General features: G+C 44.2%; 2 protein-coding genes across 3 annotated transcripts; one reads left to right on the forward strand and one right to left on the reverse strand.

Moving 5' to 3' along the window:
- The first annotated feature begins 1505 nt into the window (after positions 1-1505).
- Positions 1506-7882, forward strand: MTIF3 (mitochondrial translational initiation factor 3). Of its 2 annotated transcripts, none has more exons than XM_027727171.2 (4): positions 1506-1542; positions 4494-4957; positions 6187-6332; positions 7622-7882. In XM_027727171.2, exons 2-4 carry the CDS (start codon positions 4495-4497, stop codon positions 7814-7816), a joined length of 804 nt encoding a protein of 267 aa, XP_027582972.2. In that variant the 5' UTR covers positions 1506-1542; position 4494; the 3' UTR covers positions 7817-7882. The 2 variants fall into 2 exon arrangements, with proteins under 2 accessions (XP_027582972.2, XP_027582970.2); XM_027727169.2 differs by lacking the exon at positions 1506-1542 and adding an exon at positions 1554-1905.
- GTF3A (general transcription factor IIIA) lies at positions 7801-12805 on the reverse strand. The gene is made up of 9 exons (XM_027727167.2): positions 12590-12805; positions 12229-12329; positions 11612-11708; positions 11338-11426; positions 10371-10444; positions 9098-9181; positions 8513-8742; positions 8360-8419; positions 7801-8100 (listed from the first exon to the last, which is right to left on the reverse strand). The coding sequence occupies exons 1-9, from the start codon at positions 12803-12805 to the stop codon at positions 7939-7941; spliced, it is 1113 nt and encodes a 370-aa protein (XP_027582968.1). The 3' UTR covers positions 7801-7938.
- Positions 12806-71730: the final 58925 nt, after the last annotated feature.

Here is a 71730-nt window from a genome sequence, read left to right on the forward strand (position 1 = left end):
CATCCAAGTAAACATTCAAAGTCAGGATGGACGGGCTCTGAGCAACCTGATCTAGTTGAAGGTGTCCCTGCTCCTCCTGCTTATTGCAGGGGGGTTGGACCTTTAAAGATCCTTCCAACCCAAACCATTCTATGATTCTATGGCTCAAGTATGCACCTCAACGCACAACACACAGAGAAATCACTCAGCACCCACATAATCCCCGCTCACTGCCACAAAGTACCCTCCTGGGATGGCCCCTGAGCACAGTGAGAACCATCTCCCAGCCGTGGTCCTTACACCCATAGCAGCTCCCACAGCAGAGCAAAGACACTGAAAATCAACAGAACAATGCAGCCTCCTGGGTACACCCAGGAAAACACCACTTCCCAAACAACTGCACGCACAGAACCAGGCACACCACACATGCATCAGTTTGGAAATGTGGGAACACAGGATGAATGCACAGATCCGCGCACAAGCGCACGCATCCATCCAGAGACAGAAACTCTCTGTAAGAAACACCAACTGGCAAGTGCCAAAACATGCCTGTGCGTACCCAAGATGCACACAGCACACAGGTACCGGCAGGAAGGGGGCGGGGAGGACCAGTGCACAGGCCAGTGCACAGACACACAGGCACATACAGGCTGGAGCATGGGCACACACAGACTGGCGTCCAAGCACACACAGACACACACAGACCAGAGCACAGGCACTCACACACAGGCACACAGAAACCAGGGCACAGGCACACACATATCTGTGTACAGGCACAGAAAGACACACACACAGACTGGTGTACCGGCATACACAGACCTGGCGCACAGACACACACGGACCGGGGCACGGGCACACACAGACACACGCAACACACACACACACACACACACACAGACACACACACAGACAGACACACACACACACACAGACACACAGGGACACACACACACAAAGACACAGACAGACAGACAGACAGACACACACACACACAAGGACACACAGACAGACAGACAGACACACACACACACAAGGACACACACACAGACAGACACACACGGACACACACACAGACAGACACACACACACACAGACACACACACAAAGACACACACAGACACGCACACACAAAGACACACACACAGACACAGACACACACACACACAAAGACACACAGACAGACAGACAGACAGACACACACACACAAAGACACACACACAAACACAGACAGACACACACACACAGACAGACAGACACACACACAAAGACACACACAGACACAAACACACACACAGACACACACAGACACACGGACACGGACACACGGACACGCGCCCACCACAGCACGCTCACACACGCGGGCACGCGCGATCGCGAGGGGCGGGGGCAGGAGGCGGAGGCGCGGGAGGAGGAAGAGGAAGAGGAGGAGAAGGAAGAGGAAAAAGAAGAGGCGGGACATTCCGGAACTTCCCGGCGGCCCGGGCAGGTCTCTCGGCTGCTGCGGCGGGCCTTGGCCGGCGGCTCGGCCCGGCCCGGCCCGGCCCGGCCCGGCCCGGCCGGCAGGTAAGCGCGGGCCCCGCGGAGCCGCAGGGTCACACACACGGTCGCGCCACGGGCACACGCACAGTGACCTCCGCGACACGCACACCCGAGAACATGGACACAGCAGGGCGCCGTCACACCTCTGGCACCTGCAGCCAGACACGTCCTGCCAGCACGGGAACCCCGTGGGGTGCTACCGCAGGAACCACGGCTGCTCCTGCGGTGCCCAGGATGCCCGTAGCTGCCCGCTCATCAGAACTCCCTTCCAGCGGAGTCAGCCGTCCTTGCCAACACGTGGGCTGCGTAACAAAGCAAAACACACGTATCTGCCATGTTACACGAAGATAAATCCTTCTATACAAAGGGTAATTTCCTTTCAGACAGGTAAGACTGTATTTACTGGATTTCAATAGCAACAGGAAATGAAGGATAATAAAGGCAAAACCATGTATTTAGCAGAGCAAGATTACCATTTCTTTAAAATAAACTGCTATTCCATTGCTGTGATCGTGATACTTAGTTTTAGAAGTCAGTAGCTGATAAAGGCAAGCCAGGCTCTTCTGAGTGGAAGATAAATTTAATTATATCATTTTATAATGCAGCAGCAATGCCCAGAGTACAGACGAAGTATGCAGTGCATGATCCAGAGCTGGTTTATGAAACCATCTTAAAAATAAGGATGTCTTGGCTTTTATGTAGCTGCACTGATGATGCACAAAGATAGTTGTGTCTTGGCAGTGAGTGTTTAGTTGTAGGGCTGTTGTCACAGCCAAAAAAAAAAGCTGTTTTCACAGAGGTCATGTTTCTGGTCTGGAATTGGCAGAGGCAGAGCCCAGGGCAGGAAGGTACAGTAGCTCTATCAGTTGTTTTTAGACTCTGCTGTGGATATCCTGTTATTTCTCTTCTGTGCCCTGTGGCTAGCTTGAGTTTGGGATCCTGCTTTAGCGCACAGCTGTATCTTACTACCCTGTTCATGAACTGATCTGGCACCACCATCAAGCAGTTTATACAGACTTTGCCCTTTCTGCTAAGATATAAAGTCCATTCCAGGCTCCAAACTATCTCCCTTTTCAGACTAAGTTTATTCACAGGAAGGTCAGTTTACTTGTCCCACTGCTTGGAATTATAAATAGCTCCTTATCCTTGCTGATGGTTTGCACCTTTTCCATGTACATGTATGCACATGGATACATGTTTACACAATGTCATATATGTAGATATATATATATGTGTATGCATGTATACATTTACACAGTGGAGTCACATTCCTTCCTTGGCAAAAGAGGTCACGCTCTTGCCAACTCCTCTGGTATGACGTCTTTGGTTTCCTGTATCATCTTTGGCTTTTCCTGTGCTTGCTCCCTTTTAAACATAAAATACTAAAACTGCAGATAATACTCACAATTTGCTCTTTATATCTGATGGTTTTTTGCAGCTGTTAGAAAATGACCAATTTCTGAAGTTTTGAGTAAAATGGAAGTAATGCTCAGCTGCACCACAATTGCCAGGGGTATTCCACGAACCAGGGAAGAAGGGGGAAAAAAATACGATGGAACAAATGTTTCAAAGATCAGTTTCAACAGTCTTCGAGCACTGATATATTTTGAAGCTTGTTTTGAAAGTTTATAGCTTCATGATTACCGTGCCAGGATAGATGCCTGTAACAATTTATTTAAATTTTAATTTGCAATTGTGGATCTTGGACATATGAACCTTGTTCTTCATTGCCAGCCTCTGTATTGCAGGCAGGTCATAGTTCTGTTTTTCTCTTTTTTTCCCCACAAGCTTTTTTTATCATTCAAGAAGAAGAAAAATGTAAGTGTTTTTATTAGCTAGTTCTGGTGAAATAGGTACATGCTTTCTGTCTGTAAGATATATAAATAATTTTTATAACTGGAAAAAGTCAGCTCACTATCAATAGGAATGTGCCACCCTAAATTTAATGTTTGTGAAAAAAAGGGAAAGTCATCAATACTTTAAATGTCTGATAAAACAGGTTTAAAATGATCCTTGTGGGTCTCTCCCAACTCAGCAGATTCTGTAAAATTCAGGCACTGTTTTCACTTTTGAAACATGACTGAATCAGTAGAACTCGAGCTTAAAAGATGGTAAGGAAACTTTTTTTCTAATTTTTTTTAAGGTTACTGAAATAATATTAGCGCTTAATCCATGTAAAACCAAGTAACTACCTGGATTACTTTCACAAAATGACATTTGGAAAACTGGGAAAAATACACAATTTGGGGTCAGTGCTATGAGAAGCAAGGTGCATGCTAGCTATGGAAGAGTTTTTAACCCTGGGATAAACCATGTTTTCAAGTTTAGTAGTGGTTACTTTCTAATGTTTTAATGCCAAGGTGAAGGTTTTGCATGGCAGTCTTAATCTGTATGGTCAAAGCTTTGAAATTCCAAAACTTTACGAAACATAGAAGAGTCAGACTGTAGATGTTGGACGTTGCACAAATTGCAACTTTATTCAGTGTTTGATTAGAGCGGTCCGGAATTAGTGTGGCTTAAATGAAAAACTTCCCAAAGAAAAGTATCAACCAGGAAAAAAGTTCTGGTGTTCAGATACTTTATGAAAAAATGTGGACTGAAAATATGAAAAGTGTGACATGCCTTTTTATTTGACAGCAAAATCTCCCTGTTAACCATTGGCTAATCTCTCCGTACGCAAACAAGGTGTTTAAGAGTAGATACTCCTGTGAGGAGAAAGGAACTAGAAGTACTGGATGCTTTTAAAGGAGTTCAGGCTCAGATTTTAAGATACTGAAGATAACATCAACTCCTCATAAATTTTGCTCCTTAGTCAGACTTTCTCTCTGGGTTAAATCCCTCTGTATAGTAACACCATGCATCTTTTTAAAAGAGTAGTTTCAAGGACTAGGGTTTACTGAACTGGAGTCAAGTCTTCCTAATATAACTAGAAGAATGTGACTGATTGGGGTAACTTGTTTTTATTTCTTCCTCAGAATGACTGCCTTGTGCACGATGAAACACTTATGTCAAGCAACCAGAAATGAGAACAGATACGCAAAAAGGTTCTTTGGTACTCTTCTGACGCAGACACCACAAAAGTGGTTCTTTTTTCCATTCTGGACAGTGGTACCTGACCCTAGAAAGTCAACTGTGTTTGCACTTACTCAGCCATTTTGTACAGCTGAAAAATCTCAGACAGAACCAAAAAGGAATACAGCATTTGGAAGTGTTGGGCGAAGAATTCCCCATCGTATTTTGCATGTAATCAACCAGGATGGAGAGAGCTTAGGAAACATGCATCGAGCAGATGCACTCAAACTTATGGATCAACATAACCTGAAACTAGTTCTCCTTAAAGAGAATGTAGAACCTCCAGTGTACAGATTAATGACTGGGCAGCAGATCCATGAAGAACAGCTTAGACGTGCAGAGAAGAAAAAAGCAAGTCCAAAACCAGGTATGTACATTGTACACACTACAACACTGAGCACTTTGAAAAATGCTGCATTAAAAATGGTTCCAGCAGATTAAATCCTCTTACTTGTATTTGTGTAAATCCAAAGCAATGTCACTGCAGTCCACGCTATTAAGGATTTGCAGTGGTGAAAATAAAATTTTGGATTAGTCTTCCACAAAGAAGCCTTCTATTGCCTTCTCGGGATTTACTATTTTGGCATCTGCTGACTTTTTAGAAAAATATTTTTATTTAAGTGAATATAACTAAACTCTGGTTCTGTGAGAGCCAATGAATTTCTGTTCTTTTACTAAGGCATAGTGACAGGCTCTTTTTACAAACTGAGCACCCGATACACCAATATAATAACATAATTTGTCACCAGTAGTCATGAAACACTCTCTTCCTCATTTGCTGCTAGGAAGACAAAGTCTGGAGCCCTTTCTTGGACAGAATAAGAGAAAACTTTATCAATATTGAACACTTTTGAGGTTTCTTTTTCTTAAGACAGCCTGCTCCAGCAGGTTAACAAACTGAGTTTGGCAAAGAGATTTTACAAAAGGCACGTGACCTTGTATCCTCTCTTCTTATCCTCAGGCTAACAAAGACATCTATGCTTTGGGTAGAGTTCTGATTATAACAGAGAGCACTATTGTGGTAGCGAGTGGCTCTGTTCAAGAAACTACAAAAAGATGATTCAAATGGTAACTACTTTAGATGAACTTTAAGGAGGAAGAGACCACAAAATGTTCAAATATATTACAAGGCATCTTCATGCTTTCAGCTGAATATTGCACTTCAGCATTCAATGAAATGGGCTCAAGATGAAGAGCTATCTCAAGTCAAAGCTTTTACCTTCAGCTGTGCTGTGTGCAGAATGTAGGAGTTTGCACAGTAAGATTTTAATTCCAGATCCAATGCTCACCTATTTGTTAGACCTACAACGTGAACGGTATGAACAAGACTGTAATTAAAAATACCTTAAGTTTTCTGACCCTGAAGAGATTTCCCTGTGTGCCTCACACATACACTCAGTCTCCCAGTTATGGCAGAGTGTGAGAATATCAAGTAGCCACCTAGAGTGGTGCATGTTGAGACAATGAGATCGAGGTGTTTTGAGAAAGCAGGATGGGAGGAGGGAGTTAAGCAAAGCATCATGAGGTGTTAAAAGAACAACTGATACAGGTTCGTCAAATATTCAGCCAACACAGTTTCAGTTCTGTTTTAAACAGGAGTGGTTCAGAAGGAGCTATCCTTTTCTTCAGCTATTGCCAAAAATGACTTGGAGATCAAGACTAAACAGATAGCACAGTGGATTGACAAGAAATACCATGTTAAAGTTACCATCCGGCAAGCAAAAGGTAGCAATACGGACATGGTGAGTGAACTCCTGAAAATTGGACCAATCAGTTTCATTAAATAGCTGTAGTTGTATTAACCTGCCCTATTCGGTACTGCCACAATTTTTTGTATCTCGTGTACTGCTCAAGTACGTAGAGATCTAGGTCCTGTGCAAGTAATGGCTGCCCACCTTAAGCTGCTTCTGTACAAACACTGCAGTTCTAGAAAAGTAGTCCCACAGAGCCAGTTCAAAGACCATGCTTTATTAAGAATGCAGTTACAATACTGGCTTTGACAGCACAATCTAAGCAGTCTATGCAGCACCACCTTATTAACTGGGCTGGTCAAATTTTCCCATCTATGCCTTAAGCCAGCTCACTCACTTTTAACAGTGAGGTTTGAAAAAGTTCTGCTGTATTTTATCTGGATTATTTCAATAATGCAACTGTTCTTCTACAGATACAAGTGTGCAACTGTGGCTAAGGTTAGTTGTCCACTGTGGCATGAAAAACTATTGGAATGGTGTTCCAAGACTAGCAAAGTGAACATCTATAAAGATGTTAGGGAGCTGGTGGCAACTTACTGGTATAATTGCAGGGCCTTGAGACTTCATTGTCATTTGCACAAATGGCTTTTTTATAGATTCCATGTAAGATTTTTTTACTCCCCCTTGTAATGTCTGTAGTGAATTAGGTTTCCTTGATGGTTGTCTCAACTGAGTTGGGGGAAATTGTGTTATCACTTCATCCAAAAGGAATAAAACTTTTTATAAGAAGTTAAATCCACAGGGAGAGGGTAACAGGAGGAACTGATTATGGGAGGGAACAGAACACTTCATGACACAGTCTAGATTTACATTGTCCTTAAATTTAAAAGTTTAAGTAGGAGCTTAGGAGTTCATTGTGTTACATGAATGCACTCTTATCACTCAGTTCAATACAACCAGGTTCTGCTAACCTTAAGAACAATACTGCTTCTCAGAGGAAAGCCTCATAATAACATGTCTGAATCTAGTGGAATAGGAGGATGGGGGGGAGCCAGATGCAGACCACTCTCATGGACACCCTTAAGGAGCAAAACAAGATGAGTTAGGAGTTCAGCTTGAAGGCTAGGAGATGGCTTAATCCCTCCTGTGTGACCTTCCTAAACCTGCTTATGAGTAAAGAACAAACAGTTAGGAAAGGACAAGATGAACTGCTCAAACTAGGACTACCAAATAGGTTGTTTCAGCTAACAGCTAAACCATAACCATTACACAACAGCTGGAAATATTTTTCTGCCTGTATTTGTGCATTGACTTAGTCCTATTTTTCTCCTCCTTTTTAGTCCATGCTTTTTGATCAAATTTTGGAAACAGTGTCTGAGAAAGCCACTTATCTTTCCAAGCCAAAAGTTACTAGAGAAGGAGTGAGTGCCTGTATTTTGAGACACATGTCTGACAAAGAGTTGAAAGCACACCAGAAGATGGAAAACAAGAAAGACGAAAATGAAAATCTGAAGTCAAATGAGTTGCATCAGTGACTTTATGAAGCAGTGTAAACAATACTAATTTATTAAAAAATAAAATAAAAATATTAACTTGATAAAGTTATTGTTAAGCTTTGCATTGGTCATTCCATGAAGAATGTTGTCTCAGTTAACCTCTACTGCAGAGTCAGAATTTCAACAGTTGGTATTTCATTTTCCACAAGCTTATTCATTGTCTTGCTTTCTGTCACAACTGCATCCTTTCTCAGCTGTGCTTTAGGAGGAATGTAGCCACTCAGACGTGAGGCTAAGCTCCTCTTAGGACGAGAACGCTTGGCCTGGCAGAAATAAATCCAGAATTAGTAAACTTTACGTATCTATGGAACAAAGACTACTAATGTGGGGGGGAAAGAAGAAATCAATGAGTAGGCTACCACTGTAGTAGCTAAAAGAGCTTCAGAAATTAAGAATCTCACAAATTAACTGGATAGTTAACCTGTTTTTCTGCTTCAAGTCACATTCTAAAACACATAACATTTACCCTCCTCTGCAGTGACACGGTATGGTTGAGAAGACTTTTTCAAGAGTATAACTTACTTTCAAGTTCAGCTTTCTCTTTTCAGGATCATGTACAACAGCATGCCTTGCTAGGCTCTGCTATAGTTACAAAGAGCAGGGGAAAAAAAAAAGAGTTAGGCTTATAATTTCAGATTATGTGATTCAGATAAAAACAGTTTAAAAAGTACATACTTTCATTGCAAACACTCTTCCACAGCCTGGATAATCACAAGAGAATGGTTTTTTCTCCTCATGAAAAGAGAGGATATGGCTTTGAAGGTTAAATAAAGTTGTGTAAGTTCTTCCACATCCTTCTCTTGGGCATCGGCAGACTTCCCTCTCCACAGCATGTGTTTTTTGATGCTGCTTGAGGTAATCTTTCCGTTTGAAAGTTTTGTGACACTCACTGCAAACTATTGGCTCTGAGTGGGAGAGAGAAAAAGGCAGAGTATAAACAGTTTCTTACAGAAGCTCAGAATCAAATCCTAGGAGTTCTCCAGAACAATGCTAAAATCCACATGAAATGCAAGGAACTCAGAGACTGGAAGAGAATAATGTAGTATGAATTATCCAGATCCTAAATCCTGCATTAAACAATTTCTTCTTAACTGGATCATAAAGCAAAGTCAGTATACAAAGCAGCATTTTCATCAGACAGAGATCTAGCCAGAGTAACAACCAGTTTACCGACAAAGTTAAGACAAGTTTGTACACAATGACAAGTTGATGAAATGAGTTCAGCACAGACTCCTCTTCGAGTTAGCATTTGGAGTTTACCTGTATGACTGACTTTATTGTGTTTCAGAAGCTCTGTCCAAGTTTTTGCAGTATATGAGCAGTTTTCTTTCTTGCACACATAGCCTGTTGGACAGGACAGATGTTTAAAGTCACAGAGGGTCTGGCAAACACAGTCCAGTTTTACAAGGGGGAACTCCACTTCTAGCATTTAAAAATTAAAGGCCAGTAATTCCTTCTCTCATACTGCACAGGAATGGGACAAGAGACAACAAACACAAGACATGAGAAGATCCTAACAGGTTTAAGAAAGAAACCTTGTATCACTGACTCAAGTTGTCCAGAGAGGCTCTGGAAGCCTTAGCCATGATAACATTCAAAACTACTGGACACAGCCCTCAGCAACCTGGTGTAACTGATCCTGCCTTGAGCAGGGAGCTGGACCAGATGACCTCCAGAGATCCTTTCTGATCTAAACAATTTTGTGAAACTCTCTCTCCTTGCTTCAGTAGAGCTATTTCTTTCACTCAAATGGATGAAAATAATTAATAACATATAATATTCCTATATAAGTATTTGTATTGCATATTAAAAAAAATCTTGACCATACAGTAATATTCCAGGTCTAGAGACTCTACCATTCTATCAAGCAAACAGGAACCACAGAAAATCAACCTTATTTAAATCTCAGGACTGGAAAGGTCAAACAACTATGAACAAGAAAGGAACACACTACAAATCGTATCTTTCTATATACTCTTCCTAGACTGTTGGGTTGATTCGATTTGGGTTTTTTCTATCTCTAGAAAGCTGGTTAGCTGTCAACAGTACTGAAAGAATGGACAGGAGTGTAGCAAGATTAGCTCAAACATACACGGCCATGTCATGATGATTTCACTTAAAAACCTTTCACATAGGTTCATTAATAACTAAAAATGCACATGGTTTTGCCAAGGCTCTGTTGAAATTTGTGGCAGAACTGGCAATTGATCCTAAGCTCTGGAGGTCCAGGCTAGCGCCTTAACCAGTAGCCCATCTCCAAAGATGGATTATTGATAAGGAAGCACCTCAGGAGAAGAAATAACTGAAGGAATCATGAGCTCTGTTCAGTGCCACAAGTGCACTGAAACTGAACAATACCTTGCAGTTGTATCCCATTTGACTATTCAAAACGGGTGTTCTTGTTTTTTCTGTCTAGATCACTAGGCCCAGAATACTTCCACATGTGTCACACATACTTGCATACTCTCTGCTGGAAGAAGCCCTTTTTCCTTTTCTGGAACGTGACTGAAGCAAGAAGAAAAAGCTATTATACCTTCATGTGTCTTCTCATGCCGCTTTAGTCGACTTGGAGTAGAAAAGCCCTTTCCACATCCTTCTTTATTACATCTAGGTATAAAATACAGTGGTTTAATTTCTTTCACTGTATCCACATATTTTTATATCTTTAAGTCAAGAACAATCAAAGTGAAGAAAATAATCCAAGTTTCCCCTTGCCTAGAGATCTGTGTATGTCCCCAGTTTGTAAAAGAAAATCCCATAATATTTTTCTAACAGAGGACTCTTAACGCTTTTGAGAGTTAGAGCTATAGAGAGTCAAGTCTTCTACCATCCCTACACAGTAGGCTCTTCAAACATAAAAGAGAGAGAGAAAGTGGAAAGTTTAACTGGCTTGTGCAGATCCAGCAGTCAGAGCAACAGCAGAGCACTGATTATTTTTGTGTCTGTCACCCAGCCATACTCACAAACTTCACTTAAGTGGAATGAACACTCATGTTAAGTGTGTTCCACCTGTAAGAAATACAAAACTAAACTTTGCTTTCATCAGATCTATACTGATGTGTTATCTCTATGGAGTTGCAGTGCACAGCTTCTAAGACTGGTGTCCAAGTCTCTCATCTTTTTGAAGGTACTGCTCACTTCAGTGTTAGCCAAGTCACTGTTTTTTACTGGGTAGCTGCATTTTTCATTACTGTGCAAGCTCTTATGCTTGATTTCAGACTTCGTGAACTAAAAGCTGGGGGGAGTTATTTTTCCTGTGAACCTGTAATAAACCATAAGAATGCTGGAATTGCTGGAATGCCAAAGTTACAGACCACCGACTTGCTCAAAACAGACTACTGAGCAAAGGACTAGTACAAGAAATATACTTGCAGCCATGGCTACAAATTGATTCCATTTTTTAATGCCACATTAACAAAAAGGCTAAGAAAAGGCACCTGTTTTTATCTAGAGTGTTTAAATGGAATTGTTGAAGTTCATTATTAAAATTATCCACCTACCTGAAGGGAGGTTCATTGGTGTGGTGACACTGATGAACTTTAAGTTGTTGATGCTTCCTGAAAGACTTGTTACAGCCTTCAAAGTTGCACTATTGAGGAAATTAAGTTATCATTAGAAGCCAAATAATGACAGCTCAGTTCATGTTTGCTGAAATCCCAGTCACAGTCTTTGAATTTATACATGTACCACATAATAACAAGTTGAAGTATTTCACTAGATACACAAAAAAGAGGTTGTTTACCTCCACTATACAGTACAAAGGTAATTACTCACCACATATTGCTTTTGCTGATTTTGATGCTTGCGCTCAATGTGCTTCTTTAAGTTTGATTTTGTTCCAAATTTCTCATTGCATCCTTCAGCTGTGCACCTGTAGATGAACTGCATTTTTTATTACAGCTCTCAAACAGTGGTTTGTTCCCTAGGCAGATACAGAAATCACTGCACAAGAGGAACGCATGAGGAATAACTGAAACTCAAAACCCAAATATACAAGTTTGCTTTAAAGTCATGAAAAGCCAGAGGCTGTTACAATCAACAATCACATGAAACATATCAGAAGATACTTTTAATAAAACACCTAGGAATTTCTAGCTCCTAATCCATGACATGCAACTATTAAGGGCTTGATAATAGGAGATAACCTCCCTTACTCCTTTAATAATGTATTCTAGGGAAAGACCTGCCTATGCCTTTAAGCATCTATTATAGATCACTGCCAGACAGGAGGTTTTTAGGCTAAGGAGATCTCCATGTACCGTGTGCACATGTTCTGGCAGTGCTCACGATACAAAAGCTAAGCATGCCTGCCCTGTGCCACCCTCAGTTATAACTCCGTTTCCGTACGGAGAAGTGCACTGCCGCTTAAGGAGTAAAAACTTGGGCCTTACTCAAAGGGTTTTTCCCCGGTGTGCGTGAGGAGGTGTCGGGCGCGGTGGAAGTCTCTCGTGAAGCCTTTGCCGCAGCCTTCATAATCGCAAACATACGGCCTCTGAAACACAGGGGCTCTTGAGAGGAGCTGTCCCAAGGGGGCTCGGCTGCTCCCGGGATTCCGCCGTCAGCGGGATGCCCCGGCGGCACCGGTCCCGGCCGCGGACACAGCCCCGCAGCCCCCGCGGTGTCCTGCGGCTCCGAGGCGGTGAAGGGCTGCTCGGTACCCACGCGGGGGCCAATGCCGCCCGTCTGCGGGGCCCCAGCGCGGTGCCCCCATTTCGGTCACGCAGCCCCCCGTCCCCAGCCGGGGGGGCTCACCTCGCCCGTGTGCCGGCAGAGGTGGGCCGACAGCCGCCAGGCCTTGTTGAAGGTGGCGTCGCAGCCGGGGAAGGAGCAGATGTACGGGCGGGCGAGGAGGGCGCTCCCGCTCCCCTTGCCAGCGTTTCCCTTCCCGGAGCTCCCGTTCCCGCTGCCGTTCCCGTTGTTCCCGCCGCCGCCCCCCCGTGCGGTGCCCGCCGCCCGCTGCCCGGCCATGCCGGAGCGCACGTGACCGGCCCCAGCCGGGGGGGGGGGGCGGCGCGTGCGCAGTGTGGCGGGTCTGAGGTACCCGGAGGGACTGAGGGGGGGGATCCGACCTCGACGCGGAGCGACGCACGGAGTCCTCACACTGCTGCACGGAGTCACAGAAACACGGAGTCAGCTGGGTTGGAAAAGACCTCCGAGATCATTGAGTCCAACCTATGACCGAACACCACCATGGCAACTAGACCATGTCTTTCCTTAAACACCTCCAGGTACGGTGACTCCACCACCTCCTGGGCAGCCCATTCCAATATCTAATCACCCTTTCTGTGAAGAATTTCTTCCTGATGTCCAACCTAAACATCCCCTGGCACAGCTTAAAACTATGTCCTCTTGTCCCATCACTAGTTACCTGCGAGAAGAAACCCACGCCCACCTGGATACAACCTCCTCTCAGGGAGTTGTAGAGAGTGATAAGATCATCCCTGAGCCTCCTCCAGGCTAAATAACCCCAACTCCCTCAGCCACTCCTCACGGGACTTGTGCTCCAGCCCCTTCACCAGCCTCATTGCCCTTCTCTGGACACAGTTATGCAGAGATCCACAAGCTAATTCTGTGTTGCTGCACATCCAACAAGTCTCCCACTGTTTTAGGGACATAGGAGCTCTGCTGCCTCCCTTGAGAAGCACTTAATCATTCTTGAAGGTGCCAGGTGATGTCCTGTGACAAGGGATCGCCAAACGGGTTTGGTTTGGCTCCCTGCCTTGCCTGAAGATGGGTCTGCCTGATGCCAGTCAGCCTCTGGTCCAGACCAGGGCAATCTCGTGGACTGACATCAGCCTCTGCTGCGTGCTGCCTACCACCTGCCCAAAACTCAGGTGTTTGCAATCCGAGTTGAGGTGTCCCTGCTGTTGGGGATCCTATGGCAGATGGCCTGTCACCTGTGGTCCTGCTGTGTCCCCAAGCCACCTGAGATCACAGCTAGAGGAAGAAGACGTGGGTCTGAGCTGAGCTGAGCTGAGGGGCTGTGATACCTTGTGCAGCACCTCCCTGGTACATGACTTGCAGCTGAGAGAGCTGGAGTTGTTTAACCTGAAGAAAAGGAGGTTCAGATAGGACCTTATCGCTCTCTGCAACTGCCTGAAAGGAGGTTGTAGTGAGGTGGGGGGTCGACCTCTTCTCTCAGGTAGCAAGTGACAGGACCAGAGGAAATGGCCTCGAGTTGTGCCATGGGAGGTTTAGGTTGGATATTATGAAAAAATTCTTCAGGAAATGGTGGTCAGGCATTGGACCAGGCTGCCCACGGAAGTGGTAGAGTCACCATCCCTGGAGGTATTTAAAAGACATGTAGATGTGGCACTTGTGGATGTGGTTTAGTGGTGGGCTTCACAGTGCTGGGTAGATGGTTGGACTTAATGATCTTAGAGGTCTTTCCAACCTAAATGATTCTATGATCACATTGTCTGCTTTGTTTTGCATTATTTGAGTTGTAACCCAAGCTTTATTTTAGGTGACATCCTCCATCTGCTGCAATTCTCCCCACAGAGTGAGTGTGAGGGACAGGGTAAGAACATGATTGTGACAAGGGAACCATCCTGTCGAGAAAAACTCCCAATCCTTCTTCCTTGTTTGTGTCCCCTGAGCTTTAAAACCTGAGCAGATGGTGGTGCTTGGAAATCAGGCTAGGAAAATGGGGGAGGAAAGACAGGGGGAATAAGGATCAGGAATCAAGTATGTGGGGGCTGGATCGGAGAAGGGACACATGAAGTGAGGTGGCATAAGTGCCAAAGGACAGGGTGCCTAATGGCTGTGCAGAGCACACTCTGGGGAGGGAAACTGCTGGTAAGAGGGAGGAGTTCCTGTCTGCCAGAAGCAGATCCCCATGGCCCTGGGCAATGTCTCTTATCTCACTCATCTGTAGGAGGATTAAGGAGAGGGCTGAATCGGTCAAACCCTCACAAAGAGGGAAAGAAATCACCTTCTTTTTGGCAGGGAAGTCAGTTTAAAAAAGGTCTCAGCTTTTAACAAATGTTAACCAAAACACATAGAAGAAAAAGCTGCTGTGTTTTTTGGTTGGTTTTTATTTCGGGGGTTGTGGGGTTTTTTTGTTTGTTTGTTTGGGGTTTTTTTTGTCTTGGAACTGCAATAAAAAACAAACCTGAAATTTAAAAAAGAAGTTATAAATATTGCTTTTTCAAACATTGCCTGTGACAACATGATATTGCCTCAGGCCTCTCCAAAACAGTTAAGGAAATAGCATGCAGGGGAGAAAACTTTTGGAAAATGTTATTACTAGCTACACAGAAAACAAATATTCTTCGCATTGGGTTTTGCTCTATACCATGCCATTTAAAAATTTCAGCAGAATTGTCTGGAAATTTTAATCCCATTTTGGAAGTATATAAATAGAAGATGACTCAAGGCCAAAGAAATTCTCTTGTGTTGTGCTTTAGATGTCTCCTGAGTTGACTACAGAGGGAGGATTTTGAAGAGTCCTCTACTAGAGCTGGAAAGAGAGTGGATTCACTTTCAGAGTTGATAGTATCGTTTTCCACTATGGGAGGTGGAAGGTAAACCTTCAAACAGGTAGGCATATACAATGGAGAAAAATTAAGTCTGAAGATCTGCATTTCCAACACAAGGTCTACACTTCAACTAATAAATGTTAATAATGTGTAAACTGAAGGGGAGCAAAAACCCAGGAAAATGAGGTAGTTCATTCCCTCAAGAAAAAAACAACACAGAACTCCCTCACACACACATGAAATCCCCACAGGGTAGTAAATCCCTCAGACTCTGATTAAAATGATTTCTTTAAGCTAGCAGGATCTACTCAGAATTAAGTATCAATCAAGGAAAGGCTTCACATGGTGCTGTGAATACTCATATTCCTCTGAAGAACTACTGAGTGAATGGGCCACATCTCTTCTACGACAGGCTGTTTCATTTTCGCATCCCAGTGTTCTGCTGTAAGTAGTGGTATTTACTTCATCTCCAAACAGGAGTAAGTATTTTCTCTTCGTGCAACACAATTGAAGTCCAAAGTTCTTGTGTTTATGAACATTACATAAAAATTATTTGAATGTGTACTAAAATGCAGATAAATATGTTTAAATGTGCCTCCATAGTAGCTGTGTGATTGCAGAAATTATTCCCCTGCATGAGAATATTTGGAAACTGAAAAATACTTCTTCCTATGAGCCCTGTAAGGCCATCCATCTAGGGAGGTCACTCCATCCATTTAGAGAAGGTCACTCTAAACAAACCTACATCCTGAGGACCTCGCTGCCACCGTCCAAGCTCGCTCGGCCCCGGCAGATGAACCTTAGGATTAAAGAGTGGGCTCAGTTCAGCACATACTGTGTCTCACCTAAAAAAATCCATTGCTCAGGCTCGAAGGCCTTACCCGCATTTGCAAAGCCCTGTATCACCAGCGCGCTTGTAACAAACGTGGGTGGAGACCTTTCCCAAATCTTCGTTCGCGAAGACTGGCCATGATGATGATGATGATGTTGCAAGTTGGATATTATCTGCTTGAGGCACCATGTCTAATATCTCTTGGCCTGGTCCAGTGGAGGTGGGATGCAGAGAGACTGTAACTTAAGAATGACACTAACTGCTATTTATGTATTTTGAACTATTTCCTACAAGTTTTGGGCGCCTGACTGCAATGGTGGTTCAACAGTCCTGCAACAAGGCACATGTCTAAAAAAACAAAAAGGCTTTCTGTTTTCCAGAGTAAGTGGAGAAATGACCCTGAGATTAGCTCAGTTGGTTAGAGCATGGTGCTAATAACACCAAGGTTCTGGATTTGATCCCCATATGGCCCTTTTTCAACTTAAGAGTTGGACTCCGTGATCCTTGTGGGTCCCCTTCCAACTCAGAATATTCTTCAATTTCTGTGAAATTGTGTTGAGAAGCTCAGTGAAGTTGGCAGTAGTTGTCAGGAAACTTCCTGCAGTTTGTGGAGAAGTCCCTCAGTTATGCATGGTAAACTATCACATGTAAGGTAGGGTGGCAGTGAAATGTAGCAAAGTACTTTTAGCGTTTTTTATATAGGTGAATCCACGAATGTGGATGAGAAGAGCAGGGTTTGGGAGAAGGGCCCTGGTGGTTGTTCATATTGAGAAGGGTCAGCCCAGCCAAACTGAAAGTACTTCCTGCATCTTTGGTATTACTGCTTTAATCTTCTCTGCCATTTCCCCCTGCTCCAGTTTACTGACCTCTTTTCCTCCTCACGACAACGGCTTTATTCCTTCCTTCATCCAAGTTTGGGCTCTTCCTTTTTTCCTAAATCACAAGCTTGTCCCACAGCTAAGGGAGGGTAGATGAAGTACATGTGAATTATGCAACCTGCATGCTGGAGATGAACTGCAGTCAGGATAATGCTTTCTTCATCTCTCTGTTTACTGAATTATAGCTAGCTTGTAATGGTGCCAGTGTCCTCAGGAGCCCTTTCTAGGGATTTCTGGGAACCACAAAAACATGTTAGGAAGGGGATGGAATTAATCAGTTGGGCTTTCCTGCTGCTATATTCAGCCCAGCAAGCCGCCTCCGACAGATGTTTCTGCTTTTAGGCCACAAGGAATGTTATTGACTGGCTTTCCCTGCATTCAAGGAGCATGTAAAGCTATAAAAACTTGTTTTCTATAAGAGCATTTTCTTGTCAAGTGATGTTTTTCTATCTCAGGCACAGTGGATTTTAATGAATTTCTCCATAGACTGATCCCTGAAGAGAAGAAACAGGAAATCTGCATTACCTGATTCCCTCCTGTCAGTGGGAGGCATGGGATGTAAGCAATGGTGAAGTTGCACAGCAGATCTGTGGGGAGCAGCACCCAGAGCCCGCTGCTTCCCATCAACCCTCCCATCAATTATCCTGACCTGCTTAGTTTGAATAAATCTTCTGTATGTTCTGTGGTCATACAGACCAAATTAGAGCCAAGTCCCAGGTGTTTCTTGGAGAGTTTGAGGCCAGTCAGTTCATATTGCTGCCTGGGTCTTGGATCTCTGCCTATTTTCCATGACTTGCATGAAAGAAGGGAAAACTCCGACTTCATTTGCTGGCTCACCATGAGCTCTTTCCAGGTGGGGTGGGGGAAGGGAGGACTTGAGCACAGCCTCTCTGTGGGCTATGGGGTAATGGAGGAGCCCTCTTCTAGAAAACACCTCTTTCCGCCCCATTCCTGTCCCTGTCTCACTGCATTCACCCTGAAGGATTTGCTTACCTGTGCATTCAGCTCACACAGGTAACTCATTAGACAGGATCAGACAGGATTAGGTTAAAACAAAATGGTCCCGGTTTCCCATATCACCGTTGTAGTCCCCTGAAGTGAGCAGAATTACTCCTCAGTCCCCCAGCTCAACTCTGGGAAGGAGCTGCCTATTAGGAGGACATTGTGCCAAGCAATAGGATAAGAGGCAAGGGGCAGAAACTGATGCAGAGGAAGTTCCAGCTGAACATGAGGAAGAACTTCTTTACTGCACATGTGACTTAGCACTGGAACAGATTGCCCAGAGAGGTTGTGGAGTCTCCCTCTCTGCAGATATTCAGGAACTGTCTGGATGCAATCCTGTGCCATGTGCTCTAGGATGGCCCTGCCTGAGCAGGGAGATTGGACCAGTTGGTCCCTTCCAACCTTATCCGTTTTGTGATTCTGTGATTGATGGGGTTATCCTCCCTGACTCATGGCACAGCCAACTTTCAGAAGGGACATAACGCCCAGCATAATGTCTCCCCTGAAAATGGTACCTTTCCTAATAAGTCACAACTATGTGTGCTTGCAGCCCTGGCCTCTCAAGGCATCATGTGACATGGGTCAATAAGGATTGCAGTTATCCTTCTGACCAAAACTGCAGATGCAAAATTATGCCTGCAGCTGTCTGAGGCCATAAAAGCAAGGCATCCTCCGAAGGTCAGTTGCAACAGAAGCTGCCACACAGTAGATCTATGGGTCCTTCCTCTCTCAGTCAGGCCCCATGGGATGCTTCTCTGGCTCGTAGTCTATTCACTCAGAAGGAGAAACACAATCATACCCATCCTCTCCTGGTAGCAGTGGCTAGGAGGGATGGTTGTTTTAGTGAACCGTAACATTATTGTAATAATTTTTTGATGCTTCATCAGACGGAATTATTAGTCTGTCTGTAAGGTGTTAGACAGCAACACTTGTCTCAAATGCCTGTTAATTATCTAAATAAGCAAATTTGCTTCTTTTCCCACCCTGGTCACAAGTGCCTTGTATCATTTGTGCAGCTGAAGCTGTGATCTTTCAAAGACCCCTGCAAGAAGTTGTTATTACAAGGGTTGTGTTCTCAAAGCACAGTAGCTGCCCATGTAAGGAAGAGATGCCAGACTAGTTCCTCAGGACCTGATTCAAATTCTTTCGAAATCAGTAGAGAAATGCTCCCAGTGTTTCTTGGCCTTGGATTCTATCCTCAGATAGTAACTTTTTCCAGGCAGGAATTTTGCTTCAAACGTCCCTTGAATATGCTTGAGAGATCTGGCAGTCGATAAAATACTCAGCCTGAAGCCAATACAGCCAGTGAAGGCCCTGAATATATTGTATCTTTTTTCAACAGTACGGTTTTTTTCCTGGGGAAAGCAACAACTTGATCTGCTTGCTTGTCCAGAGTCAGACCTGCAGTAGGTTTTTAGTTACTTGGAGACATCCAAAACATGAAAATGTGGCTTTTAGTGTAAGGGTTTGAAGTGGCAGGCATCCACAGGGCTTCAATGCATGTCCTCTGCCTGCCACACAGCCAGGGTTCAGTGTCCTCTCCTTTAGAGATCAACACGCTGCTCCAGCAGGCAGGGCTGCCTGCCTGCCCTACCTTACGGAAGCCAAAATCCCAGGAGAGTGTCCCACCACCACTGATGGGATGACTTCCCTGCGACCCACTGCCCCCATTGCCCCAGACCTTTCCCAGGCTGCTGTGCGGGGACTGTGGCAGCCAACTCCCTGTCCCTGAAGAAGAGCATCTTCAGAAGGTAAATTTGTGCCTTGAAGCTGCAGCCCTCAGGAGGATGCAGCACAGAAGCAGGTGCCAGGGGGTGAGCATGGGACAGGATGGCAGCTGCTGGCATGGGTGCAGAATCCCCTGGGCAGGGGCCAGGTGACTGGGGGTGGCTGGTAGTGCACAAGGAACCTGCAAAGCATCATTCCCACTGCTTTGTGTCATCTCAAGAGTGTGCTGGGAGACAGCCTCTCCTTGTCTCCCACCTAATGAAGGACCTAAGAAGGGAAGTTCCTGTCTCTCCACCAGCATGCACCTGAATGAAATGCCTGGCAGCCACCCAAATTCCCCCCTTTTTGGTTTAAATCTGCACAGAAGCTGAACTGCAGTAGTTGCTGGAGGAGTCTGAGATGTGGAAAACCCCCAACTTCTCCCCAAGGGTACCATTTCATATAAATCTCAAAGCATGAAGTTTCTTGCAACAGTATCCATTATATTCAGGGAAACTACCAAGAACATAATGAAAATCATCATCAAAACCCAGGTGAATTTTTCCACCTCGCAGAGATTTCTCTTCCCAGCTGTGGCTGGGTGACCCTGCAAGTACAGAGCTGCAAGGATGTTGCTAACTTGGGGCTGTAAAAAGAAAACCGCGTGCGTTTAGTGAAAGCAGATAGGGCCATCTAGTGACAAGAGAAACGCGTCTTTCATTCTGTGCTGTGAAAGTCCCTTTCACAAGACCCCAAAAGTCTGTGCTGACCACCAAGACTGGCACAGGCAGCCCCTCTCCCAGGGATGTGCATGGCTGAGCCTCATGACGTTCACACTGCCAGAGCTTTGCACGGTCCTTAGCGAAGCTTTTGGGAGGAGGGATAGCAGTGCCAAGTAAAAAGAGTGTTTGGGTCACTGACAAGGTTTGGGTTTGGGAAGAGCTTGTGGTGCCTCGCAGACAATGCAGGGGATCAGGCGCAGGCAGAGCTTGACCCCAGCTGGACAGTGGGCAGGTGGGACTCTTGTGTCTGTTGGGAGATGGTTTCTCCAAGCTGTTTTTGAACTGCTTTAGCCAAACAAGTTAAAATTCAGGACAGGGGAGATGCTTCTTAGGAAAAAAAATTTTAAAAAATCAAAGTACTTTGTTTCAAAACATGCATGAATTTTATTTTTAAAAAATAATTAAAGGATTCTAGAAATTGTAGAAATTGTGTCCTTTCTAATTAAGAAAATTCTTGTGTATGGCATTCCCTCTGACCAAAACAAAACTCTTCCATAATTTTATATCACTAACATATTGAAAAAAATTAATTTCTTGGCAAAGGAAGCATTACTTTTTTCTTCCTCCTCTTTGTCTAACAAGTTCCTCCTCTCCTCTGAAGAATTCACACAACTCAGCTTGTTATCAGTCTAGCTAATTACATTACTACACTTCCCAGCAAATTAAGATCCAAAGCCTGCCTATTTACAGTAAACTCCCCAAAGAAAGGGATAATGAGGTTACTTAGCAGATGTTGTTCCATGGGTAATTTCCATACACTTCTTAGTTTATAAAGTGGGAGATAAGGTAGCTGGCATAGCTTTTATGTAAGCCTTCCCAAGCATTGTCCAGGTCTCCTAGCGCTTAAAGAATTCTCTTGCTGGAGGCCCAGAGGTGAGGCCATTTACCCCAGGATAGAGAGAGATCGTATCTGTACTGCAAGCAGAGAGCAGACACGGATCATTTGGGTGCCTTAGACTATATCCACACTGCTCAGGGATGGACCCCAGGGCAAAGTAGTTGTGTCCCAACCACAGAGCCCTCAAACTCAGGTCTTCTTCTTATGCCATGAGGTTACCCCGTGGTCAAAAGACAGGGTTGTCACCTTGTACCAGGAGCAGAAACCACTTCCAAGAACCTGAAATGGGTGTGGGGTGCACAGCAGCCTATCAGAGTGCTGCTTTCATAGCATAAGCGTGGAGGTACCTGGGCAGAGTGGCATGAGGCTGAAGATGTGGGGCTGGGACCACCACACTAGGTCTGCACTGAACCAGCTGACTGCTGCCAGCAGCACCCTAGCTAAGAGCAAGTAGAGACAGGCTAAAGCGTACCCAAGCTGTGCTCAGAGGGGAAAGGACTTGACCTCCAGTTTTGCCGGGAAGTTCCAGCTGCAAAGTTTGGTTTGACTCAGAATGGAAACAAACCCAGCACTGTCTGAACCACAAAACACCCCAAAGCAAAGCAATCTATTTGGGGTCAATCTACATGTTTGGATTAGCCTCTGAGTTTCTTTTAACAATAGAGACCAAAATTTTCCTTTTGTTGTTCCCACAGAACAATTTCTTTCTATCAGATGATGTAGTTCTTTGGACATTTTCTACTTGATGATTTGTTCATACTGGCAGTCCCATCCAGGAACTCACCATTAGCATCCTGGTTGTTTCACATATCCCTAATGAAGCTAAGGTGACATGAGCAGATGTACCACAGAGAAGGGCATGGAAGGAGTACAAGGATAATGCAGTCATGAAAGAAACAAAAATGCTTTGTGTAGGCCTATAATTTAAACCAAGAATTCCCTACAATTGTTATCTGATTATGGTCAATCTCTACCACACATAGCTTTATTCATTTTGTTATGTGTTCCTCTTCCCAGATTCTCTCAGCTCCCTTTGGCCATTATGGGTGAAAAATTCACCCACATTTTGTGCCTATTCATAAATTTACATACTAAAATCTGGGACAAGAGGCTGTTCTACACGCTCATCCAGCCCTTGGTACTCTAGGGATTCCAGTCTTTCACTGGTCTGTTACAAACACAGTGCAAGTGCCTTAGCAGAGTGTGGATCTCCCTTACCCTCTCATCTGAAGGTGTTACTCTGGTCACAGCTAATCGATTGTGACCCTGGGAGTGACAAGTTAGTTCACTCAAGTCACTTTAATCACTTTAGAGCTGGGTCCAAAGCCTGTGGCTGGCTCACAGTGCTGGCTGTGACACATAACCAGGCTCAACATTTAATTTAAAGAACTAATTCTGAATGTATTGAAACAGAAAGCTCTCTGTGAAGATGTAGTCCATCATACCCTCCAATTGCTGGAAGCTGAGCAAACATGCACTGTGCTTTCTTCAAAGAACTCCAAAAAAACCAGTTTTCTGCTTAATTTGAAAAGTCTTGATGTCTCCATTACAGTAGAGAGAAAAATGAAGTCCTTCCTCAACTCTGCATCAAGGCAGCAAAATGAAATGTTTTTCACAATTCTGCCTCATATATCTATTAATAAGTCTGTGACTACAAGAAACTTGGATGACAATTTGTCAGTCAGATTTACTCATCGGGCTCTCTGGCTCTCTACTTTCTGCTCCATCTTCTCTACCCACCTGCAAGCTGTTGCTCTGCCCCACAGGGAACAACTGCAATCCCTCTGATGGGTGTTGTGCCAGCTCTCTTAAATACACCATCTGCCTCAGAGGATGCTGCTTTTCCCTGCTGTAACAGATTTTGGGGGAGTGCAGGGCTGCATTATTCAGCTCAGGCTTTGGAGAGAAGTCTTCTCTCCTCATTAAGAGAACTATCTCTCTTTATAGCTTTTAATTGTGATTAGCACATCTGGACCACATCCTTTCTCTCTTGCATCTCTCCTGTTAGCCATGCTGCCCCTCAGTCCTGACTACTGCCTTTGCTTGTGCCATCCCTGGAAGTGTTCAAGGCCAGGTTGGATGGGACTTTCAGCAACCTAATCTAGTGGAAGGTATCCCTGCCCATGGCAGGGGGAGTTGGAATTAGGTGATCTTTAAGGTCCCTTCCAACCCAGGCCATTCTAAGATTCTATGATTCTGTGATCTGAAAACGCACATGTCTGTGGCACTTGGGTGTCCATCAGAACAGACCAATGTTCACTGCAGGTCCAGTGTCAAGTGTCAAACACCTGCTAAGTTGCATGCTACCCAGGAGGGATGGCACTGCAACAGGGATGGGAGCTGCAGTCAGGTTGGGGGTGTTTTGCAGGCAGAAGGACAGATTGCATCAATTAGCTGATGATAAGCAGGGAGGCCAGTTGAATCATTAAGCATTCATTCAGAGGCACATTTACATATTTGCCATAGTTCAAAAGCACCATGTCAAGTATGCATGCACAGTGATGTGTTGAGATTGCAGTAGCCCTTGTCAAAGTTCATATTGGTTGTGTTCATCTGTTTGTTTTCTGTATTTCAGTCCATTGGTTGGCCAGCAGCTCTGCCTCCCACTTGAAACAGTCCTGCTAAATAGATGCCTGGTCCCTAATGAGAGGGATGAAAGACCAAGGCTTTGGAGGCCAACACAGACTACCTTTTTCAAAAATTGTCTTAGCAGCATCATCTGTTTTCAAGGAAGAAAATGATGATTAATTTATACCTGGGATCTGACTTGTTGACCATCGCACTGAGCCCAGCGAAGCCGTAGCAGTGCAAGCTAGTTTAAGCAGAAGAGGATCTATAGGCTCTAACAATGGGCTCTGTATGTATACCCCCTCCCCCACACAACTTCTGAAGCTTGTAGGTGGTTTCACTGAAGTTTTATGACAACAACTCAGAAAAAAAACTTTGGGAACTAACATTGCCCAGCAAGACACAGCCTGCAGCATGCTTTTTATGGCCAAGAACTCTTAGTGTTCCTGGCTTCATTTCCTCACCACTCAACAGCATTCCCCCTTTATGGCCAGACTGTGCCCCTCCCCCGAGGTGCAAGGCCTCATCCTGGGCTCAGACATAGCGAAGGAAATGACTGGAGCCACAGAGAGCTGGTATTCAAAAACCTACACAAATTAAAATGACGATGATCAGGGCAAGATAACATTGCTAGCTTGCTCTTACAGCCAGCATCGTCAGGGCTCATGCTCATTGTCTGGGCAGGGCACCAGTGACTTTGAGTGGCTGGTGGGAAGGGGTCAATGGTCAAACAAAGAAACACCATGGTCTTAATGGCTTTTAGTGCTTGAGCTGACGTACTGCAGACTAGCTTGGTTATTTCTGCCAAGCGCTGCCCTCTGTGGTATCCTCCTTGCAAATATATGACCAGCAGATTCACGAAAAGCTGCTGTCACTGATATCACTAGTGTCAGGTTTCCTGGGATGATGGCCAGGGCTTTTCCTTATCAGAAGGTACTTTATAATGTAGCACTCCTGCTCACATCAAAAGGAACGAAATACAGAAATACATTCTCAAATAAACAGATTTGTTCCTAAAAAGTCAATTAAGTTGCTACCAGACCTAACAGCAGGATCTGGCCTGCAAAGCATGTGGTGAGAATGGCTGGTAATGAAAATGCAGCATTTTTGAGGATGAGGTAAGACCCTACCATTCAAGAAATAATGCAAGAACCTTGGAAACCAGAAACGTGTCAGACCTTATTTTCTCCCAAGGCAGTTGAACATTAACAAAACTTACATTAAGCAGCAGTGCTGTGTGGCTGGCAGGAGGAAGTCTGATTCTCACTGCAATGGCCCTTCCCCTCCTTCCAGGTCCACTGGTGTCTCACTTCAGCTACACGTGGCATGGAGACTGCAAACTGTTCTTGCCCTTACTGCTCAGATGGTAAATGTCAGGACAGCATGGATGCCCACCATCCGTGCCAGAGAAAATCTGGATGGAGCACACCTGAGTTCTCCTGAGAGAGGAGATTGCTGTGACTGAGCTTACCTTCCCCTGTACAGGGATTTCTGTGAGTCATAACATTTTCTTTACTCCAGCTTGTAGTAAAGTTGGCTGTTCCCCAGTCATTTTAGCCCAGATTTTTCTAGCAAGTGAGATTTGGCTTTTGCAGACATGCCATCTACCCTGTGAGCTTTTGACCTTGCTCATTTATAGGCAAAGAAAGTACCATTTGTTGTATGAGCATATGAGACAAGCAGCAGCTTGTAGTTTCATTATTAATTATTTACCTGAGAAAGAAAACTTCTCTATCTGGGAACATTATATTTCCCCAGGGTAATGAATTGCACACTGCAGGAAATCACTCTGCCAGGTACAGTCACTCTGATGACATTGCCCAAATAATGGCAGTTCAGCTCTTAATTATAACAAGCTGGAAATTTGAAAAATATCCACTCCTAACTTGAGCCTATCCTGCCTCGGATTTAAGTTCATAGATAACTTGGTAAAAGTGTGATCCAGTCCCAATGAAACCCTCCTTAGCTCAGTTATGCTGCAAACCCCCAGGCCAGCTGGAAATATTTCTGTTTGAGCACAAAAGGAGGTGCACAAGTTCCTTGATGATCTCATGCTGCTAGTCTTTCCCATTTCTTCTGTGTGTGGAGGACTTTGTCCTCAGTCCATGTCAGTCTTGATCCATCAGATGACAGTGGGAGGATGGCAGATGCAGCTGGGATGAGCTGCATTTCCCTGCTGGCATCTCACTGCACAGCTGCTTTATGGACAAGATTTTTGGCATAAGACTTAGGAAATGTCTGTTTCTGTCACAGGAACAGAGAGGAATGAGAGATGGTGGCTTCGGCCAGATCTTCCACTGCTGTAAATAGTCACAAGCTCATTTCACCACCTGAGATGCATATTTCCTTCTGTACACTCACCTTAAACCTCTTGTCACCTCGCAGGAGCTCACATCAGAGAGTGAAACCAGCCAGCCCCAGGCAGAAGCATCATGTATCCAAGTATCCTCTGGCTACTGTTAGAATAACATAGCAATTTGCCATCTTCCTTCTCCTCTCTTGCCTGTAATTATGCTTTAGTCGCTGGTCATCTGTTCTCTTCAGACCTATAATCCAGCAACCTTTCCGGTCCTGTCACCTAAAAGTACTTATTTGTTTGCACATTTAGGAAGAGTTAAGCTTCTTTTTCTGCTGTTTTGGGAAGACACAAACTGCAGCTGTCGACGTAACACCAATAATGTGCCTTGCTTAGAAAAAAATCAATAGGTGCTTTAAGTGTTAACCATATGGGCATGACAGTAAACATGCTCTGAAAGCCTCCGAAAATGTTAAATGAAAGGAGAGCTGCAGTAGGGAAGGCAGCAAGGCAGCCATGACTCGGTGCAGACAGATTCCCCTTCATGTTGCATATGTAGTGATGTCCATCTCCAGCATATTTAACAAGATATAAAGTTGTAGTGTCCTGTTTGGCCACTAAATTGTCTTCTGTAAGCAACTATGCGTATTTGACTTTGGCACCTTTCTAGCAGTGTGGAAAGTGTTTGTAAGGAACCATAAAAAGTCATTACAAATGCAGAACAATTGAACCTCCTCAGCATCTGTGGTAGGAAACACATCTGTCTTCTGTCCCTTTCTTTCGTAAGTGTCTCCCTGAATCAACTTTTATGGGAGGGTCGTAAATATCCCTTTCTATTCGGATCCAGGAGTTAACAATACCCCCTGTGACCATAAACACAAGATGTTTCATTGAGGAAAGAGGTGCACTCAAGTAAGCAGAGATCTTTGTGACAGTTGCTGCCAGTATGGTCCCCATGCACCGCTAATCACATTAGTGGGAGAACACAGAGGTGGCCAGCAGACAGCAAAAGAAAGAAGGAGAGAAAAGCAAGACTAATCTTGTTAAAAGGGAAGCAAAGATAGACGCTACTTTTACACAGAAGCTTATAACGTCCCCATTTTCCCAGGGCTGGAATCACCTGGATGCTCTCTGGGCAGCGCGGCTGCTGCCGTTGTGGAAGCAAACAGCCCAACATCTCGGGGTTGGGTTTTCTTGCAGCTCTTTGCCATCCGTGGTCTCTTGGTTTCTGCACAGGCAACCTTCAATCTTTACTGAAGTAGAGGTTTATTTGCCTTCAAATGACTTTAAAAGCAGTAGGACTGTTTTTAATCCCCTGCATGAGATCCTTTTCCACCAGAGGAAGACCCACAATTTTCAACAGATGAAACAAGTGCCTGATCTAAAATATCGCTGTGTTTCCTAATTCTCCCCTGGAGAGGCAATGTCAGATGTTTGAATGTGCCTTCTTCCTGAATAAAGTCTTTTGCTCTCTGGCTGTATGACGGTGATGCATGAATTCCAGACGTGTGCTTTTTTTACTTGATGAGGCCCAAAGCACCCGCCCACCAAGCTGGAAGCTAAGGATTAGGCAAGCAGTCACAACATGGCCTCTGACAGTGCCCCCAGTAGGGTTTCATCCTCTGGTCAGGGCACACAACCTTGCCATGCTGTGAGCCATGATGCAGAGATGTTGTCCCAGGGCTCAGGTGCTCTCTGCCCACTCCCTCCTCCCATATTTGGTGGAGATGGGATGAGGGAAAAGGATGGATGCAGGAGGAGAGGTGCTCTTGACCAGACACTTACTGAAGCGTAGGCACCAACACATGCATTAACCTACATGTGCAGTTTGATGAGCAGGATGCTAATGCAGTGTCAGGGCTTTCCAGCCAGCTGGGAGCCCAGAGCAGGCAGTACCCAAGACAGTGAGCTTCCAATTCCACTAAGCAAGACATGCATTTGAGGAAAAACTTTCCCCTTTTGGGGAACTAGTGCCTGGAGAGGCAGCACAACAGAGAGGCAGCCTGGCACGAGGCACATCAGGGTGACTGCCCAAACCAGTGCTGGAGAGCTGATGGACACAGCCTTTCGAGTACTTTGCCAGCACTTTGAGAGCAAGACAGGCCATTCTCCCACCATTGATGACTGTATACCTCACAGAATTGCGTCAGTGAGCCCCTTCCCACAGGGTTTAATATTGGAGGGGAAAACAGCATCTTGATATCTGAAAGAAGCCTTAACCCTGTTTTGTACCCAACCTGTTTAATCAGTACCATACTACAGAGCTGAGGATGGAAAAACAAAGCACTTTTGTCAGCGGATGTGGTGTCTGCTGCTACATGTGCTGGTGCCTTGCCAGTTAATCAAATGGGGCAGGGGAAGGAGGACCTGACAGGCAGGCAGGAGAAACCCTTGATGGAAAATCTGATTTGCTGTTGCATAGGGTGGCAAGGGTGGGAGGGGGCAGAAAATGAAGAAACAGCTGGAAATCTGGAAGGATAGTGGTGATGACTTCATAGCTGGGAGTCCATGCCCAGCCAAATGGTGATCAGCCACTTGTTGCCTTGATATTTCATCGAGTTCTTAAATGCGAAACACAAAACAGAGACCCTCTTGGTATTAAAGCAATTATTTCAGTATGGATTAGTGGTGGTTAAATGACCTGGAGAGTGGCTATTTGTCGATGTTCCATGGCACTCTTGCTCCCTTTGCCATCAGAGTTGGGGCTTTCAGGAGGGGCAGCAGCAGTGGGCAGGAGTGGAGGCCCTGGGGAGAGGAGAGCCTGGCTGCAAGAAGAGGAGAGACTATGAGGGAAAAGCTTTAGGAGTGTTTTCAACAAGGTTTGGGAATGGCCATTGGGCTGAGGACACCATTCTGGGAAACAGACCCTGTGCAAGGCAGAGACCCCTGCAATGAAGAGGAGCCCAGGCAGACACGGTGTTTCTGAGCATCAGAGAGCAGAACATCTTGGCACCCAGCTAATGGAGAGGGAACCTGAAATTCTTTGCTCTTCCAAAAGATGGATGTTTTGTTTGTTTCCCAGTCCCAGGAGTTGATCAGTGAGACCAGGACACTCCAGCCCTGCTGCTCCACTCTTCTTTCTGCCCCCTTCTTTCCCTGCAGAGGGAATGCTGTACCCCAAACTGGATGGCATCAGGCATACCTTCCCTGGCCCCTGCAGCCTCTCCCACCTCACATGATACTGGCATTGACCATTTAATCATGGATGGGTTTAGAGCCTGGGACCCACACCAGGCAGGGAGCTGGGAGCTGTGAGAGGAAGGAAAGGCAACAAAGGGGGATAAAGGGGAGGTGGCTATAAATGCCAGGAAACAGGGGAGCTTTTTTGGGTACTGCAGAAATTCAGCATTTATGTCTGTGCAAGCCCTTGCAGTCTGCATGGGCCATCCCTGAAAGGACACTGCATTACAACTCCAAAGGTAACAGGCAGCTGAACCCACACCCTGCTCATGTCTTCTGTAGGGGCATGTCTGAATTACTATTACCATTATAATTATTATTACTAGTTGGAATAGTAGTACTGCTATTAATATTATTACTGTTATTATTTCCTGTTATTATTATTATTATTATTATTATTATTATTATTATAGATTTTCGCAGGAATCTCCTCTTTTGTCTCATGCAGGCAAAAAAAATCATCTGTGGTTTCTCTTAAAGAAAGAAAACACCTTATTTTTTCTTTGGGTGATGCCTGTCCCTCAGGCTGGGATACTATTCGTTCATCTCCTCAGCTAAGACAACATATTGATCCTTCCCCTGGGCTCTGACCCTTCCATGCCTTCTCTGTTTACAGAGTTATCTTTAGCATTCCTGCCCCCTCACTGCTCAGGGGCAGCAAACATTTCAGATAAAATTGATCCAGTGGATACAAGGAAAGACGTCACGAAGGAACCTGGGGCAGGAGGCCATTTGCGGCCTCTGTGCCATCACGTAAGTCTGCTATGTGTCAGTTTGGCATTAGCTGGCTCCCAAGGTGGGTTCTCATAACAAGCAATGCTGGGTGTCTCTAAGAAGCAGACTGTGGTGTTATTACAATCATCATCATTGCTTCTGTGCAATTAACTGGACAAACCCTAATTCCACCTTTCTCCTTAAACATGCTCACAGGTTTTGAAGGCTAGACAAATGTTGCAAACCACCCAGCCTGACCTGCACTGCACAGCTCAGAGCTTCTTATCCTTAGTTTCAGCTTCAGTCCCGCAGCTTTGTGCAGGTGCGCAAGTTCCACTTTCAGAAGTGGAACAGGAATCCTCTCAGTGTTTGTCAAGACCTCTGCCAGACCTGTCTTTGCAAGGGCTACTCAAAACAGATTACCTCTTCTTGGGAACATGCTGTATCCTCTCCATTTTTTAACCATAGATAGGGTACACAAAGGGTATATTAAAGTAACTACTTGCAGGTCCAGTCCCTCTTCCTTGTTCCTCAGTCCTGCAGACCACGTTCACAGGATTGCAGATCGATACAAGCCATACCAGAAACTCTCCACTTCTCTCGGGAAAATTACTTCGCTCCTGGGCTACACTGTCAGGCTCCCATGCGGGTGCTCTGCTTGTCCTCCTGAAATGTCACTTTTTCTTCTGCAGAGAGGCCTAAACTCAACCGCAGGCGTGGGATGGTGGTACATGACTTCCCTCTCAAAGGAAGGGGAATATTTAACCTTTAAGCACAGCCACACTTAGTGTGGCAGTACCCAATTCCTGGCATGACTCCTTTGCCTGCCCTTCCCCAAGGTGTGTGAGATCATAACTCCAGCTGTGCTGTGCTCAGAGGAGGCAGTGGGGAGTGTGGGAGGGCAAAGGACCTACAGTGCACCCCACAGATCACAAGCAATGGCCTCAATCCCCTTGCAAACAAATGAACCTGACAGAATAGTAAACTGACAAACATTAAGTACAAAAACCCCACACACCCCAAATAACTCCACACATCCAAAAATCATGTTTTGGCCACTCTAGGTGATGGTAGCTTCAAGCATCGTTAAGTGAAGTCTCCATTTCCAGTGAGGACACCATTGTGGGGAACCATTTACTCTCCAGGTCTCACTCTGCACAGGCACTTGAGTAGCACACAGCTGCCACAGAGTAGGCTGGCAGCAAAGCTGCTGACCGGGACAAGGTCCTTGGCAGCCATTCAAGGGCTGTTTGCTTGATGGATGTTCTAGGCAAGCTCATCTGGCTGACTTTCTCTTCTGCAAAGAATAAAATTAACCTAATGAAGTGGGATATATAGGAGTTTTTCCTCCATCCTAGTTCCGTGTGGGTTTTTATATGTTTCTTTTTATGTACAGTAGTGACTGTATTTTCTTTGGTGGCCTGTATCGGAGGAAACCCCTTTTCTAAGATGTTGCCCTGAGTGGGAAGGCCTGTGAAAGGCAGTTGTGATTTTTCTGAGGGAAAGCCCAGAGTGGCTTGGTGGGTCAAGTTGACTTGATGCATTTCACAGCCACCTCCAGGTTTTGCATATTTTGGAGCCGTGGGAATGAAAAGTGCAGGAGCATCGTTACTGGGGTAGCAGTGAGGGTGATGCCCTGACTGATACGGGGACCCATCCAGATCAGTATGAATGGGAACATGAGTGATTGGGTATTATTTGAGAAGCATACCAAAGTACCTCAACTCCAAAACCTGATGTTCCCTAATAAAGTGATGTCCCTGATAATACATCACTTAGCAGATTTTGCTTGTCCACAACTTCTCAGGGGAACAGGTCAAATGCAGCCTGAAACAGGTTGCCACCTCTGACCTGAGCAGGGCATGTTCATGCAGTCACCAGGATAGGGAAGAGTCAGGCAATTCTGCAATACAATTCTCTTGACTAATTTAAATTAAAAACAAACAACAAGCCAAAACAAAACAAACCCCAGTGACCAACACAGGCACTGGGGTGCCTGACAGAACGAGACTTGTGTTGATGTCTGTTATGCTCTCCTCCAGCCTGCAGCCTACACTTTTCTTTCTAGTTCATGTTTTTCCAACACTTCTGGAATTTCTCTCTGCTTAGTTGTGTCTGCACACACATCCCCATTAAAATAACAATTTCTTCCTTGTATTTTCAATTAGAGCTAATAAAAATCCTCTGTTTACACAACGTGGTTCCTGAGAAGCTTCTCAATTCACGTTTTCAGACTTTGTCCTTATTTTTTATCTCTCTTACTCTCAAACAGAAGCTTTACTGTATCAGCCATGTGTTGTGAGGAAAAGGCAGCTGCCACACTGGCTAGCTTCAACAAGTCTCCATTTTATCTTGCCTTCTGGGCAAATCAGTATATTCCAAGTGTCTCACAATATGCTTGCTCTCCGTGTCCCATTCAAGTCTGAAACACTGCTGCCCTTTTGACTTGAATGGCTCTGCAAGGTTTGGGGCTAATACAAAAGCAAACTGAGGAAGATTGGGTGCTTCTTTGAGGCAAATGTATTTACCCCTATGCTGCTGTAACCTATTCTGGGATAACAGTGTGCATCTGCATGGTCTGCTCCATGGCTAGAGAGGGTGGCCTGCGATGTGCTGGGTTCAGTGGGAGCTCCCCTGGGCTCTGCCCTGTAGGACAGAAGCCTGACCTTGCAGATATCTGCTGAATTTACTGCTAAATTGTTTCAGTTGCTGAATTGCAAGAAAATAGATTTATGTTTAAAGCCCTTATAGCCAAGACAGGTGAGAGCTAGGGCAGTTTGGATGAGCCAAAGGGCCAAAGATGGGCTGGCCACCATGAGACATTAGTGATGTCACGCTGTATTCCAGCTCAGAGAAAGTCAGTGGTAGAGGACAGGGTGTGGTAAAGGTCTTTAACCTCCAGGGCTATGAGCACAATTGCCTTGCATTAGAAAGGCTTCCCAGGAAACTTTTGGGAACTCACTTCCAGGGCTGCAGGATAGGACCCAGATTCCTGCAGTGGTCAAGTCCCTGTTTGCAGCCAGGAGCTGGGTGTCCAGGAAGGAGGGAGCAAACCACTAAACTGTTGGCTGTATGCTGTGCCACCATGAGACTTGGCATGCACAAAGTGCAGAGCTCATACAACTTAACACAGGTGTCTTCAAAGTGTGTTATTCCCGTGGGTGTAATTCACTCAGTACATTATCCCAGAGTGATGCTAGTGTTACTGTCAAAAGCAGTTTTACAGTGAAAAGGAACAGTGCATTGGACAGGCCATGCTTATTTCCTTATTTGCATGATACATGATAAGCTTCTTTTGAAGTTGTTACAAAAATGCATTTGAGAAGAAGAAAAATGAAGGATCAAATTGCAAGAAACCATTCCACATTGAATCATATGGCACTTTCCAAATTGTCAGTGGGATGTTAGCTGGTTCAGTCTGTGATCTTCCTGCAGGCTTACAGTAGTCAAAGATTTACAGTTCAAATCACAATGCTTATTTTATTGCTCTCTTTGGACCAATATTTATCGGTGTTTATTAGTTGTCTGAAAGCAAATTAATTGCATAAAAGACATGTTATCTCTCAGACTCTAATGTGCTTTGGGCAAGTCACTTATCTCTTTTATGATCCCTCAATGGATCAAGCCTCTGACACAGCAAACAGGGAACGAAGCCATTGCACTTCAGAGGCAAAACTCCTTGGGCTGCCACATTCCTTCACTTCCAGAGAAGCAGTTTGATGCTCTGTGAAGGACACTTAGACCATGTCAGGAGGTCCCATTTCCACAGTATCTAAAAGTTAAGAGCCTAACTTCAAACTGATGTGTAAATCCATGGGCTAACACTTACTAGCTAGTAAAAAAATGAAAAACCTGAACACATCGTTTCCGGGGCTCAAGTACATGCAGGAAAACCTAGAATAAGAAAAATATGATCAGAGTAAAGAGCTATTTGAAATGTTTCAAATCACAAGCAGAGGCACAATGAAGAAATAGGAATTTTTCATATCCTTCCAGCTCAAGTTCACTCAGTGATCTGTGTGTGTCATTATATGGTGTGAGACTATATCAGTCCTCAGTCTGGGAGAGGAGTGTTGTTCTCCAGCACCTCCCATGCAGTGTAACCATGTCTCTGCAATACCTCTAGTTGCCATCAATACCAAGATTGCTATTGTGATGTCTCTGAAATATCCTTTGATAGCCACTCTCTACAAATGATGTTGTACAAAACCAAGAAAATAATAAAAAATACCCATATTTTTTATATTTTCTGCCACCACACTTATGTGATAAAAATTATCTGGCATTTCTCTGCTCATCAAAGTTCTTTACTGGACTTAAATTATCCTGTGTAAACATTCACAATCCAGAACTACCAAACTTTATTAGAAAAAAGTAATGTTTATTTTTTTTCCAAAATTCGTGAAAAATATTTATTTCCTTTCCATTATAGGGGGGGATCCTATTCCTTTTTAAATTGAAATCTTTTGGTACATGTTTTAACTTTTTTGCAGTTATGTTGTAAGTTAACATCAATCTTATAGAGGTCCCATATATTCTGTGGAATGGTGCTTAAATCCTTGTGAACAACAGACTTTGAACTTTGCCAGTTGCTATTGTAAAAGATTTCTTATATGAAGACCTCATCTTATATTGCTTTTATGCTTGTGGTTATTAATATAAAATTATCATCAATGATATTTAGCTGTCATTTATCCAACTGCTGTGCAGGCACATAATAAGAGATGTGCCCTGCCCATGTGCATTAGATAACCAAGATTACTCGGTAAATATAATTCTCCGAAAGACCATGCAAACTGTGTTCCATATTGCATTTCCTTAATTTGTCATTCTCCTTTTCTGGTTTCATTGGTTCATTTTAAGACCTTTCTAGGCTAATGTGACTGTCCCCACGTTCCCCAGGCTTTATCCACCTTTGACTATTGTGATGAACTGAGTTGCTGCATCAAAGTAAATCCCAGTCTGATAAGAAGCGATAACATAATAAGCAGGTTTTGTGCCTCTTCTGTAGATGTCTTGACTCAGCTGATACAGCCTTAAACTATGATTGGCTCCATTTCTCTGGCATGGTCACTTGGTTCTAATGCCTCTCTGGTGCTCAGTCTGCCTAGTCAGAATGCAGTGATAATAAAGACAGGCAGCAATCTCTCTTAATGTTGAACTCAAATTTCCTTGAAAAGACACCAACGTGTGTAGAAAATTAGACTACATCTAGTGGAATGTTGTATCACTTGTACAGAAGCATACTAATTGGAAATGCACCAAGTTTAGAGCTTTCCAGTTGAGATAACCTTTCAATACATCAAGAGATGCCACATGACTTTTATGCAACCTCACTGTGCTGCTTCAAAAACACCCTTTGACAGATTCAGATATATGAACCAGAGTAAGTCCTTGCTAAAACGCTCCAGCCCTGAGGGGGTCCCAGGTAAGTTTGAGCTACAAGCTACAAGCCTCTACCTGTGTGAAAAGCCAGCTGGATCGCCTGCAGATGTTAGCGGTGGTGGTATACACTTGCCCAAAGGAACTGGATTGAAGTTACTCAGCTTCCATCAGATAGCAAGAATTATCCCTTTTTATTGACCCCGGCTGCTTTGAAACATGACCATCCAACGAGAAATGGCTCTGGATAGCAGCTCAAGCTCCACCCAAGCTACCTAGCTCAGCCGCTCCATTGAGTAGGGGCAAAGTCACCACTGTTTGCTTCCTGGCACTGGATGATCAGTGCAGAAAAAACCCTTTATCATTCTGTCCTCAGCACTTTTGAGCTCAGCCTGACTCTTAAGACAGCACCACAGCCCTTACCTGCAAATTATCTGCATCCAGGTCTGTCATAAACACCACATCCTCATCTCTCAATGAATCACTGTCAGAGGAGGTATCTCAGGTAACCTTGACCAGTTATAAACAGTCCAGATTAATACTCTTGGACCTGGACATGACTGTGGAGTTAGCTGAGAGCATGAACCACAAATGTAACAGCTTTGTGCCTGACTGTTTTCAAGGAGATGTGTCCCCTGACCAGGATAAGCCAGGAACAATAGTTCAAGACATTGGCAATGAAGTAAAATACCATTACTGCTCTGACTTTTAGTGCATGGTTGATGTATAACAGTCTTTACTCATTCAATGTCTACTCAAGTGACTGCAGATAGTATCAAGTCAGCTCAGAGGGTGGAGTTGCTGCAGGCACTTTTCGGGAAGAGAACCATGTCTTGCCTTCATCCCCTCTGAAGTTTAAAGGCAGCTACAGCTAGCCCTGCAGCTAAAAGGCAGTGGAGATCTCCTGTGACAGGAAACTCAGAGGAAGGTAAATAATGCATTCTTTGAAGATTCACTGGGTGTTGACTATATGGAATGGCAGACCCAGAATCATAGAATTACAGAATATGCCAAGTTGGAAGGGATCCATCAGGATCATTGAGTCCAACTCCTGGCCCTGTGTAGGACACCCCAAGAATCATATCATGGCCCTGAAAGTATTGTCCAAACACGTCTTGAACTCTAATAGGCTTGGTGCAGATCTCCTGCATCTGCCTGAAAGCTAGACCTGCCCTTGAAGATCCCCCCAAGTACACATCTGTCAGGACACCTGCTTTTGCTTTCTAAGGAACCTGGGGCCAGCTAATTTAGTTGCAATAGGCATGCAGATGTGGACATAGTAATAAATTGCATTCTTTTTTTAGGCAACATCTCAGTTTAACAGGATACCCATAGTAGATGATCTGAAGCCCTACTTGCTATTACAGCTTTGTCCACCTTAAACTGAAATATTCTGTGTCAGAATTGAATGGCAGATTGAAAAATGGAGGAAACCAGTGGCTGGATACTTTACCTTACTTGTCAGCGAAGCTAGAGTGATTCTTCACAGAGGTGTCCAGAACAGCAGTTCTTGACCTTGGCTGAAGAGAGGAGAAGGCCCTCTCTGGGAGATCCAGCATGTATCTCAGGACCACTTGTCAGATGGTGAAAGATGGAGGTGAAAAGCCCCTGGTGGTTGTCTTTGCCCTCTTCACTTTTCTGTATCTTCCTCCCTACACACATATATCCATGAAATTTTTTTCTCTTCAGGAGCTGTGTGAAGATTACACTTCTGTGGAGCCAGTGACACCCTCTGGTAACTCATCCCTTCTCTTGCCATTGGATCAAAACATTCCTCAAAGGTTGTATCTCAGGCTTAATTGCTGGCAGACATGAATGAGACTGGAAGGCCAGTTTTAGAATTAGGAGCACAGGCTCCTGTGTGCACAGCGAGACGGGTGTGAGCCATGAGGACTCCAGCACACGCCAACCTATCAGCATTTCCATACCTCCCATGGTGACACCAACACATCACATGAAGAATCCATGCTCAAGCTGGTTTATCCTGGACATCAGAGCTCTGTCTCCCCCATAGCCTGGGCTCCATCTTACAGCTCTGCAGCAGAGGTCCCCAAGCCCTGGAAGTCACAGACAACATTGGTTCAGCAGAGCCCAAGGGTCCAGGCTGTTTCACCACCTGCAAGACAAACTGGCAGCATCTCACAGTCAGATCTGATGGACATGTGCTTGCGCATCATTGAAATGAGTGTACCTGCAGAATGTTCTGTGTCCTGCAGATTGATGTAGAAGCCTGGAAACCCCTGTCATTGTGGAGCTCGCAGCCTGCCCTTGCTCTTCCCTCACCCCTTCTTGCTGGCATCAGGGCAGCCCCTGAGCCTCCACCATCACAGCAGGCACCACTACTTTGGTGTTTCCCACAGACCATGATTTCATCTGGGTGGCAGTCAATGATGTTATGCATGTGGGAGGCGTGTGGGAGATGTTTTCTGTTGACTTGGGAGGTGGTGACCTTTGTGTTTGTGCTGGTAGGGATACATAGTAAGTGTCAGCACTGTATTATCCAAGAGCTTTCACTGCAGAAAGAATTAATAATGTCTGCTTCTTTCTTTCACACTTCTAAAGACTGGGTCAACCCCAGCATCGTGATTGATGGAACGAGCAAAGCCTTGTTGGCGCCGTCTCGAAGGCAGGTGCCTATTAATAAAAGGGGAAGACAAGGATGAAGGTGTCTTGCAGGACTTACAACTCCCCTATCAGTGCTGGGAAGTCAAAGCAAGTGGCTTGTTCAGGGGGGTGTATTTGCTGACAAAAGTCTGAGCAAACAAGGACCTTGCGAGAATGTACAGGGAACAGCTGCTCTGTATCTGGGAAAGGTAAATGCCGTTTGCAGAGCAAACTAACTCTAATTCATTCAAATACTGTTACAAGCAGTGTAGCTGAAACTAAAACACCTTTACTAGGATGTTAACATGACTAGTATCAAGTCCAGGGAAATAGGGAAAATGCCTGTGTCTGTGAGACTGCGACCTGAAGCAAATAATTCCTGCTAGGAGAACCTTTTTGCAAAAGCATCTTGCCTTGACCAAACATTCTCAATACCTGAGGTGGAAAGATGTTTAGCATGTGGCAGGATTTGGTGTCCACAGGCCCCTCCAAGGACCAACTCAGTGTTATTATTTGCAAAAAGTGCTTCAGATTTTGGGTGCAGGTTTGAGCTGCCCCTGGGCTGCGGGGGTGGGAGGTGCTGAGCACTTAGGGAATCAGCACTTTCCAGGGGGCTGATGCTGAGTATCCCCATGATAAGCACCTTGAATCACTGGTCCATCAAAATTTCATCCCATGTTTCTCCCTTCCCATCTCCAGGACCACTGCCACCATCCTCATCACTTCAGAAGGAAAAGCTGTACACGCCTTCAGGAGAGCAGTAAGAGCTGCAAAATTTGTGGACAGAGCCCCACCTTGTGGAAATTACCTCAGGTCCTGCTCACTAGAGCAGGACTGGCTTGCGAGCCCCAGCACAAGCTCGCGCCTCACATCGTGCCTGCTGCCGCATTCATTAGTTTAATAAGTGGTTTTATCTCCGTATCAGTCACAGCACAACTTTGGCCCACAGCACACCACACAGGTGTGGGATGGTGCCTGCATCTTCCTCTCCCAGAGCTCAAGATATTCTGTGCAGTACATACGAATGGTAAAGATATTAGTTCTACTATTGAAAAGGAAAACTATTTTATTAATTACAGGCAATGGGAGAGCTGGTTGAAGGCCAGGCCAAGAATCTTTCATTGAAGCAAAGAGCAATTAAGTGACCTTTTAAGTGGTCCAACCAAGTGTCCAAGGGAAGACACCAGGTGGAGCAGCCCTGAGGACTCAGGGATTGCCCACAGCTGGGTCAGCCACCTCAGGAGCACTGGCTGGGGGAGGTGCTCAGCAAGCAACAAGGAAGAGGCTGCAAGACAGCAGCTCTTTGAACCCTGGATACCTCCCTGGATTTGCTGGGTTTCAGTATATAGAAATGGCCCTCTCCTCATTTTCCTACCTGTATTCAAGGAAGGTAGTCTCCACTAAGTTTGTTCATACATAAAGTGTGACAGTAACAACTGTTAATTTTCCTCCTCCTCCTAGAAGCCCCCCTGAAAGTTCTGTGGCACTGAACCAAAGGGTGCGCTGCTTTGAAATCATTATCTAGTGGCGCCCACAGAAAGCACAACCAGTTGGGAGCTCCTGCACCCTTGCAAGGAGATGCAGGATTGAAGCTGCTCCATCAGATTAATTTGATTTCTCTTAATAATTTATTGTTCCTGTCAGGAAAACAAAGTGAACTTTTCCTCTTCCAAAGCTTCTGATTTTGGAGATGAAGTCTAGCTCTGCCATACAGGTCAGAAGAGTAATATTTCTTCCTTTTTTTTTCCAAAACCTGTTATTCTGTCTAGAAAAAATTATATTCAGCAACCTGTTGCAGCCAACATATAACTGGCTGCTCCCTTTGATATGTGTGATTAGGGATCCTGGAGGGATTATTTGACTAGAGTCAGCAGGGTATAAAATCTTCTTTCTATTTGGTCGACACACAAAAAATCTTAGAAACATCAATTATGTTCTTTGGTCCATTGGCTATATTTAGGGATGCATTTCTTTCCTAAACTCAGATTTTTCTTCCTGTATTTCAATACCTAAGCTCTTATAAACCAGAGAGATGGATTAAAAAGCCCATGATTTGGCACACCAGAGCACAGAGTTGCACACAGGTTATGGTGAACTCCTGGTCCCCAGTCTTCTGCTCAGCACACGAAACCCAAACCCAGTCAGAACCACTGGTACATCCAACCCACATGACCTAATGATAAGCAGACCAGCATGTAAGCGTGACTATTTCTTTATGTTTTGCAGTAAAAATGCAGGGACTGAGCAGTGTGAGTATGTCTGGGATTAATGAGACTCTTGGGAACAGGGTTTGGGTGGGATTACGGGGTTTTGGGTTTAGATGTTTTATGGAAAGCCTGAACAAACTCCATTAGCCAGCTCAGAGCTCATTAATAATTAAGTTCGATAGCACCAAGCTGCTTTCAATTGATTTTCAGAGGGGAAAAAACAAGCTGAAATCTTCATTTCCATGACACACAGGTGTAAAGAGAAGCGACAGGGGCTGGCAGTCTAGACCTGCCATGCTGGGGAGCACAAGTCCCTCCCTGCTGTCCCTGCAGCACACAGGGCTGCAGAGGGGCACACTCTGCCAGGGACGTTCCCAGTCCGGGAATGGTGAGAGGAGATAGAGATGAAGATGCTGATAAAGATGAAGTGATGGTGGAGACCAGCTTCCCTGGGTGCTGGAACCCTGCTTGGGGCTGGTCTCCCTGTACCCAGCAGAGCTGACAGTAATATCTCCTCCCTTTAGGGCTCATCCCTTGCATGGGTGCCAGCACTGAAGGCAGAAGTTTGGGTGCTCTCCCCATGTACAGCATGGGTCACAGAAGTTTTCCCCACTCAGGATGCCCATGGCTTGCCTGGGCATGTGGTAAGAGGATGTACAGGGGCTGCAAGGGTCACCATGCATGGCCAGCATGGCTGGCTGCCCTCTGAAAATCCCTGCATCATCCCTGGGCTTCATTTGAAGCAAACCTTCCTTTCAAGCCTCCTTGCCTGGCCTTGGCTCCTGCCTGCATTGGGAAGGTGAGTTTTTGGGTGGCTATGGGGGTGAGGTTTGCATGCTTGGTGGCTGGTGCATGGGTGACATCTACTGACCGTGTCTTCAGCTTCATTTCATGCTTTTACGACTCTAGATTAAACAGTGCCAAGAAAGCGATACTCGAGGTTGTGTACTGTTATGACCGCTTGTTTAACTGTGCCAGGGTCAAAGCCAATACATGATTTTTATAAGTGCATGGAGGCTGCGTGTCCCACACCAGGGACCTTCTCTGAGGTTTGACAAAAGGCCAAGACTTGGTTTTCAAATGAAGTGGTGCAAAGCTGTAGGAAATCTTTAAACACAAATGGAGATTATTCCTCTGTATTTTATTCCCCTGTAACTAAGATTAGATTGCGGATCTGTTTCTTTAATTGAAAATTCACCTAGCATATAATTTGTGAGCGTGTAGACACATTGAGGCAGTGGTAGAGACTTTACAAGCAGTACTTTAGCAATCATACAGTATAATAGAACTCACAGCCTCTGCAATATCTGCAATGTAATGTTAATCCAGCTTGTTGTCTTTTCTAATGTTGTCTCTTCACACCTACAATCAGATCCTAAAGCACAAGACCAGGACAGGAGGAGTCCTGCTGGAGCACCAGCAAGAATAATGTGCCCAGCTGTGATATGGGCCAATTGAGAGCAGCTCTGCAGAGCAGTCTGCAGAGAGGCAAACCGCATCTTGGGCTGCACCAAAAGCAGCGTGACCAGTAGGTCAAGCGAGGTGATTCTCCCCCTCTGCTCTGCCTTTATGAGACACCACCTGGAGGGCTGCATCCAGCTCTGGGTCCTCAACACAAGGCATGGACCATTTGGAGTGAGTCCAGAGGAGGGCCATGAAGATGGTCAGGGGATTGGAGCACCTCTCCTATGAAGATAGACTGAGAGATGTGGTTGTTCAGACTGGAGAAAAGAAGGCTTCAGAGAGACCTTGTAGCCACCTTCCAGTACCTTAAGGGAGCTTATAAAAAGGAGGGAGATTAACTTTTTATATAGGCAGATAGTGACGGGACAAGGGGCATTGATTTTAAACTGAAAAAGGGCAGGTTTAGATTCGATATTAGGAAGAAATTCTTTACTGTGAGGGTGATAAGGCACTGGAACAGGTCACTCAGAGAAGTTGTGGATGTCCCGTCCCTGAAAGGGTTCCAGGCCAGGTTGAGTGGAGCTCTGAGCAACCTGATTTAATGAGTGGCATCCCTGGCCATGGATGGGTGGGTGGAGTTAGATAATCTTTAAGGTCCCTTCCAACCATTCCATGATTCCGAGATTCTAATAAGTGAGCTGAGGATGGGAAACTGGTTCAGGATGGGAGAAGGCAACTTCAGCCCTAAACACGAACATCTCTTTTTCACTGTTACCCATTCCTAAAGCACAAGAACTCAATTACTGTGAATTTCTTAGCACATCTTCCCAGGACTGTGACTTTCCATTTGATACAGCTGAGCACCTAGTCCAGCCTCCAAGACCATCGGTTCTTCCCCTACAATGCCCCAATCCTCCTATGCACTTACTGAACACCTTCACCTACCATCCCAGGGTTCTGCTCTCTGCCTTGACCACAAAGGAAATTCTGTCCATGACCAGTCCCTGAGGAATGCTGCATGTTATCTGCTGCCTGCCCTCACATATATGCCGTGCTGAATCCCATTGTCTACAAGCTGCTTGAAAATTTCTCCTTGGTCGTCTAATGAGATGCTTTCCAAATACCCACAGAGACTACATACTGCTTTTCTCTTATGAAGAAAGGTGTCAGGTTTATTTGGTGTGACCTATCTTTTGTAGATCTATGTTCTTTTCTTTTTTTTTATTCCTGTTTCATGTCCATTTCATTGTCTTTCATTATTCAGCCCTTCATGGGCATATGAACTAATGGGCCCACAGTTTTTCCAGTGTCCCATACTCCTTCTTAGTAACCTCATCCCAGTCCTCCTTGATTATATGTCTTCTGCAGATCAATAGGTTTAACTGTTGCTGTTAAACCTGGTTAAATTGTTTTTATTGCTTCTTTTATAACTTTTCCAATCTAAATGTCTCCATTTGATCACTCATAAAACTTCCCCATGCTCCAATGAAAGTGTTAGTTCACCCATTAATCACTGCTTCCCCAAATTTAAGTCAGCTCAAAAGATTGGAACACTATAAGCAAACACAGTCTATTTTACATGTGATACAAATGACTAATGTTATGCTTCATCTTGTGAATTATAAAATAAACTCCTTCTGGAGATACAGAATGGAAATCATGCAGAAAAGTATTTGTTCAGATTGTCAACCATGTGGAAGAAAAGTGTTTAGCAACTTTAATATCTGATCTCAAATACTAGTCTGGTTGAAATATAATGCAGCTCATTTTGTGCTGCTCTTTTGGATCAGATCTATAAGGAAGGCTCCTGTAAGGAAAGCTCCTGCATGTTAACATCCTGCTCTTTTTTTTTTTTTTTTTTTTTTTTTTTAAAAAAAAACCAGCATGATTTAGCTCAGATGTCCTTTGGCAAAATTCTCACTTTTCCTATTAGATGTTCTGCTCACCTACCCCCAGCTGACATCTTCCAGCACTTTAATGGTACCTTACAATTATTGCTTTTGAAGTCCCTTGGAACTTATAGCTGTATAAATGTCAGTGGTGTTCTATAAAACACCAGTTATGTGAAAATCTTGGAAATCTGCCCAGCTACGATACTGCCAGGAATTTGGATATAAGTGCATCGTGACTGCTTTGGATAGGAAGGAGATTAAGGGAAGTTTTTTGATTAATAGTTCCTGATAATCATGCTCTGAGCACCGGAATAGAGTTTGCTCTGGTTTTGATTTATCCACTCCTTCAGAGGAAGAAATTCCTCTGGCAGATTCCCGGTAAACCGCATTATTTGATATGCCACCAGATGGTGCCAGCAAGTCAGGGAAACAGGGGCTGGACGGATCCAGAAAAACCGGCCTGGGTTGAGGCTGGGACGGTTAGCTAAACACGGCTCCCGGGACCACTTCACTCTGTTTCTAGTAGGAGACTTCAATCCCAACGTCTTCCACCTATTAAAATATTTTTCATGCTTCTGCACCATGCTTCAATATCCTATTTTAAGATTCAGCTCAGGATGCTGCAGGGCAGTTGGCATTCCCTCAAAAATGTCCTTTTTATAAAAAGACAAGCACTTCTGTTGTTTTCCCTAGTTCCTAACAACTGTTTAAAATAAAATGACATGGAAAATCTAGTGATCTCTATGTTTTAATCCTTCATGCCTCATTTCTTTTGGATTAATGTTTGGCTGTGACTATTTTTGTTACTTAGTCATTGCAAAATCAAACCAAATTCCAGTGTTTCTCTTTAAAAAACAGTTATTCTAAGTTCTGCATTATCTTGACGGGCTTCTTGAAGGAAAATGTTGATACTCTCCTGACAAGGCGTATCAGACTTTTTCTGCTGAGCAGGTGTTGCCACATCCTGTTAAACTGCTGTCAGGATATTTCTCATCTTTGAATCTAGATGTAAAATTAAGTTCTGCTTGGACTTAAACATTAAAACTCATATGCACTTTTTTGGGAAACCCTGAGGTCCATATAGAGTGGAGCTGTAATATTGCTCTTGCCATGGAGGTGGAAACAGGGCCAGGGAAACACCCTGTAGCCCCATCACTTCGCACAAGCAGGGCATAAGGATGAGGTACACAGACTGTTTCTCAGCCTTTGCTCATACAAGCTGAAGTAACAGGAACATTGAAGTGGACTGAGGCAAGGGATTACCCCCTCTAATCAACCCTCATTATACCACATCTATATACTGCATCCATTTTTGTATTCCACAACACAGGAAAGATAATGACCAGACGCAGAGACTTCAGCAGAGGTCATCAAGGCACATTCCTGAAGGTGAGTAGGATGAACACCTTTGAAGTGCTTTTCTCTCTCCTCTGATTACAGAGGGACCCCAAATACCTAAAACTAAGGTGATACCAGTCTACTACAAGGTGCATAGTGAAAGTCATAGGTGAAAGTCATAGGGGGATCTGAACCACCATGAATGAAAGCCCAAGTTTCTAGAGTGCCCAGCAGCTACTCTAACAACTGACTTGGACTTGGATTTTAAGCTTGCTTCTGTGAGTGACCACTTTGCCAGGCCTTTTTCATTGGTTTCCACACGTGCAAATGTAAACCTTTATTCAAGCTTTTCGTTATACGTTACTCACTCAACGCATGTAACACCTCTGTATCTACACCACTGTCTTTCAGGTGATCCAATCATCATTTCAACAATAATTTTTGCACTGACCCCAGAAGAATAAGTTAATGTCCTCAGTTGGGTCAGCTTTTAAGGGAAACAGACTCCATATAGACCAGTAGCATCCTATAGACTTCGTGTAGCACTGAAAGCTAAACAGGTGTGATTGGCAATTCCTGCTCTGTGATTTGCATTTGAGTATCTTGCCAACTGATCTTGTGATGCTGAGGTAGCCATGGAAGTCAGTATTTCCTGCTTCCAATGTTCAGCCCCCTAATCCACTCTCATTTTCTAAGGTGGAAGCTGAAAATGCTTGTCAGTGCAGGAAATTAGGCCTCTTGTGCAAGTCTGTAAATACAGCTATAGATGCCAAGACGAAAACAGATAACAGCTGTCTCTAACACAGCTGCTGTCTTATAGACTCCTGAAAGTACCATTACACAAAGCTTTTGTTGGCCACTATTTAGTAACAATTGTAACTGAAATAGTAACAATACAACAATTGTAGCTGAAAAAAACACACCCTAGTGTCTTCCTCATTGCATCTGCAAGTCATGAGAAGGGATAATAAAGATTTTAAATATTATTTTTATCTCAAAGACACAAAATATATAGTGAGACTCTACCTTTCCCTAAAGAAGCCAGTATTCTTGGAAGTTCAAATAGTTAGAAAGCTGTTTACATTATTTAGTCATCTCAGGATTATTTCAAAACTTGAAAATAATATAAAGAAACTATACTTTTTTTTGTTTATGCTGTTAGCTTGCTATCCCTGCAAGAGGTCTGTGCCAGCAGAGCATATAGTCTCAGCGCATGCAGTCTCCTCCCCTAACAGTGACATTTAGGCAGAGCTATTTAAGAACTCGGAGTAAAAGACTCTGCTACAGGTTGTATTTGATAACAGAAGAGGTACCAGCGAGTCTGTGACCTTTAGTGCAATAAAACAGTGGGATAACAAGGATCAAAATTTAAATCCTGAGGACACACAGCCAGCATGAGTGGTGCTGGGTCCTTGGAGGAAGGCATCTCTGGAGCTGTCTGTCATAGCTTGCTTGATATGTCACATTAGCATCTCTTCCAGGCTGACCCCACTGAAATGTCACAGCCCATTTATTTCAGTCCAAGCATCCAGTGCCAATGCTAGTGGCACAAGGTTGCAATAACTCTGAAATATTTCCTGTGCATTGGCCTGAAGACAGAAAGCAAATAGAGGTGCTCTGTGCTTCAGCTTGGTCAGTCAGATTGACCTTTCAGAGCAGCCTCACATGGACTTATTCCAGGTTTTTAGCACTGTAATCTGAGGGAAGTTTTGTGCCTTTGTTGCAGAGAAGCAGGCTCTCCTCCAAGAGGGATGGCAGCAATGTACGTGGGTAGCAACCTCAACTAGTTCCTGCACAAGGAATAATAAAATCATAGAATTATTTAGGTTGGAAAAGACCTCTAAGATCACTGAGTCTAACCATCAACCCAGCACTGCCAAGTTCGCCGCTAAACCACATCCCTAAGAGCCACATGCACATGTCTTTTAAATACCTCCAGAAATGGTAACTTTACCCCATCCCTGGGCAGCCTGTTCCAATGCCTGACCACCCCTTCAGGGAAGAAATTTCTCCTGAGGAAAAGAAGCTCCTTTTCTCAGGGACAAGGAGAGCAGGGATGCTTGTAGCTGTGTAGGAAGCTCTGGGAAATACTGTCACCTTCTTCACAGAGTGCAGGATTTCTTTCTTAGATCTTGCCTCTAGCATAAACATTGGTTTGCCTGCTTGCATGTGCCAGTGTTTATCTGAAACAGGGCTTCCCAGCACACTCACCTCCAGAGGCAATGGGAAAAGAGATATCCCAGAAGACAGATACATAACTGAACACACTCCTCGCTGGTGGTCAATGCTACCGCATGAACATGGCATAAAAACCTACACAGAATAGAGTAAAACTTCTCCAACACTTACATTAATGTAATTTTCTGGAGGAGAAAAAAAAAAGAATAGTAATTTTATAAAGAATGCTTTAGAAGCAATTAATATGTACATAAACCAATGGCCAGGTTATCCCTGTTAACCTTGGTCTACAATTTTCAATACAAGGCAATAAAACCTGGGAAACAGGAGCCCAGTGTCCCTCAGCAAAAAAAACAAAACCAACAAACAAAACCTTCCTGAGTTATTTTAGAAACTTGAATAGCACTGCAAAAATATATTTTCATCCTTCAAAAGGCAGGTCACATCAGCCTTAATTATCAGAGGGCCAGAACGGAAACAACATAAAAATAAATCCTCTGAAAGTTTGCTGTCATTACCACATTTGGCATATTTAAGCATAAACACCATCTGTGTTTATCAAGAAACACAGCCATAACTGCCGTCCGATCTCACAGTGACACCAGTGTTTATGGAGACTTACAGTAAGGGGCGCATGCAAGGCTTCCACAGAAACTGAGCTTCCCTGATGTTATTTGCTTAGTCACCAGCTGCTCATGTAGATGGAGGCACTTTTGCCAAGAGAAGGATCATCATGGAAATAAAGCAGAGCCTCAAACCTCTCATGGAAGTTTCTTCTGGCAACCTGAATAGCAGCGAAAGCTGTTCGCAGCAAAGGAACAAGCAGTAAAACACACTTGGTGTTTTAATGTTATAACTCCCATTGGGCAAGGAGGAGTATCTGCTGAGCTTTGCCCCCTCGTTGGTGGAGTGGGGACCCTCTGTCCTTCTGCCATTGCAACTGGCGGAGGATGCTGTAGGGGACTGCACACGTGGGCTGGCCGGGCTCTGCCCTTACCCTCACAGACCAGCTCCGAGGCAGGGAGAGCATGGTCTGTGACTGGACTGGGCACTGTGTCCTTGCACTGGTCCCTCTCACCCAGTTCTGGTGCAACATTTTCAAGAGATCCAGCGCCAGTTTGTAGACAAACAGGAGATTATGTTGCCAGGAGATGATGTTGCCAGTGGGAACAATTCTTCTACAGGTGCTGTGGAAGCCTGCTCTGCCTGTGCTAGTGGGACTGGACCCTGGATTATGTTTATTTGGGCTACCCTTGATCCTACTGCATGGAGTACTTCTGTGTAGAAACAGAAGCAGAATGAAAAGACAAGGACTGGAGCAGCAGCAGGATATGTCCCACCTAAAGCCGGGATGCAACTCTGCCAAGGGGTGATGTGGCTTCACCACAAACTGTCTAGTTTACTCCTCCCACCAGGACCAAATTGTCCCATGGATCTGGATCCAGGCAGTTACCAACAAGCAGCACAACCTCTGTGAAAGCAAAGCCACGATCTATCTGAAACACAAAGCCACAGGGAACAACAGGCCTGCCTTCAATGCAGGCTGGGGCATCGGCACCAGTCTTTGATTCTCCTTTGATGACACACAAGATTCAGGCAGACCGCTCATATTAAAATCCCAGTGTGTGTTTGCTTCACCAAACAAAAGAGCTGTGTGAATTATTACGTAAAATGTCAACTATTTTTAGGTGATAGAAGTAATTATGTGAATATATGACAGGATCTTTGACACTGAAATATTAGGAAAAAAATATGTGGACACCCAAAATACATCACCTAAACCTGAACAGCCTGGAACAGCACCTGATCTCCATTGCTCTAGCATCATTTACCCAAAACCAGTGAAGAAGAATAATACTAGTACCATTCCCAGAATAATGTGGCTCATTATCTTCCTTCTTGTAGAGGTGGCGTTGTGATCTGATTGTAATAGAGATACATTGAACCATGCAAAGACAATCCAATTAAAATTAAAACAAACAAAAAATCCACAGTATTAATGTTAATTTGTTCAATTCCGACCTGATGTCTTTGTGAGAAGCAGAACCACAGAAGTTAGCAAACACTGTAGACAGCAGTTTCATAATCTAAACTCTCTCACCAATATGTCCCTAGTATTTAATTTGAATTTGCCTTTTCTTAATTTTCTCTCATTTACCCTAATTATGCAGTCGATGTGTTTGCCCAAGTAATTTTTCTCTATCAACAGTGTTTACTCTTCTCAGACATCTACAGACTATTTTCGCATCTGCCACATAGACACATATGTCAGAAAAACCCTGTTTAGATTTATGATTTTCCCTTATGAGCTGATCACTTTGGTTTTCTCCTGAAACTGTGGCTTTCCTCTGGTTTCTGTCATCCCACCAAGATGGTGGTCTTGGTTCTCAATGTACACTCCCAGAAGCTGTGAAGGCAGCAAGGATGACCTGCATGGTAAGCGCTCTGGCCCACAAACATTTTTCAACCTATGCTTAACTTTAAGCACACAAGTCATCCTACTTGCTTCAGTGAGATTACACATTCTTAAAATAAAACCTTGCTCAGCTGCTGTGCTGGAGTGGGACCAGAAGGCTCTGTCTGTTCTACATCTAGCCCATTAAAAAAAGGTCTTTTCCTCCATTTTTCCATGGTGAAATGCATGTGTGTGAATGGAGTTCAGGATGTGTTTTCTTGCAAGTATTTGGTCTGCTGTCCGCTATCACTTCAGTGTCTCTGGATGTGCTCTCATAGCTGCACTTCTCCTCCCTACAAATGTTTGGAACCTGTGTATCTTTCCAGAACAACTTCACATTCCTCCAATTCAAGTCACATTTTTGTTATTTTCTGTCCAGCTTAAACAGAGCACTTGAGCAAGTGGAGGGGATGAAGATAACTTTGGTGATGGGTTTGCTCTGAAAAAATATGACTTATGGTGGTAATGCAGAAGAAGTGGCTAGCAGGCAGTGTTGGACTGGTTTCCTGGTGGATTTCTGCTGAGACACTGAATTATTTTGTGCCAACTCCAAGACCTTTTTTAGTGGTTGCATTAGTCCTAATGTGCCTCTCTCACAGAGCTTCCCTGGTATCTGTGAAGACAACCTTTTCTCCTGCTTCCCCATGCAGACATTCACAGGGTCTCTTTTTCTCCTGTACTTAGTCATTTATTTTTATGGAAATATTGGGACACATTGGCTTACATCAATCACAGTTTGATACTGCAGGAATAAGGAGGAACACCTGCTCACATGGCCATGGTATTGGAAGAGCTTCACTTCTGTAGCAAGCCTGCCTAAAAAGAGACTTGCTTGAGGAAACAAGGAGTTATCCCAGAGGAGTTATAAAGAGTAGTACTGTGCTAATCACATTCTCATTCCTTTTAAGTGAACAACTGACAAAGTCGGTGAGATCTGCGATGCTGAGTGCTTTTAAAGACTGATCTACTTTACTTAGATGCCCAAGTATGGACCTCAGTCAATGTAATGCTAGTCCTACAGATCTGTAGCTGAGGCTCTTCAGGGCTGGCTGCACACTGCACTGGTAAGGCAGATAGATGTTGGTGACTGCCTCAAATAAAACAAGCTGGAAGATGTGACACCTATGGTGTGAGGTAAAAACAGTATCTGTATGTTTGAACTCCAGGAGGCCACAGGAGCAATTGCAACACTCACCAGAGGCTTCATCTGCACCAGTTAGATGGTGAAATGGCCACAAGCACAGCTCAGAGAGCTGGAAGACGTGTGGGGGAAGAGTGAAGGGCACCCAGCAGCCCCATGGTGAAAAATGGTGTGGGCCGACAGGGCTGCCATCCTGCCCCAGCTGCAGATGGACATGGACTCACTGAAACAGAGCAACCACAGCTCTACTCATGGTGAGGACAACCAGGTTTGCTGCTGGCAGTACTGGTGGAACAATTTACTGGGATCCTTAAAACATCCATACACAGCACAAGGGCAGCCTCACCTCCAAGGTGGTGGTAGGCCTGTGCTCTTCCATCTGTCAGGCTTATTTTATCATGAGCTGAAATCTCACAAGTCTTGCACACAATTGAGCCCAAGAGGCCAAAGAAGTTTTCTTCTGGGATGCCCGATTGCTCCTTTTGACTCTTCCTTTGATCCAGAACAGATTGTAGAGCAACCGAGTGTGAGGAGAGTGCAGAAGGATGGACCCCATTCACTGCAACTATATGTGTGAACATGTCCACTGTCTCTCCTCCAGCTTTTGAGAACAAGTGGCACAGCATGGCTTGTATTTGCTTGGACAACCTGCCCACACCTACAGCTGTGGTGTAGATCCATGTAGTCCATTGAATCTACATGTACACTGAGACTACTGGGAGCTGAACTGTGCCCAGGTATTTGCTGCATAGAGGGGTGGTTACCAGGGCTCAAAACCATACCAGAGAGTGTACTGCTAAGTATCCAATCAGGACAGCTGCAGACAAGTGGTGGATTCCCATGTCCTGTCCCTTCCTAGCTTACTTGCATAGGTGCAGCCAGAAACCAAAAGGAAGCCCAGGAGAAGACAGTCTGTGCAGATGAAAAGCAGGGCAAGGACAATCTCTTGCAGAGGTGACAGCATGAGAGCTAAGCCACATCTGGAGTTACAAGCCAAAACACCATCCCACGCAGCTGAGCTGCCAAGAGACACTAGCTCCAATCCTTGCAGAACTAGCAGGACACATCAGGGTGGAAGGAGCAGGCAGGCCAGAGGGGGAACGACCATGCACACCAGTCTGGATGGACCCACAATGCACATAGGGGCTGGATTTAAGAAAAATCATCCTCTGGCTCAGAGCCCAGGCTCTCAAATCTGCTGTGAAACAAGCTGCCCTCTTTCAGCACTGCACATACCTTTCATATCTCTTTCCCTCAAGGAAGTGTTTTGTGATGATTAATGAATTATGAAAGTCACCTATTGGATCTTCAGCTCTTGCAAAACTCCAAAGAAAACAAAATCCAGAAGAGTTCCAGCTGACAGTGTCATAGCAAATGCATTAATTTTACTTTATTTATTATTCTCACAATGGACTTATTAAGTACATTTTTAAACAAACAGAACTTGAGACTGCTTGTGAAATGCTGGGGGTTTCTGCTTTAAAACATCTGCTGCCTATTTCTTAAGGACCGTTTAGGTAACACTAGAGCACGTAGAGATGCGTATCTATTTTCTGGAAATTGCTTAAGAACTCTTCAAAAATGTAGAAATCTGTGCCTTTAACACCCAAGAAAACCTAAGACTAAAACAAATGAGTCTGGGTAGTTGCTAACAGAGAAATTCAATAAATATACCCTGCACATGAACTGCCTTGGTATGTGAGGCTGGAAAGCTTGCTGGCAGGAGACAGGGAAGTTGACTGTAAGTCTGTATAACTCAGACTAATAATTCATGATGTTGCATAAAGAAATCCAGCTATTTGAGCACTGTGCTTTTTCTAATGGTGTGGCTATTTAATAAACATCTGGAATCACATTTTCTTCCATAACTGATGATGTTCTGGACGGGAATTTCTTTTTTAATATCTGTGTCATTAAATGGTTAATAATTTATATCCTTGGGGAATCTTCTTCTATATGCCAGGTGTGAAAAGGCACTAGGAACATCTGTAAGATTAGTTTTCCATGATATGTGATCCTTGTCAAGTATCTCCATGATGTTTAATGTCTCACCCTCTCTCTGTCAGTAAGAGTCCAACTGCACTCTGACTTCCAGTGGTCCTGTAGACAGTGTTAGACCTTCTCCAATCTGGCTGCTTTTGGCTTTCCTTTTCATAGCAATCGTCTCACCACTTGAAAGGAAGTCAGGAAACCAAGTCAGATTCAGCCTTCAAAGTTCATCTGCTGAAGAGAGCCCCTGAAAATTGCTCCACAGCATTTCTTGCTGCTTCCTATTTTCCTATCCCTCAGCCCATCACAGCCTTGATGTCCCTCTGACTAATGGCATACCCTGTCCAAGTTTGTTTAAGCCACACTAAACTGACTTGAAGGATGCAACTGAGATTGTAAGAAGCCCCTCTGAACCTTTGTCACATGGGATGTAAACATCCCATCATGTTTCTTTATAGTGAAAATTACTGTTCTTTTCTAGAAGGAAACTGAAGTCCAGTTTCCAGTGCATGCTGGAAACATGGCTAGACTTCACAAGTACCTGCCTGTTATAGACACCATGGTGAAACTCACTGCCTGTGTCTGTTTTGCTGAATGTTGGTCTCTCCAACAGATGAACAGGGACCATATAAGCCTGTGAGTTTCGGATTAAAGCTGCCTAGACTTCTATTTCCCTCTTACAGAACTACCACACTTCACTGGAAACTAATCTTTCTCTAGACCTGGGGGAAAAAAGAGAGAAAAAAGAAGCATACAAGCTGTAACATAATGTGATGCACCACCTGGCTTGCAAGGGAGGCTTGAGGAACACATGGAAGAACTTTGATAAGACCACAATGGAAAAATACTTTCTTGTCTTAAATGATAACCATGTGATCCTAGCAATGAACAATCAGCCCAACAATTCTTTGGGACATGTGACTTCAAACTGTCTTCAGAGGCCACAGATCACCTTTGTGGCAGAAGGGTGAGCTGGTACCCAGCCACTCACATCTGTTACCACCACTTGGCTTGTGAGTTGTTCAGAGGACTTACTTTCTGAAGCCTTTGTATAGGACTCTTCCAGTCTTGCTCTTGAAAGTTTTGTAGAGCATGATATGTGTGCAAATGCTAAATTGATTGCCAGATTTTTTTATATTTATCTGAGGAAATATAAAAACACTATCACAACCCCTTAAGGATCATCTAAATTATTTACAAATGCACAAATTCAAAGCACTTGGAATCTAAACTGTCTCTCTGTACTTGGTGATTTTGATCTCAGGTCCATTGCTCCCGTAGCTTTAACCTGCCCTTAACCAATTAATTGAGACACATCAGGCTTATTCCTTGCCTTGTGAAAGGAAACAGCTTTATGCCAAACTCTCTTATTCCTGCAGATGAAGGATTTGTCACTTGATCAGCCAACTAGCCACAAATGTAAGCTCACAATGTCTGTTTTTACTCTACTGACTGACAGCACATATATTTATTCCTAACTATCAATGTGTCTACAGCCATTCTGTCATCTGTATCTGCCAAGATGGTGCACATTGCATGGCCTCACTGCTGAAGAACTGTGTCAGAGCATAGGTACCTTGTCCTCTGGTCATCACTCCAAACACTTCATATCCTGGGAACAGCTGTAGTGACTCACACATGTCTCTTGAAAGAGCACCAGTCTGGATCTTGCTTTGTCTGAATTTGTCATCAGTAAAAATGCACTGATCATACTGAAGCTCCTTTCCTCTAATTCTTGTGTGGATGATGGGGAGGGTAAATCTGGGCATGACAGCATGATTGATTGTTAGTATTACATATGATGTCTCCACACCTTGGAGCTTCTTGTGCTATGCAGGAAAGTTATTAAACTCTCCACAAAGACATCAGAGCAGTATTCAAGTTTTAGAAAAAGAAGGGGGTCAGCTTCATGCAGGCAAGAATTGGCCATTCCTGTTCCCTTACTAGAGAGAGAATGGAAGAAGGAGGGAAAAACATGGCAGGAGCATTGCCTGCCTTGGCTTGCTGAGAGCAAAAAGATAGCATGATTTGGGATATGTCACTTGGAGAAAGTCCTCTTGGTTAGGGCCTGAGAAAGAGAAGCAAGGGCCCTTTCTTAGATTAATCTTAGCACACATTAGAGGAGCCCTGAAGCAATTCTTATGTAAACTGCAGGCTATCAGGTAAGAGAGGTTGCTGTGTCATCCAGGAATTGTTAGAAGAGAGAAAACTTTCTTGTTTGAGGGACTTCAGCAGCCTCACAACTTGAAGACTCGTGTTTTCCTGGCAGCAGCAGTTGCCTGCTGATATGATTTCTCTCTCATCTGCGAAGAGAGAATATTAGCTCTCTCCTGGGCATATGTTTGTGATGCAAATTGTCATAAGAGCAGAAATAAAGTAGAAATGCCAGAGCCTTGGCATCTCTCAGATGCAGAGCAATGGGTGTTCCACAGCTGCAAACACTAGAATTGGGGTGGGCAATGATCCCCTTCTCAGGTAGGGTTGGCCCATGACCTCACTGCCTGGACTGACATCATGAAAACAGCAGCTCTGTGTCAATGTGCACATGATGCTGGAGATAGCTAGACAGCTGAGAAAGCAGGCTCGGCAAAATAGCTTACCTTGCCAAAAAAGACCTTCACACAAATCCTCAAATATAATCTCTAGATAATAAAATTTCACAGGAATTAAACAAGTTCATCTGGATTTATGGGGTAGGAAGCTTTTGCTCTGTTCTGATTCAGTTAAATAATGATCTGTAGCAGCTGCTGTAAACTGGGTGAGTTCACTTCTTTGATTCAGTTATGCCTACGCACTTTGGAGTCAGCATCCTTCTCCTGCACACAGTCATCTTCAGAAAGTTTTTCACTTCCATGGGGCTGAGGGAGCTTGTCTGCTGGCAGCAATGGGGCCATGCTGTCCCACAGCCCACCGTTCGCATGGACACTGCCTCCTACCCGGCCCATTGTGCAGGAATGAAGCACAGATACCCAGAGGCAGCAGCTATAGCTTGCAATGAAGTCCCTCTTAAAACCTTGCCTTTGCCCTGATGGTTTCAAAATATTGGGCAATATTTCAGGTCCTGATGTGTTGCATCACCCCCTCGCATATGTTCGAGGTTGTTCCCTTGTCTCACTCAGTTCCACACTTTGCCAAGAGATCTATCTCCCACAATGTTCTGGGGCATTGAGCAGGAGGGGACTGTGCCTCTGCACAACTAGCAAGAAGGGGCCTGTGGCAAGAGCTCCCAGCCAGGCTGTTGCAACTTGTGTAGGTTGAGTTCGTTCATATATCATCACTGTATTAACCCATGGACTAGTAATCGACCTCTGTCTGCACTACTGGAGGGAGGGGGGCAGTGGTGTGTGAAAGTGGGTAGTGTGTGTCTTGGTTTTAGCCTCTATCACCAAAATATCTCTTTTCAAGATTTCTTTGTGATCTATTTTTTTCTAGTCACTTAGCCACGGTCTCAGTCCTCCTGCAGTCTGTGGGGTTGATGAATAGTGACCTCTTTCAAGAGTGACATGTACTTTCCTGAAGCATCTTTCTCCTTGGAGATATTCCCTTTACACATAGATGACTCTCCTCCTTGCTTCTAAAGAGAAACCTCCTAGAGGAAGGTCTGTATTAATAGATATTTCAGAGCCCGGATGCAGAGGAGACAGAACTGTCATATACAGAGGTCATTTCAATTTGCCAGGTAGGCTCAACTATCCAGGCAGGACAATGAAGTTATTGCTGTCAAGACCTGACTATTTTAGGTCTTTATGCCTAGGTCTCTGTGACATGTACCATGAGTAAATGTTGCACTTCACAGGCATTTTTGCCAAACTCACTGACACCACAGCAGCAGCTGGAAGGGGCACTGATGATTTCTATTGTGCTTTCCAGTTAGGATGTCTTTCATAAACTTTCAAAGAGGAGAAACATAGCAGTAAATAGCTTCAGGTTCTGGCCTTCTTTTATTCTTGATTTGAGAAGCTCCTGCCCTAATTATAATCATTTGCCATGTGATTTTAAAGCAATTATGAATTGACTGTAATGCATGCAGATTACTGATCTCTGTCATGCACAAAATTAATTCATTCTGCCAGCAATTTCAGACACTGAACTTCAGCTTGTGACTCACAGCTTTGCGTAAAAGATTCTACACTAAAACCTGTGAAATAGTAAACCTTCAATACATATTTTTCTTTAACAGAATCTTCAGTGTTATTATTCCTTATAAGGACTCTTTGCCAGTGAAAAAGAAAACACTCCCACACAAACATGGGCAGTTTAATTGGATACCTTTTATGAGGTAGGCTATTGTTTTATACCTGATCAGATGTTTATTACGATTACACTTAATTACAGCAAAAAAATTAAAAATTGTGTAGGCAGAGGTACACTAGAGAAGAAAAATCTTACCAGATTTCCTTGTCCAAGAGTCATTTGGTCATCTCCTCAGGTGCTGTGCGCTAACTGCTGCAAGTCTAGTAACAGTGACTAGAGGACACAGCCCAGGAGGAGAAGCTATAAAACACAGAGCACTCCTTAAAAGGTAGAGGCCCTTCCAAAACCACAGGCTGTTGGTGAAACAGGCCAGTTCAGTCAAATCAGTGGACATGCTTGCTTTGCAATCAATAAAGTAGACTTCAGTCTGATGAAATAATTGAAAACTGCATGGAAATGACAGAATCATAGAAAAGCTTTGGTTGGAAGGGACCTCAAAAATCATCTAGATGTCCTTCCCGAAACTTGGTCAGCTTTACTAGATTATTCAAAACAATTGCACACAAGACTGCCAGAGTCCTGTCTCAAATCATTCCATATGCCAACACCAGCACAGTTGCTCTCCAGTGTCAGGGAAGCAGCAGATTCGCTATATGTGCACAAAGGCCATTCATCTGGAACTCATGGACATTAGGAAGCCTGGGAAACTAGATCACTGCCCAAAGGAGCAGCCAGCCATTTGAATAAACCAGGATTGATAGCTTGACATAGGAACCTTACAGCTAGTGACACTGTCAGGAGAGGGAACCGGCACCAAAACCATCAGTTGCAGTTACAGTTATGCCAAGCAGTTCAGGTTGCAGAATCGGATCAGCCGGTTCCTCAGGATTTGTCATTGCCTGCCCAATACTCTTTTCAGCAGACTCATGATGATAAATTTACTACCATTTCATAAAATATTGCATATAACTGCTTGCTTATGAACCACATTGTGGGTCTTCTGCAGCAGAGGCTGTCTTCCAGCAGGAAAAGCATGTGCTGATTCACAGCATCATTCCTGGGGGGGCAGCCCATGGCTATGAACATCAAGATCAGCCCCACTGAACAGAATTCCTAATACCCAGCTCTGAAGCAAGTGTGCTTCTGTCTATTCTATACAGTACTTCTGAATGCTTGGCTTGTTCTTTTTATACTTACTGATATGATCCACATGATCCAAGGCTTAATTTGCATCAAAATAAAGTCCTGCTGGCTCCAGAGAGGGCCAAAACAGGCCCACAGTGACCAGAATTCTTTATTTTATGGAGAGCATGTGTGCAGCCATCTCACAAACACTGGAGTTTTTAGCAAATAATGAATTAGTTCTCTTTTATGTCCCTGTCATAAAGATCTTGCAAGCAGTGCAATGAGAGAGAGGAAATATAAGGGCCACTTGGAAAGGAACAACAGCACTACAGAGTGAATGAATCTTTGTTGCACTGAGGTTCAAGAAAAACAGGATTCCAGAGCTGTGGCAGAAGAGTAGCAGCTCAGCAGCATTCAGCCCTACAGGTACACCTTCAGGCAATTACATAAGCTAAGATGTCACAGAATCCAGTGTGGATAACTGAAGAACACAACTATGGAGACAAAGTGTAGGATAACCCTTTGTTCCACAGATTTGCAAATACTTCACGTCAGCAAACAGTCAAAATATCCTGAACTCTTCTTGGTTTTGTGTCCTGAGTGTGTGTGTGCACTCGCTGTCCGGCAGCTCGGGCAGGGACCATGGGCAAGGGCTTGACTTTCAATACAGTCCTTGGGCAAAGGTTAGTTGATATCCAGAGTCCTGATGCTCACCCCACATGAATGTCCCCAGAATGAAGCAGAGGTATTGCCCTCATTTATCTGGAAAAGAGGCAGAGGCAAGTGTGCAATGCCGGTGTATTATAGGGAACCACTGGTAGCCAAAAGGCAACTGTGGCCAATGTGACCATGACTTTACATTATCTTAGCCCTCTCCATTTTCTTCTCCGTTTCTGACAGCTTTAGCTCAGAAGGAGATAAGAAGGACAGAAAGCAACCCAGGGAACATAGCAATTCAGGTAATTAGTACATCAAAGACATTTTGTCTGTCTCTGTGTCTATCTATCCATCCCTTCCTTCTCAGGTGTACTCTACAGAGAAGGGCATGGTTGAATTGGGTCAATCGCGAGATCGGACAGGTGGTCATCTGGGACTTCCCTTGTCCTCTGACTACTTCCACACAGGCAGAAATTGAACCTCATGGTACTTTCACTCAAGCTCAAGTGACTCTTACTTGACTCTGCACTCAGCACAGGCTGCTCATGTCCATGATCTTGTACAAGGGAGCTAGAGTAAGAACTCTCTACATTTATCTAAGAAACAGATGTCTGTGCTGGCCAAGGCCCACACTTGTTTATGTGAAAAACACATAAGTGGACTACAGGTGTGAAAACAATAAAGGATGTATGTACCTACTCTACTGAATAGAAGAGGCTCAGGGAGAGCCCTCAAGTACTGAATCCCCCATGAAATTGTCCATACTTTGAACTCACTCACTGGCTCCAATTTGGATGTCTTCAACTATCTCTTTTCAAAAAAAATCTCCAACAGAAGGACTAGCCCTGAGCAGTGCGAACACCCAGAGCAGCATGGCAATTAGGCTGGGACTGTGTCTCCAGCAGTATTTAGTCTCCAGAAATATTCATCTAGTCTTCACTGTGTTTGGCAGTATGGACAAAGTCGTGCAGAATTTAGGTATTCAGTACATGGATAGCAGATCTATCCTCCAGCCAAATGCATATCCTTAGACTTCCAGATCCAAAAAGGGAGTGAGAATTAAGGAATTAAGACCTGAAGTTGCTCATGATCCTGGAAATAGAATAGGGTTGAAAGCCTATAAAGGAATCAAGAAAAAAAAAAGAGGTGAGGCTACATGCATAAAAGTTTGAGAAGTAGAGATTCAGTCCTAAATAGGACTTTCCAGGTTTTATGGGCCGAAAGCAAATGTATTACTCTTTAAGGAGATGTTCATAAAATAGAAAGTCACAGAATATTCTGAGCTGGAAGGGACCACAAGGAACATCGAGTCCAGCTCTTAAGTGAATGGCCCATATGAGGATCAAACCGACTGTGGTGTTACACGCTCTGACCATCTGAGTTAATCTCAGGGTCAGTGTTTCCCATCCCTGACCCCTGAGTAAATTTTTATCAAGTCAAAGGTAACTTGAGTTCATCCCTTCTCCCTTGGGAACCAAAAGTGAGATGAGAATCTCTTGGTGGCAACTCCTTCTCTAAAATTACTGAATGGATCTTAAGTAATAGTCATATAACAATTCCTTCTGTTCAGGAGAGATTTTCAGCGGTTGGTTGATTTGGTCATGCTTCACTGCCCAAAATGTGAAGCTGAAAGTGGTAAACCCCAATTTGAACACTTCGTCTTTGATGATCAGGCAGTACCTTGAATGTATTCCTGAGGAACTGGGAGTTAGAGGATTTTGGAAAGTTCAGCTGCTGACAGGCAGTAAAACCCAGTGGAGCACCCCTTCTGCATGGAAAAGTCTTCCTCCTTCTTCTTCATAGTTGCTTAGGTTTTTTTTTCTCCATCCTTTTAGTACCTCCCTTACAAAAAAGAACATAGTGATGCTCTGCCCACCTCTGTGCGTTCCTTTGGATGACTCAGAAGCACTGTGTGTAATTCTATGACTTAAAAGATAAAGAGGGAAGAGCAAAGCTCTACAACTTATTACTGTACTTAAAACTGTAATTGTGTGTAAGTACTTGCAAATATCAAGGCCACCTTTGGAAACAACTATGTGTAATGGTTCTTCTTGCTCTGTCCCATTTGTCCGGTAGAGCATAATGGCTAAATCAATGTAAAGTGTCATGCATTTCTTTTTTCTGCTCTCCTTGGGGCTATTCTTTCCAGTTACGTATGTTCGGCTTTGATCTCTGGAAAAATCAATGAAGATTTAGTTGTTCTCAAAAAAACCCAAGCTAAAAATTTAAAGCTAAAAATTTTCTGTCATCTTGGTGTGGGATACGTAATACCTCTCCCCTTTGGATAATCTTCAGAGTACCTGACTCAGCAAGCTTTTGTGAAATAAGCAGTAGCATAAAACCAGGTTTATACTTAAATGGCTTTTTTCCTTTGATCACATTCTTAACCATAATCAGTGAAGTTGTTTTCACTTGTACTTCCGCAAAAGAAATAGTACTATTTTGCTGTTCCTGAAAAATAAAGGCAGATTTAACCCCCCAAAAAATAAAGTAAAAAAGAGTTGACCTTCTATATCCACCCTCTGACATTCTTTTTGTGTCAAACCCTGACTTTTCAGTTAGCTTCTACACAGTAGAGATGCCTATGATGCAGTCAGCCAATGACTGCAAGAAGACAGAGCATAGCTATCAGACTCTATGTGGGAGTATTCTGAAAATAATAAGAAAATGAGATAGCACATTAAGTGCAACCCAAAATTTATCTATGTGTATATAAAAATAAATCTTTACAGAAGTTGTAGGAATACAAATGCAATAAAATTTTCATTTTAGCACTTAGGTCTTCACAGTGACTCTTGCCCCCAGTAAAACCTTCTCTACTTTCTAAAGGTCAGATACCACAACCAGTCAAAAAATGCTTTACCTCCCAAGTCCCCTCGAGAAGCAGTAAGATTTCATACTCTCTGCTCTTATTACAGAAAAGTCTTCTACAATTTTCAGGAATGCTGCAACACAGTCAGAACATCTCTCTGCAAAGTGTAGCAGGGGCCTTGGGGTTTAAAGGCATGGCACCCAGAAAGGTTTGACATCACAGCTCATGGGCTGATTGCTCAATGAAGCAGGGGGAACACGGGGCAACTCAGGGGCAACCAAAGCAATTCACTACCATTTTGGAAAGTGCTTGGTTCTGATTTTAGTATCTCAAATACGGAAGTTGCCTGGATATTGGAAAGTCATAGCATCTGCTTAGGAGCATCAGGGTTTCAGCAGGTAAAAGCTGTGAAAAGTACCTTCCTGGCACCGCTTGGCCCATTCCTCTCATTTGTATGTTCTTACCATGCATTGTGTGGAGGTTTGGGAGGTTTTGCTTTACAACCAGAAGCAGACCGAATTAGGATTGACAGCTCGGTTTGACCAGTTGCTTGCACTTCTAACGAGGAAGGAAAGAAGCCAAATTCTCCTGCAGCATGGGGGTGTATTGGCACAGCAGCTGAGTTTTTGCTGACAGTACCAGCCAGGCAAGATGTACAGCACAGCCATTTTGGTGCTGATCACACCTTCTGTGCCCCAAGCACCCTCAGCTCCCCCAGCACAGAGTGCAATGTTGGCGTGCAGTTCACTTAGGTCTGGTAGGAGAGATATGTAGCCCCATTTTTGGAAAAAAAGAAAAAAAAGCTCTTTATTTGCAGCTGCTTGACAAATGATGTCACCAAGACTGTTTCATTGCTTTAAGTGGAAAATGTTTGTGTCAAGCATCTTCCCTGATTCTTATGTAAGAAAAGACGATACAGGGTGGAGAGTGCTGGGAACCAAAACACACCTACATCTGTGGTCACTGATGCCGTCATTGTTACTCTTGTCAGCAGGTTTGTCAGTAGAAGATAACAGAGGGGAGCTTGAGAACTGAAAAGATTTCTTGTAATGCCACTCATCAAACCTGGAGTCCTTGCAGGCCATTGGTGGTGAGCAGCTAAACTAGGAAATCAGGTTGGAGGGTGCACAGTGTTTGCCTCTGTAGGGAAGCGATGGCAAATAGCCCAAGGCATCATGTCCTGGTTTATCTCGCTCTCTCTCCCAGCTTCTCTGGCTCAGCTAAGCATCAGTAACCATGCTGTAGGAATCTCCTTGCCCTTTTCTTAAAATCCACAAGCCAGCTTCTACTTGACTGATGTCTTCAGAGTAATCTGAGGGAAGTTAAACCAGTAAATTACATTCTTTCCTCACCTGACCAGCAGAAATTTCTGGAATGTGAACTGAAGCAACCCAGGTACATGGGCCATCATATCCTACTGACAGAAGGAGGCAAGTCTGGGCTCCGTGGGTACTGAGTCCAGCTCTGTCAAAAACAGGCAGCAACTATGTATCAGAGGTGACTCTAAAGAGGCATCAAGCACACAGGAGTTAGAAACATGGTGTTTGAGGTTGCTTAACGCAAGTGAGGCTTCTGAAGAAAGAAATGTCAGCCAGCACTTGGAGACTGTACTGGGAGATGTGTGGGGCCAGAGCATGAAGGTTTGAATAAACCTGGTGCTTTCCAAACCTTGATGTCCCAGCTGAGCAGGTGTGCAGGATGTCCCTGTGGATGTGTACAAATGCTTCTCTCTTCCAGAAGGCTCCTGGAGGCTGCCCTCATGAGATTCCTTCCCTCTGAAAGAGCATAGAAGGTCTGTTAGCAAGGGATGACAGCACTTCCTTTCTGCCTGGCTGGACCATCCATCACCCATTCAAGCCACTGCAGCAGAGACAAATCCAATTATCTGCCATCCCACCAGCTCCTCCATTCATCTCTTTCTCCAGGATAAAAAAAAAATTCCACACCAACCTATGCAGCAAAATACCACCACCACCTCAATATCTCGCATTTGGGAATGACGGGAGGACGTGGTAACCTGCCCTGCCTGGGCTGGATGGCTGCTGCCCAGCCTCCTAGCACAAACAGGGGCAGGAAGGGGAGCCAACACCCCAGCAAGGGGCTCAGGAACAGTGATGGGGACAGGGATGGGCAGAGAGTGCAGGCTGTGCAGTTCTGCACCCCACCATAGAGGACCAGGAGTTGTCCTCAGCAGGCCTGGAGCCACTGCCTCTGCTTGGTGAGGAGCTCAGCAGAAAACATTGCACACACAGAACTCAGCAGAGGTCTAACATAACAATATTATACACATCAACATACATGTTAACAAGATGAGACTATATATTTATCATATGCTTGAAAATAGGAAAAACCAGTCTTTAGAAGTAAAGACCCTGTAATTTTCTCTTGTACTCCCTCTTTTGTGCTCAGCTTGAGCTGCCCCATACCAGTCTCTATGAGGCTGGGGACAGCCAGCAAAATCCCTATGTTGGGCCACCACACAGCCAAAGGTACTCCTTGCTGCAGCAATACCTCTTGCTCAGGTGCACTGAGATTCCTGAGCTCAGTGTTAGCCTGTGCACAGAGGCAAGTAAGACTCAGAAAGACATTTCTAAGCATCATAAATTTCTGGTGGAGATGGACCCTACCAGCCCTGAGGTAAGAGCTTCTCATGGTTGTTCACATCTCATTGATCCCTATAGTACTTACTGAGCTCATTTTAGGAGATGGGACAAATGCCCATAACCCACCCTCTTTAGAGGCTTATTTTGCTGAGTCAGGGTTAAGCAGTGTCAGTATCTCCTGTTCTCAGCGCAATCTGCTCCATGCAGCAGCCCCCAGCTATGTCTCATGCACACAAGCTTTCTGCTTGCTGCAATTTTCCTCCCTCAGCTGTCTGCTTTGGCTGTCCCAGCTGAGCGCGACCCTCTGTCCCATGTTGATTGATAGCAACAAGGGTCTGGTTCAAATTAGGGCTGTTGAAAGTAATTACTTGCTCAAGCCTCCGAGCACAGCCCCAAAAAGATTAAACAAAGCTGTCAGAGTCCCCAATGAGCAGCATTTCTGACAAGCATAAGGGATGAATCAATGGGCTCAACAATCCTGGAGGAAGAGGGCAACAGGAGAACAAGCAGATGAGGTACAGTAACCAGTGCTTCCTTTCCCAAAGCACACCAGCCCATGCCTGGAACAACCAGGAGGGTCTTCTTAAGAACTGCAGCTCCCAGGTTTCCATGAGCCAATGACTTTGGCTGACACCACTTTCCCCAGCTCACTCCCATGAATTGCATGGCCATTCCCTCAAAGTACAGAAAAGCTGGAGAAGAGAGAAAAATCACTGCAAGCCATCCTCCCTCCTTCCTTCTACTGTCTCCAAATAAGTAGATTGATTTAAAAAATCACACAATTTTAAAGATAAGCTTTGGATCTCAGGATGCTCTTTCATTTTCTGAGCCTTTGGGTCACATTAGATCACGGCCCACCACTTTTCTTTTCATGTGTGAAGGCTAGAAATTTGCCTTTAATGATAGGAGAGATTTGCCTTCAGGAGCCAAGGGATTTAAAGCAAAAGTCATACCATGGGACTTGTGCTGTGAAAACAAAAATGTATAACATTGGAAATAATTTAGAAAAATTGGTAAGTAAAGAAGTCTGGCTTGTCTTTGATTTCTGGTGAGGAAAGTGGCATTTTCTTGAGAACAGCAGCAATGAACTATATGAATCTGTCTTTATTATTCAGAAAGGAAAAATGCTGTTAATAGTCATCAGTAGTAAAATCTTCTCTCAAACTACCTGCTTGTGGATAGATTATACAGTTTATGGTCAGAAGCAGAAACATAAGAAATAGAAGAAATATAAGATATCAAAGTCTTCTGAGATTCCATTTGCTCTCAAAAATCTTGAATTAAGAAATTTGCTGCTGTAAAGTGTCCTTAGGACAAAAATTGGTATTGTCAAAGTGCAGGAGGGCTCCTGAGGCCTCCACATTTTAAATCCTGTTTAAATGCTATAAACTATTACAGCAGTTGTGTTGTAGAGTCCGTAACTTCCTTGCTTGAGCGCATGCTGTTGTATGTACAATACTTGCCACCCAAAAGAAACATCATCATCCTTCCCCCCACCCTTTGCAGTGTGCAAAATAACATCCCAGGACTAGATCCCACCTTGCTTACAGTTTCACAGCAAATTCTGAGTGTTCACTAAGAACTAAAACAAAGCAGTGAACACCCATTCGTTAAAACTTTTGTAAACCACTTCTGAAGAGCTGTGAAACTGCAGATTGCACAAGCTCACCAAGGCATAGGCTGATTTCATTAGGCAATGTGGAGGTTTGGTGTTGGTTTTGCTTTTATCACATCTGATTTTAGCTAACTGGGGCAGAAATACTAACTTGTGACTTGGGATGACAGCGAGTGTCCTTAACTGTGGTTCCCATGGAGTAAACCTCACCTGCAGGAGGGCTGGGGAAGAGTGGATGTGATTAATAGATGCCGTTGTTTTTTCTGGAAATGCACATGCTGAAGTGAAGAACTTTCAGTCCGGGCTTGACTGAAGCTTTGAGGGAAGAAGAGGGTGGGCAGCACAGGTGGGAGCAGCTTCTGCTCTTGTGAGAGTGGCAGCCCTTGAAGGCTCCCCTGGGGAGTCAACTGCACCCTGAGCTCCATGGCTTTCCTCTTCAGAGAGTACAGAGTCCCACATCCCGCACTTGATAATGATTAATGAGGTGGTTCAACATTTACATGATATGCTGCTGAGTGGGAGATGGAGAAAGTGTCCTGACCACAGGACCACAGGACCACAGGGCACAGCTGTGTTGCCTTTTGACATGGGGAGGACAAAAAGGTGTTACTACTGAGAGTGGAAATTATGACAATTATACCAGCTTTCTGCTGGTATTTGTTGAGTAATTCTCTAAATTAAGTCATCAAAAATGCCCCTTGGCACTGTCCAAGCCACAGCAGATGGTCATGTTTGAGAGCATGGGTAGGCCCCCTGGATAGGAGGTGGTGGGGTGGGCAGCCATGCTGGGGGGAGACTTGTTCTGTTTTATTTTTCTAATTCCCCTTCATGCTCAGCAGTGCAAACTCCCTGCATTTCTCTGGGTACTCCAGGAAGGAGCTGATGGGTTAGTGGGCAGCCTTCAGCCCTCCCCAAGGGAGGATAACAGTCCATTTCTCCAAGGAGCTTGTGTGCTCACAGGCATCCACTAGTGTGTCTCCACTGTGTTTCAAACCATGAAGAGGTGGATCTCCTGACCATGAAGAGACAGAGCTCCTGATAGTGAAGGAACAAAATGTATTTCTCTAGCCCAGAAAATGCGAGTGTCAGAGAGGGCCCTTGAGGACCTGATCATGTGGAGAAAGGAGCTGAAATGGGCAGAGACTCACAGGTGAACAAAGCAGATACTACACTGAAGAGATGACAGAAATCTGAGGCTGAGCGGGGCTCAGGAATTCATCCAGCTTTTCCAAACTCAGAGAAGGAACATATAACCACACTGCCCTTTTTTTTCCTTTTTCTACATAGATATATATAGAGAGATACTGTTCTTAAAAATTCTGAAGGGTGAAATTTTATGGTATTTCTGTGCTCCTTTTCCAGATCTAACTCTCCAGACCCTTAGAAATTATGTCCAAATTTCTGGCCTAAATCCCCATGCTGGAGTTTATATCAATTACTTGCTGTCTTCTCTACAGTTGACATGAAGGAGAGAAGACAAGCCCCACAGAGAAGGAGCTGAGCTATGGAAATGCCTGAGGGAAGGAAGTCTCCTTAACAGTATGACTGTAGTTTGCAAAAGAGCTGGTGCCATGAGCCCAAAGTGCAAACAGATGGGGGATCGCAGTCTGGAGGTGGGATCCCAAGGAGGAATTCTTATGACTTGACACTCTAAGCCCATCTGAAAGCCTGGGAGATCAGAGAATAGTAACCTTAGGCAAGGGAATATGAAAATGACAGTTTAGGAGCAAACCATGCCCCTGTGCAGGAGTTTGTCTAAGCAAGTGTCTTCTCAATCAACTGACATGCAAAACAAGAGATAACAACATGGGCAGGCAACCAAAAAGAGCTTGCAAGCATTGTTAATTCACTCTGAGACAAAATCAGAAAGGACAAAGCCCAGCTGGAGCTTAGGCTGCCTAGGGACAAGGAGAAACATGAGGGTTGCTACACATACCTTAGCAGCAAAAGCAAATGTGGAGAAATTGTGAGTCTGCCAACAAATGCATGAGACAACCCACTGACAGAGGATAAGCAAAAAGACCAAAGCATTGAATGCCTTTTTTTTGCATAAATTTTCATTAGCAATGCTTACTCCCGTACCTTCACATGTCCAGCATGATTTGAGAAGAAGTGGAACAACCAATAGGAGGAGTAACAAATGAAGGTCCATCTAGAGAAGCTGTAAGTATTCAGATCAAAGTGAGCAGATGGGATTCATCTGAGGGTGCTGATGTGACTTCATGGCTGCTGTCCATCACCAGGGACAGTTCTGACAATTGGAAACTCTCCTGCAGCATTTTCATACAAAACCCGAGCAAACATGAATTGGATGAACTAATTGTCAGATGGACTGAAAATTAGTTGGACCATTAGGTCAAAGAATAATAATCAAAGTTGTGATGGGCCATCTGGCAGTCAGTAATGAACAGAGGAGGAGAACAGTAATGAGACAGGAGCTGATATTGTTCAATATTTCCATCAGTCACCAGGCCAATGACATAGAGGGCACTTTCAGCACATTTGCAGATGATAGCAGATTAGAAGCAATGAGAACTGTTAACATTTGGCAGAGCTGATAGAGAGTCAATCCAGAGGGACCTTGAGAAACTCGGGACCTATGACAATAGAAACCCCTCAGAGTTCAACAAGGGCAGTGCAAACCCTATGTTTTGGTGTAGGATGGCATACTTCTGCCTACATAACATCCGTGCAGGAAAGGATCTGGGTTTTGCTATGAGACTTCAGTAAGAATTCAATGCGAGTGAAGCAAATGGTACACTGGAGATGCGTTAAGAGCAATATGACTGGCAACCAGAGCGTAGTTATTAATCCCTTCCTACTCAGTGTTGCCAAAGCTGCCACCAAAACATTGTCCCATGTTAGGACCCACACTTCAATAGGTCACTGAGAAACTGAAGAAAGTCCACTGGATGGTCAGTGGCCACAAAGAGATGCTGAGGGACATGGGTTTAGGTAGTCTGTCAAAGAGGTGGTTTAGGAGAGGTCTAAAACCAGCCTGCACCTACATGAAGGGGAATGACAACGACAACGAAGCCAAACTCTCCACATTAGTGGCAGCTATATAGAGAAATCCTGGGCTTCACTGGAATGAACAGGTTTGTCTCTTAAGGGGCCTGAAGGAGGGTCACGGAGTGGACCCCAGTGATGGAATTCTGACCACCTACTCCAGCTGACAGCTCACTGCCTAGCTTTTCTGTGGGTTGCCCAGCCAGCTCCCTCCGAGCCAGTGCCCATCACTGCCCTAGGAACTGCTGATTCCCACAAGTTGTCTCCCAAAAGACAGCATGGATGAGGTGGTGCTAGGTTCTTCCCAGACAACCTTTAACAGGACTCTATTGGGCATTGCACTCTAAAAGGCCTCCATAAGCCTCACACAAGACAACACAAAGCCTGTTTTGCATGCTAAAAATACCGCTCTCATGGGCTCAAATACAGCTTTCAAATAATTTTGGATATTTTGTACTGCAGGCGGTAAGAAAAAAAAAAAAAAATTATCATTAAGGACCTGAGTATCCCAGAGGGCCCAGAAGAGTCCCAAGATTGAATGCTATTTCATGTAGCCCAGCCAAATCTAGGGACAATTAGATTTACGGAGAGTGGGTATGGACCAGTCCATAGTTCACAGGGACCAGAATTCAGTCTCCAGCTCTCTTTCAGCTGGCAGCATAGGCACAATCATGGAGACTTTCGATCGATTGTCAGGAGAAACCTCTCTTGTGCTTAAGTCATGTCTGCCAGCTCAGTTCCCTACTGGGAGGATGTTGAAGACCAGGAAGGGCACAAGCAGAGGTGGAGCCCATTGTGTTGCCTCCACATAAGCAAGAAGGTTTTATAATTGTCAGTTCCCATTGTGCAGCTCGCAGGCATGTGCCTGTGTGGTGTGGCTGGGTGCAGAAGTGACATCTTCTTGCCTCTCCTCTGATGTGCCCCACGAAGGTGGACCCCTGAAAATCCCAATTTCCTCCTGTGTTTTCTCCTTACTGTGCAAGAGGACAATGAAGGTAGTAAGACAGCTCAGTGCCCAGATTAAAATAAAACTCAGTATCCATATCTTGCTTATATTTTATCAGTTTCATATCTGAACATCTCATTAATGCAGGTAAATAGACTATAATGTCTTCTAAGCAAGCTTGCTCAGAAATCCCTGAAACAATCAAAAGCCATAGGAAACAATTCATTGCATTTGATGCATCAGTTCTTGGAATTGTATCTATATTAGGCAATATCTCTTTGTTCACTCACATTAACCTAATTGCATGCATATTTATTGTGCAGTGTTCTTTAGCATCTAGGCAAAATCAAAGATGGCTGTTTCACTACTGAGATGGCAATTTTGAGTAAGAAATATGGACAGGTTTATATCAGTCTGTTAATGCTATTCCATTATTCAACACCAGAGCTAAAATTAGCAGTCACCTCAACAATCAGATGCATATTTTATCTTCAAGGTATGAGCCTAAATTAGCACAGACCTCAGCCTCCTATCAGTAGCCCTTAATTCTAGATAGGCTCTTCTACACCAAGATCATTGGCATGAGAAAGGCATGTGAGATTCAGATTAACTGTTTAAATGCTAAAGGGTCTCCAGAAGTCACGCTCCATCTGCATCCATTTGCTTTGTGCTGAAAAAACATAAACATCCAGATATGACATTTTATAAACCTTTTTAATAGTAAATCATTTCCTGGTACCTGTTTGAAGGAAAATGGGGTCAAACCCACCTGCAGAATTGCACCTGATTGTGCTCACTGCAGAAGCACCAATGCTTTCTTGAGGCCCTCCTTAAAAAGATGAGACACCTTTCCCTCTGCTAGGTGGCCAAGGAATGGGGAGCCTCGGGAATAGAGCAGGTGCTGTATCTCATCTGCACATTTTAATTACAGCCAAAGCCTTGTTGTGCAGCAGCTACAAACCAGCCCATTAGGAGGGGTTTTTTAATAGCCCATATGTGAGCAGTACTCGGGCAGATGTAAAAATTCCCTCTTGACCAAAGTGTTTTAAGTACTGCTAATATGCAGGGACATTGCCATTTGAATAGGATACAGGGCACTTAAAGAATGCAATAAACCCAAACAAAGTTCTCTGGTTTAGCCTCTATGTGCTGTCTGAGACATGAAGGGGTAAGACAAAGGGTAAAAAAAGTCATGGTTCTGATATAAAATCAAGAAATGTTCCTCCTGCCTGTGCTGATGGAGTGGTTACTGGTGCTGGACATAGTGGGATATCATGGTTAGGCTTCACGAACGAAGATTTGGGAAGGGCTCTACATAGTGGGATAAGAGCCAGGCCTTTTCTTTCCCAGCATTTGAGTGCAACCAATATATTTTCACCCAAACACCTAATCACGTCCATGTTTATTGCCCGCTATTTTGTTACAGGTAGGCAACACCACCTTAGCTGCCTCAGACCCTAAGGGGCTGTCGTTAACATGCTGCTGCCGCTGTGGTTTCTCCATGATTCATGTACTGGTCGGGATTCTCCCAGATCTAGGGTTAAAGAGACCTTTGAACTTCTTAATACCAAAAAAAGAAATGGTATCAGTGGGAGGTCTGCTTGCTGAATGTGCTTCAGATAAAACCTTGCTCTTAAAGGCTCATGGAAGGGGTCAGGCTCTGAGCCCCAGACAACAGGCGTCTTGCTTTGCCTGCACTGGGGTTTGTTTGCAGAAGGGGAAGGAAGTATCAGCTGCAGGTCCAGAGTTTGTAGTTCACCTCGCTGCCCCAGCGGGTGGAGAATGTAGTCCTCTCTTCTCAGAGGTGCTGCCAGTAACAGTATTTGTTGATATTGGCTTACCATCCCAAGGGATAAAATTACTATTAAATGTTTGCAAGGATCATTTGAAACCTGAGAAGAGGATGTTTTTAGTAACGGGGAAAGGGCCAAATACCTCAGAAGAGAAATATTCCAGCTTTAAGAATTAATTACCACTTCCAAGTAATGCAGGCTGACAAATAACCTTGCACAATTTCCTGGACAGATACATTTTAATGGCAATATTGTACACAGATCAAGAGCA

Source organism: Pipra filicauda, unplaced genomic scaffold, assembly GCF_003945595.2.
Source record: "Pipra filicauda isolate LSUMZ 115617 unplaced genomic scaffold, ASM394559v2 scaffold50_size3627746_pilon, whole genome shotgun sequence".
NCBI classification, from domain to species: Eukaryota; Metazoa; Chordata; class Aves; order Passeriformes; family Pipridae; genus Pipra; species Pipra filicauda.

Excerpts from the sequence above, each read along its gene's own strand:
- MTIF3 (XM_027727169.2), top strand. The coding sequence starts at position 1,853 with ATGTTACACGAAGATAAATCCTTCTATACAAAGGGTAATTTCCTTTCA. Across the intron at positions 1,906-4,493 it reads GGTAATTTCCTTTCAGACAG|AATGACTGCCTTGTGCACGA; the intron begins GTAAGACTGTAT and ends TTTCTTCCTCAG. Across the intron at positions 6,333-7,621 it reads AAGGTAGCAATACGGACATG|TCCATGCTTTTTGATCAAAT; the intron begins GTGAGTGAACTC and ends CCTCCTTTTTAG.
- GTF3A (XM_027727167.2), bottom strand. The coding sequence starts at position 12,805 with ATGGCCGGGCAGCGGGCGGCGGGCACCGCACGGGGGGGCGGCGGCGGG. Across the intron at positions 11,709-12,228 it reads ACCGGGGAAAAACCCTTTGA|GTGCACAGCTGAAGGATGCA; the intron begins GTAAGGCCCAAG and ends GTTCATCTACAG. Across the intron at positions 8,101-8,359 it reads AGAGAAAGCTGAACTTGAAA|GCCAAGCGTTCTCGTCCTAA; the intron begins GTAAGTTATACT and ends TATTTCTGCCAG.